The sequence below is a fragment of the Entelurus aequoreus genome, linkage group LG05 (assembly GCF_033978785.1).
Source record: "Entelurus aequoreus isolate RoL-2023_Sb linkage group LG05, RoL_Eaeq_v1.1, whole genome shotgun sequence".
Taxonomy (NCBI): domain Eukaryota; kingdom Metazoa; phylum Chordata; class Actinopteri; order Syngnathiformes; family Syngnathidae; genus Entelurus; species Entelurus aequoreus.
Window position 1 is genome coordinate 33362391 of NC_084735.1, and position 60948 is coordinate 33423338.

A 60948-nucleotide genomic window follows, 5' to 3' on the forward strand; every position below is an offset into this window, starting at 1 on the left:
ATGAACTCTAACAAGAAGTCTACCATGTCTCACAAATACAACTGCTCCATACTGACCAATAACAACCCCTGGTCCCTTCCACTCTTTACAGTCTGTACGTTGGTAATAAACTTCGTCTCCTGTGTCATACTTTTCATTTGTGGGTCTAAGTTGCTTGCTTAGAGTCCTCCTAATAATTCTCTCTGAATATTCAGCTTCAGTAAATGCTTTTCTGGGTGCATGAAGAGCGGATATATGTTCTCCTTCCAGAGCAGGTACTTTATCTACCAACACAGATGGAATATTGGGATTCTGAACAAAAACAGTTGATATGGGTAGTACCCATGCACATCCATATGTGCTTTTGTCCTACATAAGGACTGTAAATGATAAACAGCACATTTCTTTCCAATTGTTGCATATTTCCAATATCACTGATCTGATGATATGGTCAGAGTGCAGAAGCGTAACACTTGTAACGTCATCTGACTCCGAATCTATGGAAATTACCGAAAATATTCAAAGCGGAATATCCAAAATGGCCAAATGAATTTGTGGCATTTTGTGATCTTTAGACAGTATTTTCACATACTTTGCGGGTTGTAAATACAATTGGATATGGTTTAATGAATACAACAAAACACAAATAAGCATAGAAAAGTCAACTTGTTTTTGTATAATACTGGTACTTTAAACTTGCAAAACTACAGCAAAAACTACAGCACCAATTCACTAATCCTGGCACTACATTACAAAGTCTTTAAAATCCCCACACAGTCTTGGGGAATAAGAACAGCTAAACACACACTCAGGAGGAACATTATTATGTACACTTGCACAACTTATTTAGATCCAATACAAGTGTTGTATCAAAAAGATTCCACCTTAAAGGAGAACTGCACGTTCATAATCCTTATGAGAGACAAGAAAACATGTTTTTTTTTAGGCTACAAAACTTTTTAAAAAAGGCTCGCAAAATATGTCTAACATTGCAAGCTAATGGGAGTTGCCTATGTTGCCTTCAAAGCCCTCTAAAACTACTTAAAAAATCCACATCAATGTTGTATATACATGCTGTAAGTATGTATATAATGTAATAACACACATGTTCAAATCAATATGTAACTTGTGCAATATTAACTGTATTTTGGTCATTTTAAACATTACCGGAACTTATTTATTGGGCGCACTGATTCCAGTGCACATAGAAACTTACTTCATACTTCCGTCAACAAACTAGGGCTGAGCGATGCACCGAGTTTGTAAGATATAGCGATATCTTTTTAAACAAGATATGAATTAAGAAAATATCTTAGTATCGACATAATTTATTTCACGTTAAAATGACCAAACGCCGCTTATTTGTTGTGTTCCTTGATTGTCCCCTGCTTCCCACTCTCTCTCAACACTCCATGGGCTATTAAACCCCTCTTCTTCCTCCTTCCAAGACGTGCTTGCCCTCTCCAACCCACTGCACTGACCCACAACAACAACACACAAGCAAATATGGAGTCTGACTGTGCCACAAGCGACACGTGTGCCAGGGACCAACTAGTAAGTAAAACCGAACTTCTGCATACCTGCCAACAGCTACAATGTACCCCTATTGAGTACGGGTTTTGATCATCCATTCCGGTGTACGACTGCAGTGGTAGAAACTATGGTTTTCCTTTAAAAATAATTAACTTCAAAATCGAAGCTACGTAGCTTAACTACATTTCCCAGTAGCTTCGCTATTTTTTAAACAAGTAGCGATTTCCGTAGCTTAGCTATTTTTAGACTCGTGTAGCGGTTAGCTAAGCTACATGTTACAAAAGAAGAGAGAGGGAGAAGAAAAAGAGAGAACTGGATTAGTGTAACTCCACAGGCAGGGGACAAAATATACGGGAAACATCAATGATGATTGGTTTACCTATAAGAAAATCCATGATTGGTTGGTTGGTTTACTATGATAAGTCAAGATTGGTTAAGATTAGGGCAAAACATTACGGACAGGCCAATCAGAGGCAAGATAGGGCGGGTCATGGAACCAGGAAGGGAAATCACAACAGATGCGAATATTCATGCGAAATATACCCCGAAGTGAGGAAGATCATAGCCGCACAATTAAGTAAAGTCACTTACTTCGCGCTGACCACAGAACCTTACGTGTGTCGACTGGGAAATAAAAAGTGCCTGCCTGCAAATTTACTTTTTATCTGAGTTTGATACATTTGGTATTATTTGCACAGCTATAGTATTTATTTTATGTAAAAAGTATTATTAGTAATATTTTTCTATTTTATGTACTGTATGCATTCTTTGTTTTTCTATTTTATTTATGCTATGTAATTATGTGCTATTTAAACAGTTTATTTTATGTGCTGCTAATACCCATCCTGACTAACTGGGTTAATAAAAGTGCCACTGACTGTTTACAGTACAGTTGTCATTCAGTTAAATTTCAGTGAATTTCGCTGAAAAATTAATATCTTTATATGTATATTTACACCGAAAAATATATCGAGATACATATCAAATACAGAGTTTAAGTAAAAATATATCGAGATATACTTTTTCGTCCATATCGCCCAGCCCAAACATGTGTTTGCTACCAATAAACTTATCATTTCAGACTTAGTAATAGACGACGAAAACGATTACTTTTGTATCAAATGAGGATTCTAACCTAATCTTTTTGAGCCTGAATATACTGACGAACTACTGGTTATCGAAGCTGAGCGCAGTGTTTCCCTTACATTGCCAAGATACATGTGGCGGTGGGGGCATGGTGAGGGGTGTGGCCCCTTGACGTCATCATATAATTTGCTAAATTTTCTACCATTATATGATTTTCTTTAAAAAGGCTTCAAAAATGCATAAATGTATACATACATTAAAAAACAAATGTGTGTTATTAATTAGTATTATCATATATTTTTTATTGTATCGTTTTGCTATATTTTCAATTGTTGCTGCTTATGTACTTTGCTGAGAATTTTTCAAGTGTCTAGAGACTTTGTGTTTAAAACGACTAGCAACGGAGCTAACATCTTTTACTGGTGTTATTATAGACGGTACTCGTTTTTAGAAACTCTATTTATTTCCCTTGACTGTCCGCGGCGAACAGCGACATGTCATTACAACATCCGGTATTTTTTCGGCGACCACATTTTTGGTGCATCAGTAGTCTATACTGCACACATAAAAGGCTATATATGGCTATTCATACTGTAACAACCTGCTGGCGGTAATGTTTCATGTTCGTGGGGTTTTGATTTGATGTTAAATTTTCCCATAATTGCAAACACACCATCCGTGTTCGAAAGAGGACTTGCTTAGAATGAGGAAGTGTTCTTAGGTGTCCGGGGAAGCACGGAGATCAAAGTGTTTGCAGGGGAGGTAAAACATGTCAAAATTGGGCCAGTTGGTAGCATAAGATTGGCAATTAAAGTTAAAAATAGCATCCTACTTTTGACTTCTTCTGGAGGCTACAATACATTGTATTACCTTAATTTGTTTTCACGTAAAAAGGCTTATTTACAAGGTGTGGCGGCTTTGATTTTGCCGTGGCGGTGCGCCACCATCAGTTACATTGTGGGGAAAACCTGCACTGCTTCAGTCAGTCTGGAGTTTCAGTTGATAACAAGAGGAATTTGAAAGTTTACCAACTTTTCGGCTTGTGACCAAAACCATGTACAATACACATGCAAGGCATGATTGATAATCTAGCATGAACTATTTCAAACTCGAAAGCGACTTATCTGCTGCCGCAGAAGCTAGCTTACCTCTTACTTATGCTGCAGCAGTGTGAGACTGTGAGTGGCTCTGTGAGCAAGGCAAGGTATTATTACACTAGAACAATAGTTCCTCAGTGTTCGCTCTTACAAATACAATGTCGCTACAGCTTGGTTATTATGCAGGTTACAGAATGTAAATTAAGTATTGTTGGAGGTTTTTGGATGCATTTACAGTGATTTAGAGGCAGAATGGATTACTTCCATTTGCTGCATTGTTAGCCACCTACAACAAGCCAATTGTTACAAATTATAATGTATTTTTGTCTCTCATAAGGGTTGTGAATGATAGGGAAAACGCAGTTCCCCTTTAACGTATACAAAACTTTCTGTTTTAATAGACACCTCTTGTGTAGGAGCCATGTTTCATGTCTATCCACCTAGTGCAATAGCTCTCCCAGCTGTTTTAACTGCAGACATAGATTCATTCTGATGGGGTTGTTACCTTTGGAAAACAAAATTTACAGGGTGATTCCATAATTGTGTCTCAGAATTGAGTGATACCAGAATTTTACACTCTGCTTGATATACAAATGAAACTGTTACTGACTACCACAATTTATAGTCTTGAACTTGATATATCTTAATGTTTCTTAAAGCCAGAAAGCTGCCTTTTGAAATTAAATGATAATGATAAATGATAAATGGGTTATACTTGTATAGCGCTTTTCTACCTTCAAGGTATTCAAAGCGCTTTGACAGTATTTCCACATTCACCCAATTACACACACATTCACACACTGATGGCGGGAGCTGCCATGCAAGGCGCTAACCAACAGCCATCAGAGGCAAAGGGTGAAGTGTCTTGCCCAAGGACACAACGGACATGACTAGGATGGTAGAAGGTGGGGATTGAACCCCAGTAACCAGCAACCCTCCGATTGCTGGCATGGCCACTCTACCAACTTCGCCACGCCGTCTTGTTTCTGTTATCTGCTTTTTCTACAAAATTAAACAACTGAATGAATATCCTCCAAGTCTGGTTATTCCATAATTCTTTCTAGGGGTTGTTAAATAATAATAATAATGCACAAACAAATATTCTTTATCTACATTCCAAAAAGGTCAGTTAGTATACTAAACAATGTTATTTATAGAGAACAATTTGTAACTCTTAATCTATTTAATCAATGTTGAAATTCAATGATTTGGTTCATTTGCAAACAACTAAAGTTATGCACAAAGCTAAAAATAACCTGCTAGCCAAGAATGTAGAAAAATTATCCTCAAAAAAAGAGGGGAAAATAACCTTAGGGAAAATCTTATTTTAAAACATTTAGCATATCTATATGTGGAGTTAAATTATGGAATAGAATAAGCAAAAAAAAAAAAACAAATGCATGTACTATGATCCAGTTTAAGAAACTGTTTTAACTCAAAGTGTTAACAAAGTACAAGGAAGAAGAATCCTGATAAACATGTTGTAACTACACATTGGAATGTGAAACTAGAAAAATGTGATGTACTATATTGTAAATTGTAACTGTACGCATGTTCAATAATACTAATACTTATATGGGTTGTGAAATTAACGGATAGTTGTTTTTAAAGATGCACTAACGAAGTATATTGACTTTAGGGACACTTGCAGAGGGAGATAGACTAGCTTGATATGAAGGGGAACTGCACTTTTTTGGAAAAAATGTTTTAATCATTTCCAGCACCCCCCACGACCCTGAATGGGACAAGTAGTAGAAAATGGATTGATGGATGGATTTACAATCCTTATGTAAGACAAGCAGACATATGTTTTTCTTTTTAATGCAATCTAAATAGTAAATAAATGCAAGCAAAAGTCATTTTACAATGAAGCAAATGGGAGTCGCTCTATTCTGCTTATAAAGCGCTCTAGAAAACATCCAAACACTTCCATCAACGTTTTATATACACGCTGTAAGTATATATGTAATATATCAACATGCCCTTTGATAATAACATGTAATATCTACGTATTTCGCTCATTTTAAGCATAAAGCGGCACTTTAATTTCACAAACGCATCACTGCATTCGCTTTTTCCTTCTACAACCTCACTGATTTCTACTCACTCCAGACATCATGCAGTGAGACAACAGACTTAATGTAACATCACTTACTGTACAATGTCTGCTCTCACTGGGATGCCAACTGTTAGGATGTTGATATAATCCCATTTAGATGAAGAATGACTCATAGTCCTCCCGAAGAAAAAAGTGTGGTGGAACGAAGTGTCTTTTCTGGTCTTTTTCGCTATTTTCGGTTGTAAGTTGGCTGTCAAAGTGTACAGACTTCTGAGTTAATGTTCACATCATTTTGCTATCAAGGTGAGAGGACATTCTTTTTGTTATTACCGAATCAACTATCACAGGCTCTGAGGTGAGCAAGCAGCTCACCAGCTCATGATGACATGTTAGCGCTTATAATAGCATTAGCACTAACACTTGGTTAATTATTCTGGTCATGAAATGTAAATGGAGTATTGTTGGCAGAATTTTGGATGGTTATTTAGAAGGCTTTATGGGTGGGATAACGGACCTCCCATTCACTCCTTGCAAATATTTATTTACATTTATTTACGAGTTGAAATGCAGTAAGAAGACATGTGTTCTTGTGTCACATAAGGATTGTGAATTATAGGCCAGTGGTTCTCAACATTTTTTCAGTGATGTACCCGGCGGCGTGGCGAAGTCGGTAGAGTGGCCGTGCCAACAATCGGAGGGTTTCTGGTTACTGGGGTTCAATCCCCACCTTCTACCATCCTAGTCACGTCCGTTGTGTCCTTGGACAAGACACTTCACCCTTGCTCCTGATGGCTGCTGGTTAGCGCCTTGCATGGCAGCTCCCGCCATCAGTGTGTGAATGTGTGTGTGAATGGGTGAATGTGGAAATATTGTCAAGGCGCTTTGAGTACCTTGAAGGTAGAAAAGCGCTATACAAGTATAACCCATTTATCATTATCATTTACCCCCTGTGAACATTTTTTTAATTCAAGTACCCCCTAATCAGAGCAAAGCATTTTTGGTTGAAAAAAAAGAGATAAAAAAGTAATATACAGCACTATGTCATCAGTTTCTGATTTATTAAATTGTATAACAGTGCAAAATATTGCTCATTTGTTGTGGTCTTTGTTGAACTATTTGGAAAAAAAGATATAAAAAATAAATAAAAACTTGTTGAAAAATAAACACGTGATTCAATTATAAATAAAGATTTCTACACATAAAAGTAATCATCAACTTGAAGTGCCCTCTTTGGGGATTGTAATAGAGATCCATCTGGATTCATGAACTTAATTCTAAACATTTCTTCACAAAAAAAGAAATCTTTAACATCAATAATTATGGAACATGTCCACAACAAATCTAGCTGTCAACACTGAATATTGCATTTCTTTTTACAGTTCTTTTTTGACAGACATTTAAAAAAATCTCACGTACCCCTTGGCATACGTTTATTTGACTGGAATATAGGCAACATTCCAGTCAAAAAAAGTGCAGTTTAGCCTTTAATATTGTTGTGATTAATTATGAGGGTGTCAATTGAGAGGCAAAAAAATGCACTGAAAGCTTTTTCCAATGAAATAATCAGCAACACGAGAGGGACACATATCATATAAATAATTTGCTGCAGATTTAATTGCGGTTAGCATTTTTAGTCTGCCTAATAAAGTGCATGTACAATAATAAGCCGAGTAGAGTTTTGTGGAGGCACGTTTAGCAGTCACATGAGTTTACAGCACAATCTGTAAGCTGTTTTGGGGAAAGAAAGCTAAATGTATGCCGACTGAGAACTGAGCGAAGTTGCAAATGGTGCTGCACCCATTCCTTTATTTCCGACAGCGCCACATTCCTAAAAGGCAGTTCAAGTTGGTAGACGACACAGAAGACACGGTCCTAGTTACACATCTCGGCACAGATACACATCGGTAAGGGTGTGACAGATCGGTGTAGTTATGTGTTCGGATCGGAACCAGTGTCGTTTTTTCATATACTCACTCAGCTCCAATGTCAACAAGCGCTGTCAGCTAGTCCACAACCACCAGGATCAACTTAAATATTCGCACGGAAAGTCATGTCTCATGGCGATCCAGACTGGCCTGTTGTTCCACGGAGGTGATGCACACTTTGGTCCCTCCCATTTGGCGTCCACGAGGATAATAACCCCACAGGGAGAGGACGAGGAGGGGAGGCAGAGGTCTGAAGGTGGCGTGTCATGCTGTAGCTAAGCAGCTATATATTGTCACCGAGGTACGGGGTGTGGGTAAAACCACACACCACACACGGGACGACACGGGCGTGTTAAGCTGCGTGTCACGAGATGGTCCCGTCGTGGGTAAGACATGAACGTCTTTTTAGACCGTGGTTAAGGCAAGCCACGACTGGACCAACGCAACACCAGCACAGGAATGTACCATCCATGACAAAAGATTTGAAAAAAAGGTGCGGCGTCGACGTGGGTCACGCAAAGAATCACGATATTTTATTTTCGATTAAAAATACTTTTTAAACAAGTGCAAATTAAGTATTTTAGAAGACAAACACGTGTTCGGAGTTTTGATAACCTCCAATATTTGATACAAAGTTCGAAATAAACCAGGGAGTTTGAAATAATACCGGAAGTAAGTTTCATATCCGAAGTACTGATGTGCAGTGGCACTGAACTTTCCATGAGGAAATTTAAATATAAAAACAGTTTTACTTATCGTGTATCTTATTTAAAACAGATATGGTCAAATTTAAATTATAACACTATTTATAAAACGTGTTTCACTACAGCAAATCTGGTCACGGTAGATGGGAAATGCTTGTAGTTCTTTTAATGGCCTTATAGGGGCGATCAAAACCGCTCTAAGACAGAGGTGACAAACTCGTTTTCATTGAGGGCCACATTGCAGTTATTTGTGGCTGCCTCAGAAGGCAGCTTGTAACAGCGAAAAAATGTGAATAAAATATATGTATGTATACGTATCCAAATATATATATATATATATATATATATATATATATATATATATATATATATATATATATATATATATATATATATATATATATATATATATATATATATATATATTATATATATATACACACACATATATATATACACATATATATATAATATATATACAGTATATATATAAAATATGTATGTATGTATACATGTGTGTGTGTATGTGTGGGTGTCATACTTGCCAACCTTGAGACCTCCAAATTCGGGAGATTTGGGGGGAGGTGTATATTTATAGCTAGAATTAATTGAAATTCAAGTATTTCATATATATATATATATATATATATATATATATATATATATATATATATATATATATATATATATATATATATATATATAAAAAAAAATAAATACTTGACTATCAGTTAATTATAGCTCTATATATATATATGTATTTTATTATATACATATACACATATACACACATAACACTCCTCTCTACTCATTGTTGTATTTGAAAGTGCAATGCTTTGCAGCCAGTAGCACAACCTTTGAAGGAGCATAGGTATGGGCAGTGTAATATTTCGGGGTTGGAGTCAATAACCAGGCGAGGTGACGAAGTTAGGTCTCTTTACTTCATACTTCAGAACCGACTCCTACACTTGCCGTCAGGGTGAGCAATACAACGTAAACCGTTGTCCAACCAAAAAGTAACACTATACGGTATAGTGTTCTGTGGTTACTTTGTGGTTGGCCAAGCGGACGTGACGACAGGCTGTCCTCACTCAGGTCAGCACGGACCTGGAGGGGGCGTGCCTTAAGTCCGGCTGGAAATCGGGAGAAATTCGGGAGGCTTGGCAAGTATGGTGGGTGTGTGTCTATCAGTGGCGGATGCTGGTCTGTCAAGAGGGGAAGCTAAATGTCGGCCCACATCATAAAATGTGTTGGTTTATTTGTATGTAAATTCTGCCCTCCGTTCCTTTTTAAGAATGTGATCTGTGACCCTGTTGTACCAAGAAGGCATCTTTTCCAGGGATTTGACAAGTGTCCTCTCAATGGCCAGCAGAGCTAGGCTGCTTAAACAGCCTTGGCCCATGATGTTGCGGGTGTAAGACTTCCATCCATCCATCCATTTTCTACCGCTTGTCCCTTTTAGGGTCACGGGGTCCTATCTCAGCTGCATTCGGGCGGAAGGCGGGGTACACCCTGGACAAGTCACCACCTCATCCCAGGGCCAACACAGATAGACAGACAACATTCACACTCACATTCACACACTAGGGCCAATTTAGTGTTGCCAATCAACCTATCCCCAGGTGCATGTCTTTGGATTGAGCCGTTTTAAACAGGAGAAGCTCCTCTACACCTGCAGATGTAGCGCCAATCGTTGCCACTAATGACAATAGTTTGTACACCTGTGTGCATTATAAATTTATGTTTGTTTTTCAATAAAAAAAAACATTAAAATTTTCTGCCATTAAGTGCAGCTTGCTACCTAGCTAGCTTGCTAGCTGGGACTGGCGCGAGGCTAGTGCGAAGTGTGTCCGCCTGTGAGTGCTTTGAGATGGTGGAGGTACTCAGCAGCACCCGCTGCTCGGTAAAGACAGAAACTGCAGAGTGAAAGAAGTCAGTCTCCAAATAAAAGCTCTATTTGTCGTGAGTCGTTTTTAACAAAGAAAATGTCACTAAGAGGATCAGGAAAGTCTCCGGTTCAACTCAGAACAACAGAATGAATGTTGAAAAATGCTCCCACTGAAGTTTACAACACAAGATCACTGATTCGCTCATTTCGCTGTGAATCAAAAAGGGAATTAGCCTTTGACAGATCATCCAATCATCATGCAGAAGTTGAGCATCCGGCGAGCCGAGGCCAGCCCACTGCCCCACAGACCCCCAGAGACGCTCAGCGTCCGATGGGCGGGACAAAGCCCAGCATTTATTCAATGACTCGCAGTGTATGCTTCCCCATTGAACTCTGTGGACGCGCAACATCTATACTGTTTAAAGCACCGTGAAGCTGCAGGAATGATAGAGAGGAAAGCCGCGTCGTTATCAGTGATAAGAAGCTGATTCTGAACAAAAGAGCGCGTTGTAGCACATATTTAGTCAATAACATGTACACACAACACTATATATTTAATCACTTATTTTTTGACATTGTATGGGAAGCTGAGCTTCCCTTGCAGTCTTAGAGCAATCGCCACTGCTGGATATGTGTACATACTGTATATATATACAAAAAAATATACACATATAGATACATGTATATATGTATATATATATATATATATATATATATATATATATATATATATATATATATATATACGCACACACACACACACACACACACACATATATATATATATATATTTACTGTTTATATATATATGTGTGTGTGTGTGTGTGTGTGTGTGTGTGTGTGTGTGTGTGTGTGTGTGTGTGTGTGTGTGTGTGTGTGTGTGTGTGTGTGTGTGTGCGTGTATATATATATACATATATAAAACCCAAAACCAGTGAAGTTGGCATGTTGTATAAATCGTAAATAGAATCAGAATACAATGATTTGCAAATCCTTTTCAACTTATATTCAATTGAATGGACTGCAAAGACAAGATATTTAATGTTCGAAACTGAGAAGCAATTTTTTTTTTGCAAATAATCATTAACTTAGAATTTTAATGGCAGCAACACATTGCAAAAAAGTTGGCACAGGGGCATTTTTACCACTGTGTTACATCACCTTTCCTTTTAACAACACTGAGGAGACCAATTTTTGAAGCATTTCAGGTGGAATTCTTTCCCATTCTTGCTTGATGTACAGCTTAAGTGGCTCAACAGTCCGGGGTCTCTGTTGCCATATTTTAGGCTTCTTATTGCGCCACACATTTTCAATGGGAGACACGTCTGGACTACAGGCAGGCCAGTCTAGTACCCGCACTCTTTTACTGCGAAGCCACGCTGTTGTAACACGTGCAGAATGTGGCTTGGCATTGTCTTGCTGAAATAAGCAGGGGCGTCCATGAAAAAGACCTTGCCTGGATGGCAACATATGTTGCTCCAAAACCTGTATGTACCTTTCAGCATTAAAGGCCTACTGAAACCCACTACTACCGACCACGCAGTCTGATAGTTTATATATCAATGATGAAATCTTAACATTGCAACACATGCCAATACGGCCGGGTTAACTTATAAAGTGCAATTTTAAATTTCCCGGGAAACTTCCGCTTGAAAACGTCTATGTATGATGACGTATGCGCGTGACGTCACGACGACAACGGAAGTATTCGTACCCAATGTGTCACCATACAAACTGCTCTGTTTTCATCGAAAAATTCCACAGTATTCTGGACATCTGTGTTGGTGAATCTTTTGCAATTTGTTTAATGGACAATGGAAACTGCAAAGAAGAAAGTTGTAGGTGCGATCGGTGTATTAGCGGCTGGCTGTAGCAACACCAACACCAGGAGGTTGTGTTGTGTTTGAGCTGGATAGCAGACGCACTACCGCCGTGAGTACAGCTTTGGCTTCCAAACATTTGATCGCTTGCCCGTACGTGCGTGTCGCTATGTGCATGTCACGTACGTAACTTTGGGGAAATATATGTTTCTTGCCGACTCTGATGGCGGCCGGGGTGTCGTCGAAAGCTACAACGCCCGCCGCCGCTCCGTAGCTTAGTTAGCTTCAATTGTTAAGCTTCGCCAAGCTGGAAATTATTAACCGTGTATTTACATGTTCATGGTTTAATAGTATTGTTGATCTTCTGTCTATCCTTCCAGTCAGGGTTTTTTTAAATTTTGTTTCTATCTGCATTTGAGCCTGATGCTATCACGTTAGCTCCGTAGCTAAGTTAGCTTCAATTGTTAAGCTTCGCCAAGCTGGAAATTATTAACCGTGTATTTACATGTGCATGGTTTAATAGTATTGTTGATCTTCTGTCTATCCTTCCAGTCAGGGTTTTTTTAAAATTTTGTTTCTATCTGTATTTGAGCCTGATGCTATCACGTTAGCTCTGTAGCTAAAGAGCTTCGCCGATGTATTGTCGTGGAGATAAAAGTCACTGTGAATGTCCATTTCGCGTTCTCGACTCTCATTTTCAAGAGGATATAGTATCCGAGGTGGTTTAAAATACAAATCCGTGATCCACAATAGAAAAAGGAGAAAGTGTGGAATCCAATGAACCCTTGTACCTAAGTTACGGTCAGAGAGAAAAAAGATACACCCTGCACTACACTCTAGTCTTTCACTCTAACGTACCTCATCCACGAATCTTTCATCCTCGCTCAAATTAATGGGGTAATCGTCGCTTTCTCGGTCCGAATCTTTCTCGCTCCATTGTAAACAACGGGGAATTGTGAGGAATCCTTCCTCCTGTGACGTCACGCTACTTCCGGTATAGGCAAGGCTTTTTTAAATCAGCGACCAAAAGTTGCAAACTTTATCGTCGTCGTTCTATACTAAATCCTTTCAGCAAAAATATGGCAATATCGCGAAATGATCAAGTATGACACATAGAATGGATCTGCTATTCCCGTTTGAATAAAAACATTTCATTTCAGTAGGCCTTTAATGGTGCCTTCACAGATGTGCCTTTCTTTGAGCACTAATACACCCCCATACCATCACAAATGCTGGCTTTTGAACTTTGCGCCTATAACAATCCGGATGGTTCTTTTCCTCTTTGGTCTAGAGGACATGACTTCCACAGTTTCCAAAAGCAATTTGAAATATGGAGTAGTCAGACCACAGAACACTTTTCCACTTTTCATCAGTTCATCTTAGATGAGCTCTGGCCCAGCAAAGCCGGCAGTGTTTCTGGGTGTTGTTGATAAATGGCTTTCGCTTTGCATAGTAGAGTTTTAACTTGCACTTACAGATGTAGCGACAAACTGTAGTTACTGATAGTGGTGTTCTGAAGTGTTCCTGAGCCCATGTGGTGATATCCTTTACACACTGATGTTGGTTTTTGATGCAGTACCGCCTGAGGGATCGAAGGTCACAGGCATTCAATGTTGGTTTTTGGCCATGCCGCTTACGCGCAGTGATTTCTCCAGATTCTCTAAACCTTTTGATGATGTTACGGACCGTGGATGGGGAAATCCTTAAATTCCTTGCAATAGCTGGTTGAGAAATATTGTTCTTAAACTGTTCGACAGTTTGCTCACGCATTTGTTCACAAAGTGGTGACCCTCCCCCAATCGTTGTTTGTGAATGACTGAGCATTTCATGGAAGCTGCTTCTATACCCAATCATGGCACCCACCTGTTCCCAATTAGCCTGTTCACCTGTTGGATGTTTCAAATAAGTGTTTGATGAGCATTCCTCAACTTTCTCAGTCTTTTTTGCCTCTTATGCCAGCTTTTTTGAAACATGTTGGAGGCATGAAATTCCAAATGAGCTAATATTTTCAAAAAATAAAGTTTACCAGTTCGAACGTTAAGTATCTTGTCTTTGCAGTCTATTCAATTGAATATAGGTTGAAAAGGATTTGCTGTGATGAGGTGGCGACTTGTCCAGGGTGTACCCCGCCTTCCGCCCGAATGCAGCTGAGATAGGCTCCAGCACCCCCCGCGACCCCAAAAGAGAAAAGCGGTAGAAAATGGATGGATGGAAGGATTTGCAGATCATTGTATTCTGTTTTTTACTGGTTTTGGGTTTTGTACACACACACACACACACACACACACACATATATATATATTTATATATATATATATATATATATATATATATATATATATATATATATATATATATATATATATATATATATATATATATATATATATATGTATATATATATATATATATATATATATTAGGGCTGCAACAACTAATCGATTAAATCGATTATAAAAATAGTTGCCGATTAATTTAGTCATCGATTCGTTGGATCTATGCAATGCGCATGCTCAGAGGCTTTTTTTTTTCCTTTTAATTAAAAAAAAAATAAATATATATATATATTTTGTTTTAATAAACCTTTATTTATAAACTGCAACATTAACAAACAGCTGAGAAATGGTGCCAGTTTGCTGGGTTTTTTTCAATAAAATACTGGATAGGATAGAAATGTAGTTTGTCTCTTTTATCCGATTATTAATCGATTAATCGAAGTAATAATCAACAGATTAATCGATTATCAAATTAATCGTTAGTTGCAACCCTAATATATATATATATATATATACACACACACACACACACACACACACACACACACATATATATATATATATATATATATATATATATATATATATATATATATATATATATATATATATATATATACATATATATATATATATATATATCTTTATATATATATATATACATATATATATATATATATATATATATATATATATATATATATATATATATATATATATATATATATATATATATATATATATATATATATATATATATATGTAGCCGGATCGAGTCTGCGTTGTGTATTGCTGGTGTTGCTTTGAAGACAAGGGGACTCGGTGGTTGCCTTTAGCCGAAACATGTGGCGTATTTATTGCTGTATGAAATACACAGGAAATAATGCAGCAGCATTAACACACAAGTCTGCAGCACACCAGTCTCCTCACGGCATGTCTCAACAGCAAGTGAGCTTAAATGACCAGAAATGCTATATAAAACATTCACAAATGTCACAAAACCTATAAATCACAATTACTAATATACTGAAAATTAATACACCACAGTCAAATATTTTATACAATAGGAAAATAAACAATAAATTAAAACAGTACAGAAAAATTGAATAAAGTTTTGGGAGCAACAGAAACATACCTGTATGAAATACACAGGAAATAATGCAGCAGCATTAACACACGAGTCTGCAGCACACCAGTCTAAAATGGAGGGAAAACTTCAATGAAGTGCCGCAGCCACTGTGTGTGAGTGAGAAGTGCTACCTAACAGTACACTAGCAAAACGTTTGCTAAAACACTCAAACTCTGAGCAAAACAAGTGTACATGAACATGTCAGCAACATTAGCAGCACAAGAGTAACTTATAACCTTGTTTCACAGTTACATTCTCTTTAAAACACGAGAGCAGAAAAAAAAACACTCACCTCCTCACGGCATGTCTCAACAGCAAGCGAGGAAGATAACGTCACTACCGGAAGAAGGTAGGATTTCAAAATAAAATGACAAATGCTCCCAAAACGAACTATTTGCTGAAAAAATAACTAAATAAAAGTGACAATGAATACAATAGAGCAATTAAATAAAACGTGAGGGAATTTTGGTGGAATGCATAACATATATATTATATACCTGCTACATTCACCCCTCCTGAATTACACCAAAATCCTGAGCAGCTAACTGGACATGACCAGTAACACTGGGCCAAACGCACGGGTTTACATTAAGATCTAATCTTCACATTCAGCTTGAGAGCTACCTGACAAACAGGTTTAGAGAAATCAAAGGGTTGCGCAAGCCCTAGTCCCTCCCAGAATCGCCTGGTGCCGTGTACACCAAACTACCCGGCCCACTTTACTCTTAAACCACACCTGCAAGGATACACACTAAGTACCATCTTACAGCGGCAAAGTGCAAAACAAAATAAAAACAACAATACAATAGACACAATATCCCAGGACAAAAATGAAAAACACAAGACAACCCTTTAGAACAGAATAGGTCAAGAAGACACTTTGATTACCAACCAAATGAGTTTAAGAACCCCCCATGATAATCGGCGTCTGAGCCATTGTCTCTACTAGGCGTCTGACCCTCTTAACAACCCTGCCAGCACATGTTCTAAACACACCGCCTTCTTGTGTGGATGCCTGGCTTACTCGACCCCGTACCCCAACTGGTAACATTGTGTCAGGGATAACAGTTGGGACATGGCCTGTGGCAACCCCCGGCACTGTGTCTGCTTTGTCAACTGCTGGCACTGTGACTGGTTGAAATGACTGGATACTGCTTGCATCAATCACTGATACTGTATCTGGTGCCACAGACCGGTCTATCTCTTTATCAGAAGAGTCTTGCTCCATATCAGACTGGGCTGCATCCATAGACACTCCATCGCAGGGTTGGTGACTGGCGGATTCTTCAGCCCCGCTCAATACCCATGCACTCGTCTTATCCTCCAAACTCTCCTCCTCCAAAGAGTCGATGAGATCCTCCATTTGACACTCATCCTCTGAATCATCAAGACTGTCCTCAGTTCCTGACATGTCTCCATCAGCAGACTCTATGGACAGGAAGCTGATGTCCAGGATAAGGTTGCGATGTACCACTTTCGTTTTTCCTTTGTCATCTTCCAACTTGTAGACATGAGTCTGCGGGTTGCTGTCCATGACAGTATAGACTGTTGGTTCCCACTTGTCTGCAAGTTTCTTCTTTCCCTTCTCGCCTTTGTTGGCGAGGAGTACTCGGTCTCCCACATTCAGGTAAGTCCCCTTGACCTTCCGATTGTAACATCTGGCTTGCTTGTCTTGTTCTTTGATAGCATGCCTTTGAGCGATGCCAGCTGCTTCATGGAGGTAAGACATAAGAGATGTTACATAGCTGTCATAGTCAACGACCACCGGGTCATGTAAGACCCGTTTGAACATCACGTCAACAGGGAGCCTCGGAACCCGCCCAAACATGAGATGAAAAGGCGCGTATCCAGTTGTTTCATGCACCGTTGCATTATATGCAAATGTCAGGGTCTAGATTTGCTGGGGCCACTTGGCCTTCTCTTTCAGCGACAACGAACGCAGCATATTCCCAAGAGTCCTGTTAAATCTCTCAGTCCCTCCGTTCCCCATGGGGTGGTAGGCTGTAGTGTGCGACTTGGAGACTCCTGATAGTTTAAGCAGCTCCGCAATAAGCTCACTCTCAAAGTTGGCACCTTGATCTGTGTGGATGCGCCTTGGAAACCTGTATACACAGAAGACGTTATCCCATAACTTTTTGGCAACCTGCTTCGCCTGTTGGTTTGCACAGGGAAAGGCATGGGCCAACTTTGTGAAGTGATCCGTCAGGACAAGAACGTCCACTGAACGCTGCTTGCTATCCTCTGCACTCCAGAAATCCAAGCACACTAGTTCCATTGGAGCCGAGGTCCTGATACTCTCTAGTGGAGCTATGGCCGAAGGATCTGGTGTCTTGGCCAAGATGCACCTCTGACAACACTTGACGTAATCTTTAATTTGATTCTCCATTCTGGGCCAAAATAAGCGTTGTCTTGCCAAGTGAATTGTTCTTGCCTGCTCTTGATGTCCGGCCAACTCATGCACACCGCACAAGGCCTTTTCTATCAGGCTCTTGGGCAACAGAAACTGATGTCTCTTCTGTTTGCTCATGGAATCTTTGGCGACTCTGTAGAGCACCCCATCAATAACTTTAAGCCTCTCCCACTGTCTGATAAGGACTAGAGCACTCGTGTCCAGACCGTCCTTCTCTCGCCTTGAGGGCCTCCTCTGCCGATTGATAAATGGCATGATTCTAGAGATGCCTGGGTCAAGCTCTTGACTTTTCCGGAGCTCTTCCACGGAAAAGACAGGTAGCAGGTCGTGTCCCGGTAAAACAAGGTTCTGAATGGACTGAACCAGTTCTGTCGCTCTGGACTCTGTAGCTGCACCCCAGTGGTTGTGAGAATCAAGAACAGCCTTCACAATGTCGCCATCCAGAGATGGGGGACAACGGGATTGAGTTGCACCTCGTTTTGTCCTCTTCATCTGGTGACACTGGACTTTTAAACGGAAGACATCCTGAACTCCATGTTCTCCAAATCCATCAGATTCGGCAAGCAGGTTGCTGTAGGACTCTGAGACAAGTCTATTCCCAATGGTCTTAGCAAATGGGTCCCTGCTGAGAGCGTCAGCCACTTTATTCTTGGTTCCTGCAATGTGCTTCAGACTGAATGTGTATGGAGCAAGCTTGGCAACCCATCGCTGTTCGCAGGCGTCGAGTTTGGGCTTAGTCATTATGTATGTGAGTGGATTGTTGTCGGTCCATACTGTGAAGGAATTACCCTTTAGCCAATGGCTGAATTTGTCACACACACTCCACTTCAGCGCCAAAAACTCGAGCCGATGAGCTGGATAATTTTTCTGAGAACTGCTTAGGGTCTTGCTTGCAAACGCTATGGGCCGCGCTTTACTTTCACCAGCCGGTACTTGTGACAATACTGCACCAAGCCCGTCCAAGGAAGCATCAGTCGACAGAATCATGGGACGTGAGAAGTCAGGATGTGCAAGGACCACACAGTCCAGCAAACTCTCTTTAAGACTGACAAAGGCGACGTCACACTCTGGAGTCCAGTCATCAGGTCTGAGTTTCCTGAATGTTCCTGCCTTCCCATTTACTTTTTTCTTTCCTCTTCTCTTTTGACCAGCAGTTAGAGCAAAGAGTGGCTTGGCAATGGAAGAGCAGTTGGGGATGAAATGCTGGTAGAAAAACACCATGCCCAAAAAGGATTTGATCCTTCGCACTGAAGGTGTACATCCATCATCTTCCATGAGATCAGACCTTGACCTACCGGATATGACTTCCACCTTCGCAGGGTCCACGGCCACTCCACTTCCATCTACGATGTGACCCAGAAACTTGACGGATGATCGCAACAGGTGACATTTTTTGGGACTTAACTTCAGGTTGTGGTCTCGCAGGCGCTGGAATACGACCTCCAGTCTCTGTAGGGCCTCCTCTTCAGTCGCTGCAAATACGAGCAAGTGATCTAAATAACATAACAGGCTACTGAAATTCAGATCCCCAAATATACACAGCATCATGCGCATGAAAGAGGCCGGACTATTGCACAGTCCTTGCGGCATCCTGTTATACTCATGCAGGCCTAGCGGTGTTGTAAAGGCGGTGTATTTTTTGTCCTCTTCAGCCATGGGGATGTTGTAGAAGCCGGATGTCAAGTCCATGGTACTGAAGTAGGTATTACCTCCCAAGGAAGCCAAGCAATCTGACTGGTGTGGAAGGGGATGGGCGTCCTTGAGTGTTCTCGCATTCAGCCAGCGGAAATCGGTGCAGATCCTCAAGTTTCCATCCTTTTTCCATACCATCACTAACGGTGAGGCATAGTCACTAACAGACTTCCGAATTATCCCTTGCTCCTCCATTTCTGTCAAGACTTGACGTAGCTTGTGGTAGTGAGCAGGGGGTACTCTCCGGTAAGGAAGGCGGAATGGCCGGTCATCGGTAAGTCGAATGCGGTGGACAAAGCCCTTCGCTTCACCACAGTCCATTTCGTGCTTGGAGAAGACATCGTTGTAACACTCGAGCAGCCGCACTAACTTTTCCTTTCCTGCGTAGCTAGTCTGACAGTGCTCTATGTCAAGGTTGCCAAGGCCAACATCTCGTAGTCTCTGTTTGAGATCTGAAGGACTGATTGGTGTGTGGTGTTTGCCTGGTACAGTTTTGTCAATTTGACAAGACCCTTGGAGGAGTTCAAAATCTTCCACAGCTAAGCAAGGGGACACATCTGCAAGCTTACAGTTCCTCTTCAGTGTAACTGGTCTATCAGACAGGTTGGTGACCTTCATGGGGACCCACCTATCCCCCCACAGAGGTGTCACAACACGGCCAATCATGATGTTACGTGGCATGGACCTGGATGAGGTCGGCTCAACCAACACAGTGCTTCCTGGTGACATGGCCGTGTCGTTAGGCAACTTGCCCCAAACGAGGTGTTCTTGCATCGCTAAAAGAGTTACTGACTGCTTGAGCTTGACTGTGCCAATCTTGTCTGGTAGCTCCTTACCCCTCCAACGAGATGTATTTGCCATGAGGTCCAAGAACTGTTCACACTCTGGGGATGACAAAGGACTGCAAACAGAGATAAGCCGCCAGTAATCATCACTGTTCTTCAACTGGTGCATGAGAAACTTGATCACATTTGTGCCGATGATGAGATCATCTCGCTGGCCTGGCACCACCAGAACTGGAACGATACAGCTAATCCCATACACCTTCAGTTCAACCTCATACATACACTTCGGTTTAGTGAGTTTTCCTCCACACCCAATTAAAACCACTGCCTGTGTCATCAGTTTTGGTCCTAACAAGACTTTTTCACTCAGCATCTTTCCTTCTGCTTCTTCACAGAAAGTACAGGCCATGGAACCTGAATCAAGCATTCCTTGCATCTGGAACATATTATTCACATTGACTGGAGTATAGAATAGTTCATCATATGGCTCAACTCTTTGCATGTTCTGTGCTATTATCTTCACATCAGCCGGTGCTGCACTGCACACTTTCAAATAACACTGTTCAAATTCACTGTCACTTTTGAGGGATTGATTGTCCTCACCCACACGTCCCCTCTCCCAATGCGGGTCAGTTAGTTTAAACCCTGCTGCTCTTCAGGTGGATGTGCAGCTTGATCCTCCCATCCGGGAGTGTAGCTTGGACATTCTCTCTTTATATGGCCAGGCTTAAAGCAAGACAAACACAAGTAGTCCCGCTTGCAGTGCACTAAAGTGGTGTGTTCCACAGACTTGCACACCTTGCAGGTTTTTCTCTGTGACTGGTCAAACGGGCGCTATCTATACATCAGCTGATTTTTCAGAGCCAGCGCCTGGCTGTTCTGGGCGAGTGTGCGGTCAAGCAGACCAATCAGAGTCTTTAGACAATTATCATCAACCTGAGGAGTAAACTTGTCACTCACTTCGGCCTGGACAGGAGGCAACTCTGGGTAGCTATTTGTAGACACTTCCTCAGACACAGGTGTTTGAATATGAGCAGTCACATGTCTTGCTGGTGCAAGACAGTTTGTTTTGGTGTTTAGCTGTTCTCTCATGTCGATCTGATAACGGTCAACGTGCTCCTGTATTTCACCAGCAGTCCATTTCTCTGGTGCTTTGAACCGCAGCACTGCAGCAAGGGAGGGATCGGGACAATATTTGACAAACATCATTGTTACCTCTCGACGAGGATCATCAATATGCCGCCCCTGCCTGCTCAAGCCCTCCTCGGCTGCATCAACAGCTTTGTTAAGGCGGATCCAGTATTCGACTGGGTTCTCTCCTGTTACAGGCACAGTGCTATAAAAGTCTGCAAGAGGCATACTAGAACATGACACACCACTAAAATGCTGTTTCAGTAAGTCAGTAATAATTTTTGGGTTCTCATGAGGAATCAGTGATGGATTGCTACGGAGTGTTATCTTTACAATGTCTCTAGCTTTCCCCATTAATCTAGACAACATCTCCTGATGCTGCTCTTCTAGACGTATGTTCCTTTTTCTCAAGTATGTGTCCATGAGCTCTTCCCATTCATGTACCGAGAGCTTGTCGGACCCATCCCCTCTGTACACAGGAGGCTCCCTCACATCGGACTGCACGACTAATTTCACACCAGTCAGGTTAAGCGTGGAGTCAACCATTGACTGGCCTGCACCTGAGTTCTGAACTCGTGCCTGATCACCTTCAATTGTCTGACACTCTTCCTTTAACTGAGCTGATATGGACTGTCCTACTTGCTGGGCGATGTGTGTGATGAGGTCACTCAAAGCTGGGTCACTCCTGTCTGGGATGGTTGAAAGACAAAAAGTCGGTCTGTGGGTAAGGGGTGTGTGAACAGGTAGACAGGTGGGAGTGAAAGCTGGGGAAGCTACTTTGCCTGGGACATTAACTGAATGGGTGGAGCTGAGCGCTGGTGATCCCACAACACCTGGACTTGTGACTGGAGAATTAGACAGCTGCGCCCCCCTCCCAAAACCAGCAACGGGAGAGTTAAACATATGTGCCCCCCTCCCAAAACCAGAAATTGGAGTGTTAAACAGCTGTGCCCCCTACCAAAACCAGAATCAACAGTTCGAACAGCTGTACCATTTACAACATTGGATTCCATCTTTCAAAATAGTTTGGTTGATGTCAACAAAAATTTAAAAAATATATAACTATTGATTTACATTAACAAATGGAAAGTGCTTTTTTTTATTTTTATCGTTCACTTGACACTTCACTTTTTTTTCTTTTTTTTCAATGCCTTTTTAACTTTCCATGAAGAAAAAAAAAAAAACAAATCCCCTTTTTACTGGGACAAAGTCACTTCAATGTAACCTTCTTAAAGAAACCTTCATTTGTTGTTGTTCTGACGTTCAACAACCTCCGGTGACCAAACTGGTGTTGGTCCACGATGTCATCCGGGTCACGGCACCAATGTAGCCGGATAGAGTCTGCGTTGTTTATTGTTGGTGTTGCTTTGAAGACAAGGGGACTCGGTGGTTGCCTTTAGCCGAAACAGGTGGCGTATTTATTGCTGTATGAAATACACAGGAAATAATGCAGCAGCATTAACACACGAGTCTGCAGCACACCAGTCTAAAATGGAGGGAAAACTTCAATGAAGTGCCGCAGCCACTGTGTGTGAGTGAGAAGTGCTACCTAACAGTACACTAGCAAAACGTTTGCTAAAACACTCAAACTCTGAGCAAAACAAGTGTACATGAACATGTCAGCAACATCAGCAGCACAAGAGTAACTTATAACCTTGTTTCACAGTTACATTCTCTTTAAAACACGAGAGCAGAAAAAAAACACTCACCTCCTCATGGCATGTCTCAACAGCAAGCGAGGAAGACAACGTCACTACCGGAAGAAGGTAGGATTTCAAAATAAAATGACAAATGCTCCCAAAACGAACTATTTGCTGAAAAAATTACTAAATAAAAGTGACAATGAATACAATAGAGCAATTAAATAAAACGTGAGGGAATTTTGGTGGAATGCATAACATATATATTATATACCTGCTACATATATATATATATCTGTATCATGAATCAATTTAAGTGGACCCCGACTTAAACAAGTTGAAAAACTTATTCGGGTGTTACCATTTAGTGGTCAATTGTACGGAATATGTACTTCACTGTGCAACCTACTAATAAAAGTCTCAATCAATCAATCAATATATATATATATATATATATATATATATATATATATATATATATACACATATACAGTATATGTATGTATATATATATATATATATATATATATATATATATATATATATATATATATATATATATATATATATATATATGTGTGTGTGTGTGTGTGTGTGTGTGTGTGTGTGTGTGTGTGTGTATGTATATACTGTATATGTGTATCTATACATTACCTCTGTTTTCAATTATATATTTTAGTCTGTCCTTTGTCTGTACTTCTCTGCTTTTTGTGTTTACTTGTTTGTGGTGTACAGCCCTTTGATTTTAAACGGTGGTTGTTTTTAAAGGCCTTTATAAATAAAGTTGGTATGGTATGTTATGTTATATAGTATACACATTTGACACATACTTTAGTTTATCTTAATACTTTTCACAATATGTCCTATTGTACATTTATTTATATGTGTTAAAAAAAACAGTTGAATGCTTTAACTCAGAAATCTGGTTAGATAATGAAAATTATAATCAGAAAATGATGAACAATTGACTCATGTATCTATAAAATCAAAAGTGTTTCTCTATTCTTGGTAATGAGTAGGGCTGCAGCTATCGATTATTTTAGAAACTGAGTAATCTATCAATTATGTTTTCCAATTAATCAAGTAATCTGATTGAAAATACATGTGTAGCCTCAATGTGTATTTTAGTGAAAATAGTTCAAATGAACAAAAACGTTCTGCTTGCGATAACTGTAATTGTTTTTTTTCTAATAAATGTACAACAACATTTAAATCATATTTCAAACATGTGTGTATTAATATTTTTTTATTTTTGAACTCACCGCTGTTTGTCGCCACACAGATCACGGCAGCCACACACCACCATTTTCATGTGCGCTCAATTGCAGAACTCTTGAAAAAAGTATGGCCCAGGCACTTCATGCGGTTCGGATTTTATCAATTTTCTTGGATTAAACAATTAATCAAATCAACAAAATATAAATCAAAGCTTTTTTCGTAATCAAATTAATCGATTAATCGTTGTAGCCCTAGTCAGTATATTTCTTCTGCAAAAGTGTAAGAAATATTTTGCCAAGTCAAAAATTCACACAATAAAATTGTATTGAATTAATTTATTTAAAAAAACATACCTTAAACATAACATTTTGTTAATAAATCATCGTTAGGCTATAATGCATTGACTGGCTCAAATTACGTTACCATGTTCCTCATATAAGACACATGCAGGTTTGGAGTCACTAAAAGCCCACACAAACAGGGCAACTTTATTATACAAAGTAGACAAAACTAAAATTATTCCTTGCCTCAATACATACATTTCTTGTTTGACCTAATTCTACTTAAAGTGTGAATTGCTTTAACCCACACGGCAAATTTGCAAATAAAAGTAATCGTTAAGTTGATTACAATGAGTTAAATTAATGTGTCCTGACCCACCTATCGCTCGTATGGCCGTGTAACTTTCACCAATAGGGCTTTTCCTCAAAGAGACAAATGTGCTGTCATGAGATGTGCTGCAAAATCTCTCACACTCTACAGACTCAATTCACCCCCGATGAGGATCCTGCACGGTGTCAGAGATCACTACTGTCATCCGCACACACTGTGTGAAGTATAGTAAACCTTATGGAGGTATTAGCCTCAAAATTTTTCAGTTTTTTTTCCCTTTCTTCAATTAGGGGTGTATTTTTTGCTCTCCCCGGGAAATGGCCATTCAGGTGCCCTGTTGAAGTGTCCCGTGAGGAAGATCCCCACTGTGCCGATGATGAAGAGGAGAATGGCCGCCCAGAAACACACCTTGTCAATCATCTTCCCGATCAGTACCCAGCTTTCAATTTCCTTCATAAGGTAAGATGAATGTGAGACAGATGTGTGGGATAATGCAGACATGTGTGCAAATAATGCTCACAGATCCAGTGTTGTTTTGTTGTCTTGTAGTCTCCGCAATGAAGTTGCAGGCATCCACACATTGCTTTATCTCTGGTGCAGCTTGGGCTAAACTCTTGTACAAATTGGCTGTAGTGTTAGCATCAACGCCATCCACTAAAGAGAACACCGACATTTAAGGACAGCCTGTAGTGTGTGAGCTTGGAATATACACGGATGTCTCACCGTTGGGTTGCATCAGGCTATGCTTCTCCTTTTGCTTGTCAAACATCATTTCGCTGCGGGGCTGTTTGAGCACGTACTCCTCTGCTCTCTGCATGAGGCCGAAGGAGTCTCGCCTCCGATCTCTCATGCCGTTCACTTCTGACGTCACCTCGTTGTCGTCCACCAATGGGGACATGCCGAGGAAGCGGGGTACCAATTCTAAAAACAGCTGAAGGGGAGGTAGGGGAGTGAAATTGACAACATTAAAGTGACACCAAGAGGTAGGGGCGCACGCAATTCTGGGCCCCCATATACAAGACTCCGAAAGGGCCCCCCATCCCACCCTAAAACCAATATCACCGTCACGCACACACATATTTGGTATGTTCACATGCACTAAATAACTAATTATTGCATGGAAGCTTTTGAAAACACACCATTTTTTAAAGATGGGAATAACATACCTGGAATATGTCCAGATCAGCCGTTCTCAAATTTTTTTCAACAAGTACCACCTCAGAAAACACTTGGCTCTCCGAGTACCAACAGAATGACCAACATTAAAATACAGTAGCGTAGTAAGCCTGACTAGTCATTAAAAATAAGACACAGGTTTATTGACTGTAACATTACACACAGTTTGAACAGTAACACTGTGTTTGAAGGAAGGAAAATAAAACACTAATCTCTTAATTAAGTGATTATTTGGAGCACCCCTAGAGGTAGCTGTACCACAGTTTGAGAGTCACTGATCTAGATAAACCCATAAATAATTAGTTTTTGTTTAGAAATTTTTTTTTCTATTTATTTATTTTTATTTTTTTTCATAAATAAAAAAGCCAACACATTTATAAAAAGTGGCCAAAATATGAATAATCATATAAACTTTGATTATTCAGTTAAAATGATCACAAATATGTCAGGTTTTTCTTTACTTCAGTGTAAAGTAGAGATTAGCTGATACATGTAGGATTATACAAATCAAAGCAACACATCATTATCATTTGACTATTTTAAAATCAGTGAATCTCATGGGAGTCTCCCCTTGTCTTTAAAAACAAGTTAGGCTTTTGTTCCCAACTTTAATCGAGCCTGTGAACGCACCACATTAATGGGCACGGAGATGCAAAAGTGAAACCTGTACATAACTTTCTCATATGTTGCCACAAACAGGTTTATTATATGTTTGTGTACCTTTCTTCTATTGCCTTTCTTTGTTCTAAAATGTTGGCGCTGCGTGTGAATGCTTAAAAGGTGTGCTTCGATGATGTTATGACGTCTGTATTGAGCAAAGTGTTTGCAAATCGACAACAATCAATGGATGACAAACAACGCTGACAGGAATTATGTAAAAAAAAAAAGTACTTCGTAGCAACTGTGCTTAATCGCGATTAATCCAAATTCCAAAGTGTGATTAATATAATTTCAAAAAATAATCATCGTATATTTGAGGAATAAAACGATAAACGATACCCAAAACATTGTATCTACTTAATAATGCAGTTTTACCTGAAATAAAAGTTGCTACTGGCACAACAGCGATGCACATGAGACAATGCACAATATCAGGCATAGTGCAGGATGTATCCTGTAATGGTTGCTGCTAGCCATGTATTGAAAGGATCAAACTATTGTACCTCATATGATTTAAATAATTTATTTATTGATCCTAAATTGCACCAAAAAAGTGAAATTATCCTACAAATATCGTATCATAATGCAGTGCATGATAGGGTTTGTAGTATCATGGGTGTTTTATACTTAGAAGGCCAGTTTAGGCTTTAAAACGTGTTTTGAGGTTCAGATATTTAAGTGCATCACACACAGTTTGCATTAGAGTGTATGTCCCTGGGTGAGGCATAGATTCACTTACATGCTTGATGTTATGGGACATGGTGTGAGTGTTGGGGCTGCGCAGGGAGAAGTTCAACACCACAATCTGATTGGTAGCAATGAGAGTGGTAACGCACATAACAAAGATGATGTACCTGAGGAGGACATTAGAAACGATCACAAAAAGAAACAGGCAGCAATGCTTAGAACGCAATGCTGCACTCAAAAGGTCACCAAGTTAAAGCCCGATGACTGTGACAAAAATGCTGACTCACTTGCCGAGGAGCGGGACAGAGAGCGATGTCTCCGGGACCTTCTGGGCAATAAGAAAGAGGAAGACAGTCTGAGCCAGCAAGACGGAGATGGACACCGTCAACTTTTGACCGCCGGCTGTGAAGTGGACAAGAGACACATATTGTACAGTATTAAACAAAAAGACAATCTAAAAAGAAAGTTTTAAAGAATGACTAGTGAAGACAGGACACACAAATATAACCACTGTGGAGACACAAAACAGCCATGTGCATTAAATGCAAAAAAAAAAAAGATTGATTTTATTTAAAACAATAACATTACAGTCGTCCCTCATCACATCATGCTTTCAAAGTTTGCTGATTCACTCTATTGAAGATAGAAGATAGCATAAAAATGGCTAAATAAACCAAAAATATCAATACTACAGAAGTATTGGCCATGAGAGTAGACCAAACTAACCAGAGCGCAATGTTTAGTATTGTGGCCACTGATTGGCTCAGCCTCAGACAGCATTACTATATTGAGAGTATAATCATGACTAAAGTATGTTATTTCATGTGTAGAGGTATAAATAAAAATTTATTTATAAGGTCATAAACAGTTTTCTATTCTCCAGCAATGAAAATATGTGATTTCCATCCATCCATCCATTTTCTTTTGCTTGTCCCTTTCGGGGTCACGGGGGGTGCTGGAGCTTAGCTCAGCTGCAGTTGGGCGGAAGGCGGTGTACACTCTTGACAAGTCGCCATGTGATTTATAAAGAATACTTCCTGCTTCGCACTAATTCATCTACCGCGGTCAGGCCCGGAACCAATCAACAGCGATAAACGAGGTGATCACTGTATTACAAAAATATATTGAACAATATACTGGATAATACAAACATTATTGTGTGTATAGTTTATTCTATAAAACAACATAATACTGTACAGCAGGGGTCTCAAACTCAATTGACCTGGGGGCCGCCAGAGGTAAAGTCGGGGTAAGGCTGGGGGGCACAAAGTATTCACTTCTGAACCTCATGTCTAAATGTGTTAACTACTTCTACCAGCTGTTATGGTGACCTAGAGCTATGCTAGGCCTTAAGTGATTTTAATCTAAAATGTAATGCGTGTGTTTGTTTCGCTATAATTTTTGTGTTTGGACCGTTCTTTAGGGTGGGATTCAAGATTTCTATAATATATTTAACTACCGGTATTAGCTTCCCAGGGTGTGCAGGCCGCAATTACACTTAACCAGGGGTTTCAAACTCCATTGAGGGCCACGTCACAGTTATGTAACCGTGAATAATATATTAATATAAACGTATAAGGATTTGTTTAATGATATTGTTACACAATTGCCCATGCATTTGATTAATATATATATATTTGACATAAGCTGTAGAAAAAAATCTGTACATTTTGCGATAAACAGCTCAGTCACCAGAGTTTTATTGTAACATTTACAGTGTTTTTTCACGGCCTATCAATCTATAAATGGTAAATTGCCTCACTGTTTTTTTTTGTTTTGTTTTTTTTACCTTAAAATCTATGGTTGTTTTTACGCAATACCACTGTTTTTTACAGTTAAATTCTATATTCTTACAGTTTTTGCCATCCATCCATCTTCTTCCGCTTATCCGAGGTCGGGTTGCGAGGGCAGCAGCCTAAGCAGGGAAGCCCAGACTTCCCTCTCCCCAGCCACTTCGTCCAGCTCTTCCCGGGGGATCCCGAGGCGTTCCCAGGCCAGCCGGGAGACATAGTCTTCCCAATGTGTCCTGGGTCTTCCCCATGGCCTCCTACCGGTCGGACGTGCCCTAAACACCTCCCTAGGTAGGCGTTCGGGTGGCATCCTGACCAGATGCCCTAACCACCTCATCTGGCTCCTCTCGATGTGGAGGAGCAGTGGCTTCACTTTGAGCTCCCCCCGGATGGCAGAGCTTCTCACCCTATCTCTAAGGGAGAGCCCCGTCACCCGGCGGAGGAAACTCATTTCGGCCGCTTGTACCCGTGATCTTGTCCTTTCGGTCATAACCCAAAGCTCATGACCATAGGTGAGGATGGGAACATAGATCGACTGATAAATTGAGAGCTTTGCCTTCCGGCTCAGCTCCTTCTTCACCACAACGGATCGATACAGCGTCCGCATTACTGAAGACGCCGCACCGATCCGCCTGTTGATCTCACAATCCACTCTTCCCTCACTCGTGAACAAGACTCCGAGGTACTTGAACTCCTCCACTTGGGGCAGGGTTTCCTCCGCAACCCGGAGATGGCACTCCACCCTTTTCCGGGCGAGAACCATGGACTCGGACTTGGAGGTGCTGATTCTCATCCCAGTCGCTTCACACTCAGCTGCGAACCGATCCAATGAGAGCTGAAGATCCTGTCCAGATGAAGCCATCAGGACGACCTCATCTGCAAAAAGCAGAGACCTAATCCTGTAGCCACCAAACCAGATCCCCTCAACGTCTTGACTGCGCCTAGAAATTCTGTCCATAAAAGTTATGAACAGAATCGGTGACAAAGGGCAGCCTTAGCGGAGTCCAACCCTCACTGGAAACGTGTCCGACTTACTGCCGGCAATGCGGACCAAGCTCTGACACTGATCATACAGGGAGCGGACCGCCACAATCAGACAGTCCGATACCCCATACTCTCTAAGCACTCCCCACAGGACTTCCCGTGGGACACGGTCGAATGCCTTCTCCAAGTCCACAAAGCACATGTAGACTGGTTGGGCAAACTCCCATGCACCCTCAAGGACCCTGCTGAGAGTATAGAGCTGGTCCACAGTTCCATGACCAGGACGAAAACCACACTGTTCCTCCTGAATCCGAGGTTTGACTATACGGCGTAGCCTCCTCTCCAGTACACCCGAATAGACCTTACTGGGAAGGCTGAGGAGTGTGATCCCACGATAGTTAAAACACACCCTCCGGTTCCCCTTCTTAAAGAGAGGAACCACAACCCCGGTCTGCCAGTCCAGAGGTACCGCCCCCGATGTCCACGCGATGCTGCAGAGTCTTGTCAACCAAGACAGCCCCACAGCATCCAGAGCCTTAAGGAACTCCGGGCGGATCTCATCTACCCCTGGGGCCCTGCCACAGAGGAGCTTTTTAACTACCTCAGCAACCTCAGCCCCAGAAATAAGCGAGCCCACCACAGATTCGCCAGGCACTGCTTCCTCATAGGAAGACGTGTTGGTGGGATTGAGGAGGTCTTCGAAGTATTCCTTCCACAGATCCACAACATACGCAGTTGTGGATCGAGTTTTTGCCTCCGCGACCGCTGAAACCGCACACCGCTTGGCCTGTCGGTACCTGTCCGCTGCCTCAGGAGTCCTATGTGCCAAAAGAACCCGATAGGACTCCTTCTTCAGCTTGACGGCATCCAACGGGTTCTAGGATTACCGACAGTTTTTGCCGTCAATTCTATTTAAATTTTTACAGTATAGAATTGATGGATAATTTGTTTGACATCATAAGTCAAGCAAGTATTTTTAGTATTTTTTTTTTACGAAAAAAATTTGGAATGTATGATAGTATAATTTTGTTGCATCATTAGATAATATATTAATTTAAAATAGTTAACTATATATATATATATATATATATATATATATATATATATATATATATATATATATATATATATATATATATATATATATAAAACACAATTACATGTTATGTAGACCACAAGAAAGTGTTTATTTTAATTATTTATTTTTTCTGTCAAAGTGGAGATAGATATTAAAGTACTTTATAGAGGCTTATTTAGTCGAGGCTTTCACGGGCCATACAAAATGATGTGTCAGGCCACATCTGGCGCCGGGCCTTGAGTTTGACACCCTTGCACTAAACTATGCAGTTAAGTCGAGGGCCATGAAATATGGGCCTGCGGGTTGCAAATGGCTAGTTTGAGACCCCCGCTGTACAGTAATACAGTGCAATCGATTTAAATGACTCCATTTAAATCCTGGTTCCGATGTTTAATACATTGTTTAATTGGATAGTTGTTTTCATGTTTTAACAATGAGACAAAATAATAAGGGCTTTAAACTCTTAACAGCCTTGTAAATTGCCCCATTCCAAAGGTTATAACGAGACGTGGAGAACAAATAATGGCCTCGCTGACCTTGAGCTGGTAAGAAGTATGCTAATACGACCAGTGAAGATATGAGGGAGCATGGCAGGATGATGTTGATGACGTAGAAGAGGGGCTTCCTCTGGATGACCAGGTTGAAAATGATCTCCTGATACTCCAGGTCATCCGGGGAATATCGCGCGTTGATCATTTTCCTGGCTGGACGATGGACGATGGCCCACTCGCCATTCTCTAGGAGGTGAAAACTATAGTAAGCAAACAGAGAACATGGTGGCTACATACAGCTGCATGTTACACAACACTCAACATGGCATTGAATGTCATGGTCTGAGTTCTGGTTGAACCCTTGAATTATGTTAAATCATCATTTTTATGCTGGCAAAGAGAAACTACTAACACAGTAAAATGTTTGATAATTGATTTTACAGAGCATTACTGTAAATTGAAAAAACAGTAACAATTAATTTTTACTGTATAATTCTGGCAGTTTCTTTTACCGAACATTCAATGGTTGCTGTTATTACAGTACTTTACTGTCAATCTAAAAAAGGTACCACTGTTATTTTTATAGTAAAACTCTCTTTTCACAGTGCATTACTGTAAATTTGAAAAGCAGTACTACTGTTATTTTTCCTGTAAAATTCTAGGAAATGAGCTGCCAGTTTTTTTTACCGTTACATCAATGGTGTTGTTTCTACGGTGCATTACAGTAAATTAAAAAACGTCATCAATGCTATTTTTACAGTAAAATTCTGCCGATTGAGCTGCCATTTTTTATCGTTCTTTTCATTTTACTGTAAAATCTGAGGTTGTTTTTACAGTGCATACTGTAAATTGGAAAATTTTACCACAGTTATTTTTACTGTAAAATTCTGGAGACTGAGCTGCCTTTTTTTTTTTTTGCGTAAAAATAATGATTGTTGTTTCTACATTGCATTACTGTAAATTGAAAAACAGTATCTCTGTTATTTTTACAGTTAAACTCTGGCAAATTAAATACCAGAGTTTAATTGTGAAATCTATGGTTGTTTTTTTTTACAGTGCATTACTGTAAATTGAAAAACAATACCACAGTTATATTTACAGTAAAATTAAGCTGCCAGATTTGGGGTTGTTGTTTTTTTTTTTTACTGTAAAATCTATGGTTGTTGTTTTACAGTGTATTACTGTAAATTAAAAAACGGTACCACTATATTTTTTTTTACTGTAAAATTAAATTATACAAAACTAACTTTCTAGTCAACAATACTATTAGTTGTAAAAAGACAAAGAAAACTCTTGCCACCTGGTTGTAGGTTGAAGCTTGAATAAAGATGTTAATGCTCAAAGCTAAAGGTGGAAGATACTGGCAATTATGGTATCGATCCAATGCCAAGTAGATATAAGGATAGTATTGTCGATACAGATACTTTTGACTTGAACTGTCATCATCATAAAACACATTTCGAAAGTCTGAACGCATAATGAGAAGACAGGAAACAATTTTATGCAAATAAAAATGTTTCTATAAGTAAATATAACAATATAAAATATTGTAATAAAAATACAAGTAATTCCCTTATTGCGTTCTATACTACATACAATTGTTTAAGAAAATATTCACATTTGTGAAATAACAAAGCCACAATGTAACAAAAATTAAAATACAAATGTCAAAAAAGAATAACTTCTAATACACGAGATATTTCAGAAAAATAAAGTCAGTCGTAAGTAGAGCAGGAAGAGGGTGGGGGGGGGGGGGGGGAGATGTGTGCTGTTTGCACTGACACACTAGAAGAGAAGCTGCAGTTGCATAAACTCTAAGATGAAAAACTGCAACAAACTTATTGGTCTTGGAAGGAAGGAAGGATCTTCATTGTCATTGCACAAGTGCAACAAAACTTCATTTTCAGCACAAACCCGTTCAAGATTAGACAAACGTACTGGGTAACAGAACAGGAACGCTGATGGCTCGCCACTTACGGCGTTCCGTAAAAGGTGGAAAAAAGGTATAGGCGCGGGGGAAGGATGAGTAAAAAAAAGTCGATCTCAAATTGGGCTCTTATTGGGGGGGACTCATACATATTACGACATACAACTCGATACTTGCAACGATGGATATCGATCAGATACCAATATTCACCTTTGTATCAATTTGAAACTCTAAATATTTAGATCGATAATCCCACCCCATTGAAAGTCCTCTCTATGTAAGAAGCTCTGCATTAGAGTAATATAACTGTAGTTTCTTTATCGGACATTAGCAGGGTCTAAAGGCTGTAAAATGATATTTACCAGTAAAGGCCTCGGGGTCAATGTCCACCCATTCTATTGTTTCGCCTGTTTCTCCAACAGCCAATATGAGGTCCACTTCATTGGCACTGTAGGTCTGCGATCTTTGATATAAGAGAATTTAAAATCCCACATCATTTACAGTGTGTATTTGTGTATGAATTGGGGCTTACCTGAACGCTAGTGTGCAATTTTGATAATCAAAAGGGAAGTAGGTGATCTCTATGGCACATGTGCTGCGATAGATAGCTGGAGGAAGCCAATAGATCCCACCGTTGTTGTAGATCAAAACATTGGCATAGTAAGCCACATCAAACTTGCCATCAATGCTGCAAGGATGGAGGATTAAGACTTAAAGACCCTAATACCCAAAGTGTGGGCAGGAGAAACTGAACTTTTCACTCTTACTTGTTTTCAAGGACAATGTCAGGGAGCCAGACAGTTTTGCAGGGGACACGGATGATACCTATGCCATGGTGATCCGATGTATTCCAGGCCAGACGATAATCAATCCATTGCTGTAGATGATATTTAAAAAAAAAAAGCCAACTTGATCCAGTGGGGTGGTGAAAAGGTGCTTTGCCAAGGAATGCAGACAAAACTTACTATTTCAATCCAGACGTTGGTCATAAGAGTCTCTTCCTTTTCATTCTGTAGTACAAAGCGAAGAAAGTCAGAATAAATTACCTCCATTTGGAAATGATTATTTATCACGTACTGTACATTTACCAGAAGGTGCTAAGTGAGCTCTTAAGAATATTTTAAAGGGGCCCTTTTATGCAAAACCAACTTTTCTTACCTATTGGTACCTGTTCTTGTGTATTAGGGATCTGCATAAGTCCCGAAAATGTGAAATCAAAGATATTTATAAAACAATCTTGCCTTTCTTCATACTTCCTCCATACAAACCGTTTAGAATTTGCTATGTCTTGTGACATTTTCCGACCTCGGACATCAGCGGATTATCCATATATGGTATACATTTACCCAAAGTGCTTTGCCATTGTGGTCAATAAGCTCTTTTTTCGCTATCCTCTTGTGGGGCAGATTGGCTTGTACATGCACATGCATCTTCCACTGTTGCCATTTCTAACACAAAGTAGTTTAAACTTAATCTGTCAGTAGTCTCGCTATGGAAGCGCTAAAACTACAACAAAGATGGGAGAAGAAGCTGTCAAAGTGGAGCTATGCAAATGAGACTGCCCACAAAGCAGTGCATCCTGAGGAGATGGTCAGAAAGCAGTCTGTAAAACATAATCTATAAAATATTTTGACCAAAGAACCACAATTACATGTTATGTAGCCCTCAAGGAAATGTTTTGAATGTAGAAAACAAATAAATAATATGACCCCTTTAAATGTTCAATGGAGCCTCGTTGCAAAAGATGTGAGTGTGCTCTCACCAGAGAAATAAGGTTGGTGAGGGTCAGCTTGATCTGAACGTCCAATTTGTCCTCAGGATGGACCACAGGGCGGATGTTCTTGTTGTAGCCATTGAACATGTATTGGATAAGTTGCATCTCCTCATTACACTGAACTGCAAGCAGAAAAAAAGGACAGGGGATGAGTCCGAGTGATTGATTGATTGATTGAAACTTTTATTAGTAGATTGCACAGTACAGTACATATTCCGTACAATTGACCACTAAATGGTAACACCCGAATACGTTTTTCAACCTGTTTAAGTCGGGGTCCACGTTAATCAATTCATGGTAATTGTGCTAATGTGTTAGAGCACAGGTGTCAAACTCAAAGCCTGGGGACAAATCTGGCCCGCCTCATCATTTTAAATGATCAGCAAAAGCCTGGAAATAATGTGTCAGTAAAGTACAGCACGGTAGAACAGGGGTTAGTGCGTGTGCCTCACAATTCGAAAGTCGCCTCCTCATCGCAGGGCCAACACAGATAGACAGACAACATTCACACTCACATTCACACACTAGGGCCAATTTAGTGTTGCCAATCAACCTATCCCTTATGATTTCAAAGCCATTTAGTTATCCATCAACATATAAATGATAATAGATTGTATGGCTAAAAAAAAAAAACTGGCAGCTTAGTTTCCAGAATTTTACTGTAAAAAAACAGTGGTACTGTTTTTCAATTTTACAGTAATATGCCGGAAAAAACCTACAATATATTTTACGGTAAACATCTGGCGACTGAGTTTTTTACTGCAAAATCTGCAGGTTTTTTTTTACTCTGTACGGAAAAAATATATAATCATCAAATGCATAGAAGAAACGTCATGAGGTTTATATTCATATAATATTCACTGTTACAAACGTCCCTCTGAGGGCAGCCATAACTGTGATGTGGCCCTCATTGTTTGACACCTCTGTATTAAAGAATCTGCTTGGGATTTGAAGATTGATCGGCCATCGGCCTGTCCATGACTATTTTCGTGAAAAGTATGTAATTGGTGTCAATGCCTTTCAATGTCACTTTATTTATTTTGAATCCCCCATCTGACAAGCTAGCAGCCAATTGTGTATCTCCATTCAGTGTGGCCGATCCTCTAAGCAGTGTTGGGTTGGTTACTGAAAACCAGTAACTTGTTACAGTTACTAGTTACTTTATTTAAAAAGTAACTCAGTTACTAACTCAGTTACTTACACCAAAAAGTAATGCGTTACTGTGAAAAGTAACTATTTAGTTCCTTTTTTTTTTCTTCTTTGTTTTTTTAAAAGCTCCCATTAATGCCCTTTTAGCCTTCATTTCAGTACTGTTATTGTACTGGAGAATAATAAAATCTGTTGATCAACTTGACATGCATTTGCATCACGGAACTCTTCTAAGGAATGTGGTCTACATACAACACACAAAGACAAAGATATGTTTCAAAGGGCCAATTTATTTCAGGCCAGAACAAATTGACAAAACTATTTTAAATAGCTGCAACATAACATACATAAGTAACAAACAGCATAATAACAACATAGCTGTAAACCTGGCTTCACCTAAGGAAGGCACACGTGACATACACAAAGTCTAGCCAGGCAGATTTGAATTGTTGTTTTGGGCAGTAGACGGGATCTTTGATTCAAGACACAACTTACATTTAACTAAAATGTTCTTTTCTTTGTGCTCGACAAAAGCAAAGAAGTGAGAATATCTCATACTTGCCAACCCTCCCGAATTTCAGTGCCTCTCCCCGGTACAACCATTCTCCCGATTTCCAGCCGGACTTAAGGCACGCCCCCTCCAGGTCCGTGCGGACCTGAGTGAGGACAGCCTGTCGTCACGTCCGCTTGGCCAACCAAAAAGTAACCACAGAACACTAGTGTTCTGTGGTTACTTTTTGGTTGGCCAACGGTTTATGTTGTATTGCGCACCCCCCTCCCTTCCCCTCCCCACACCCACACCCACACCCAGACACACACACAGAGCGCGCCTCCGGCTTGTGACGCAAGAGATTCAGAAGGACGACACTGCAGTGCTGCAATAAAACACACTCAGATCTTCTGTTTCTAGCCGATACTACATAAAAAATAACCTAAAATAACGCAGTAACGCATCATATAGTAACGGTGACTGAGTTACTGTATATAAAAAATAACGCGTTAGATTACTAGTTACCGCCGAAACTAACGGCGTTACAGTAACGTGTTACTTTGTAACGCGTTAGTCCCAACACTGCCTCTAAGTAAAAAAACAACAACACCACTACCACTGTAATTAAACCTCATTTCTTAGCATCTTGAGTATCATTATTGAGTATTATTATCACTGGACACCGAGAGAAAGCCATGAGCAGGCATGCTTATAGCTAAGCTAGACATTAAGCTAGGTTGAAACAACACAAATAACTTTAAGACGTCTAGATGAAAATAATCAGGTAATAACAGGAAATTAACAAGTAAGTTAATAAGAGTCTAGAGAGAGGACAACATAAGAACAACTGTTGATGTGTCAGCATTGTCACAGTCAGTACACAACACGCAAGAGGAGGGCGGATTGATCCATAAATGATAAAGTATATGATCGATACTAGAGTGATTAGATAGCTTTTTTTTATTTTCTCAATTTTTTTAAATTCGTTGCTGTTAATGTTTACAAACTCAGGGAATAATTACCTGGAGACAGGAGGACTTTGAGGTCAAAAACCAAAATATTTAAATGAGTAGTAGTCTTTGCTTTTGTTTAGTTATTGTGAACTATTGACGTTGTTTTGACTAAACACTTGTATGTAATAAAAGAGAACAAGGGCATAGTTTAAATATTGTGTTGATTTTGTTAAATTGTCAATAGCACTGACCATAAATACATTAAAATATGTACAGTTACTACCTGTGATTGGTATTGTTTTCTATCGGCTGATCTCACTCAGGGATGATTGGTATCGCAATCGGCAGCTTAAAACCCAGATCGGAACATTCCTAGAATCTGCTGTTGTATAAAAAGTGAAGTGATAATTTCAGCATGTAAATGTTTTCAATACAATGCAACATTTACTTTTCATTTATTTTATAACAGTAATAAATGTCCTGAAAAGTTATGAGCACCAAACATTAAAAAAAACATCAGCCTTGGGTTTTGGTACTCTACTTTTGAGAGAAGAGGTGATCAAAAGTTTCGTCTTTTCATTAACTTTTTCTTAATGGGCATAGATCAAAATGTCCGACACTTCACACAGGACAGCTTTGTAAGGAAGAAAAGAGGCTTCACAACACATCTTGAAATAAAGCCTGGAGCTTTAGTCAGTTAGTTACAGAGGTGGGAGCTGTAAATTTGATCATTTAGTTTTTCTTCAATAATGTTAGCACTGTTGCTCACATAGTTATGGTAGTGTAGCAAAGGTTTGTGAAAATACAGGAACAATGATAATGCAACAATATTGGAGGTTAGGTGAGTGCTAATATATTTACCAAAACAGTAGCTTTTCTGTCCCATTTTGAAGATAGAACCAATATATCACACGACTCACATTTTTTTCTTTACTCATTATGTTTTATCAATAAAGAAATAATAAATGAATAAAAAAACATTATTTTTCTTATCTCAACATTGCCAAAACAACTGAATGAGTTGATGATGAAGACAAGGTGACTTTTTGGGATTAGGTAACTGGAAGAAAAGTTAAAGACCACAAAGTCAGTCACAAAAAAAATAAACTCACTGCTAAACTAAAATAAATAAGAAATAAGTCAGTTCTTCCTCTTATAATGCATTGTATATTAAATTCAACCAACCAAAAGCTAAACAAACAAAAACATTGTTGTAAATTACTGTAAAAGCAGCTGGCTCCAAATGTGTTTTGTACTATCTTAATGGTTCACATTTAGGTCACAGTAAGCGTTTGACTTTGCACAGCGGTGGATCTTTGGCACACTGATTTTGTTTCATGGTGTTTTAGTAAAAAAGGTTCCCAGGCCCTACAGTATACTTCTGACAACAACATTCTTTGTGACTCACATATTTTTACAACTGAAATAAAATGTCTCAGTGGCTCTGTAATATAGCTTTTTTTCTGGTCAGCCCCTTGTTGCTAGGCAGAATCATTGGCAAAAACATTGAAACACTAAAACAACACAATCACAACTAAAGTCATTAGTGTATTGATTAATACGCATATTTTCCTATAAATTAGGTCTTCAACAGGGGGGCTGCGACCCCTTGGTGGTCCGCAGAGGTATTGCGTGAGGCCTGTGAATTTCTTGGTTTATTAGACTTAAAAACATTTTTTTATTTTTTATTATATTCATGTTAGCATTTAATATAGTTAGCGATTAGTGCGATTGGTTTTGCAGTCAGAAACACACTTTTGGCATCAGTGGAACCTCCATCAGGAGGTACTGAGCGGTTGCTCTCTGTCCGTCTCAGCACTGCTACAGGTCCAGTGAACATTCTCAGTGTCTATGCTCCTACTCTTTCCTCAACTGAGGAGATTAAAGATAGATTCTATTAGCAACTTGATGAGCAGATCAAGGGTTTTCCTAAAGATGAGTGCTTAATCGTCCTTGGCGATTTTAATGCCAGAGTAGGCGCAGACCATGCATCATGGCCATCTTGCTTGGGACATCATGGCATCGGAAAGATGAACATGGAACGCCATGAAAGAAGCAATTTACAATACAGCTATTTCAACCTTTGGGAGGAACAAAATAACTATTCACGACTGGTTTAATCAATAATGCCTATCTACCAATCATGGAACCAGCAACTGAAGCCAAACGCAAAGCATTTTTAGCATACAAAAGATGTCCAAATGCTCAGTCACTTGCAACACTCAAGAGTACTCGTTGTTCCACACAGCGCATTGCCAGACAGTGTGCAAACACCTATTGGCAGCAGCTCTGCGAAGATATGCTCCAATTAAATCTCGGATATGGTAGAAGATTACCAACCGTGAAGAACAGATGGTCAGATGGGTCGAGCACTACTCAGAACTATGCCATGAAAAAACTGTCTCTGATGCTGCTCTAAATGATACAAAGAAGCTATCAATCATGAATGAATTAGACGAAGTTCCTACAATAGTAGAGCTTGAAAAAGCTATTGATTCTCTTCCATTTGACAAAGCATCAGATAACGATAATATTCCACCTGAAGCTATCAAGCAAGGAAAGCCTGCCCTACTTAAACCGCTGTACGAATTACTGTGTCTTTGCTGGGAGCAAGAAGGAGTACCTCAGGGCATGCGTGATGCCACTATTGTGACACTTTATAAGAATAAAGGGGACCACAGTGACTGCAATAGCTATAGAGGAATTTCTCTCTTGAACATCGTTGGTAAGGTGTACACTCGCATAATCCTAAACAGGCTACAGATACATGCAGATTGTATCTATCCTGAATCCCAATGTGGTTTCAGGGCTGGAAGATCGACGATTGACATGATATTTTCAGTCCGGCAGATGCAAGAGAAGAGTTGAGAACAAGGTCAACCTCTTTATATGATTTTCATAGATCTAACTAAGGCTTTTGATCTTGTCAGCAGGAAGGGCCTCTTCAAGCTTCTACAAAAGATTGGATGTCCTCCAGAACTACTCAGCATGTTGATCTCTTTCCATTCCAACATGAAGGGAACAGTCTTGTATGATGGATCTTGTTCGGACTCCTTCTCTATCAACAGTGGTGTTAAGCAGGGCTGCGTCTTAGCATCGACCCTTTTTTGAATATTCTTCTCTATACTCCTGTTCTACGCTTTTGACACATCCATTGAGGGGGTCTATCTACACACACGGTCTGACGGCAAATTGTTCAATCTGGCAAGATTACGTGCGAAGACCAAAAGGAGGTCAGTGTTAATCCGAGAGATACTTTTTGCAGACGATGCTGCTCTTGTTACCAACACCAAAGAAGCCCTACAATGTCTAAGTGACTGTTTTGCGTTCAAGGTGCTGCAAATCCTGCTATCAGGATGAATGGTGTCACTTTAGAAGTAGTAGATAACTTTATATACCTAGGCTCGACAATCAGCAATAAACTCTCACTTGATGTTGAACTTGACAGGAGGCTTGGAAAGTCAAATACCATCATGGCTAAACTAGCAAAACGAGTATGGGAAAACAACGCTCTTACTCAACATACAAAGATCCGAGTTTATCAGGCCTGCGTTCTCAGCACTTTACTCTACGGAAGTGAGACCTGGACTACTTACATGAGACAGGAGCGTCGACTAAACGCTTTGCCCATGCGGTGCATCAAACATATCCTTGATATTAGTTGGCAGGACTATATTCCACACAGTGTCATTCTTCAGCGGGCTAATGTCCATAGCATGAACTCCCTGCTAATCCAGCGAGGTCTTCGATGGCTGACACATGTTCGGCGGATGGAGGACGGACGGCTTCCCAAGGACATTATGTATGGACAACTGGCTGCTGGTTCCAGACGTGTTGGTCGTCCCTCCCTCCGGTTCAAGGACGCATGCAAGAGAGATCTGAAGGCGTGTAATATTTCTCTAGACAGCTGGGAGATACAAGCGGAGAACCGAAATGTCTGGCGTCAAGCGTTAGACGCAGAGTTGCAGAGGTTGATTTGAGGAGAGGCCAGCTAGCAGAGGAGAAGAGAGACAGGAGGAAACGTACTGCAACTACCATCGCACAGCAGGTGCGGGAAGAAGTCTCACCACATGTTTTGCAACAGGGACTGTCACTCAAGAAATGGCTTGTACAGCCATGCTAGGCGTTGTCAACAAACATGAATGTACCGTATCAACAAAACATCAAGTTAAAATGTGAAAACTTTAATTAAATTAGTGCATTGTATAATTACAACACTCACTATAACTGAAAAGAGATTACTAATAATTGACTAAAATAGGATGACAAAGCGATTTAAATGAAAACAATAAACTATTAATAATAATTAAAGTACTATTAAAACTTTTAAATAAATGCAATAAAAAATTAAACATCAAATCAAAATAAGTGTCTGATCCAAGAGCGTAAATTAGCATGGTCATCCGTGACTAAGCTGCCAAAGAAGACTGTATTCTTTGAATATCTTAGTATTGCACAGTAACGAGGTATACCTTTAGGACCAATTTGATTTAAAACACAATTGTACAAAAAATATTCAAATAGTGGATCCACGCTCCATCTTTACATCAGTTTTGGGGGTATAGCGCACTAGTTGCCAGCTAGTGATCAGCGCTCTAGTTGCCAGTTAGAGACTAGTCTGATTGTTGCCAGCTAGCTAATAGTGGTGCCATACTGTAATCTTTGAATGTCTTAGTATTGCACAATAACAAGGTATGTTTTTTAATGTTGAGCGGTTTGAGTCGTTAGTGCAAAAAAGCACTATATAAATATAATTCACTTCATCCATCCATCCATCCATTTTCTACCGCTTGTCCCTATCGGTGTCACGGGGGGTCGCTGGAGCCTATCTCAGCTGCATTCGGGCGGAAGGCGGGGTACACCCTGGACAAGTCGTCACCTCATCGCAGGGATAATTCACTTCACTGTCTTGTAATTGGTGCCATATTTGTGAAGATCATGCATATGTGGGAGGAGCAACTGGCGTGTCGTCACAATAACACTGACGGATCTCTGCCCAGAAAACCCAGAACAGACTGAATGCAGCCCGACTCTAGTCTCTTAGGGCTGCTTGGAGGCCTACCATGACTGTCCTTCACTTTCAGCACCGTTGTAATATTCCAATCCGAGCAAGACTCAATGGCAGACTAATCTGGCATTGGCAGAAAAAGGATTGGCACATTTTCTCGTGGGCATGACCCTCATACTCAGCTCTGCTTCTTAGGTTCCTTACAAATGTGGCACCATTTAAAAGACTAACATACTGGCTTTACAACAGTTTTAGAGTTATACAGAATTATTAGCACAAAGTGCTGCTACGCAAACCCCAAAAGAACACTTTGAATATCAAGACTATTTCCTGCAATTGGGTGCATTTCTACACTATATTTCACCTTTAGATTTATTCTCACCTATCAACCTCTTTTGGCTGTCTTTTTGACACTTACATGTCCAATGTAATGTACCATATACGTTTTAGTTGATAATTTACTAACATTATTATCATTAAAATGTAATATACAATTCTATAATAGGTGGCGACTTGTCCAGGGTGTACCCCGCCTTCTGCCCGATTGCAGCTGAGATAGGCTCCAGCCATACTTGCCAACCTTGAGACCTTCGAATTCGGGAGATGGAGGGGGGGTTGAGGTGGCGCATATTTGTAACAGTGTTAAAGTTGTTTATACGGTCACCCTCAGTGTGACCTGTATGGCTGTTGATCAAGTATGTCTTGCAGTCACTTATGTGTATCTGTAGGGGCCGCATACAACATGTGACTGGTCCGGCACGTTGTTTGTATGGTGAAAAAGCGGACGCGTCGACAGGTTGTAGAGGACGCTAAAGGCAGTGCCATCAAGGTACGTCCTTAATATTGTTGTCCGGGTGAAAATCGGGAGAAATTCGGGAGAATGGTTGCCTCGGGAGATTTTCGGGAGGGGCACTGAAATTCGGGAGTCTCCCGGAAAAATCGGGAGGGTTGGCAAGTATGGGTTCCAGCACCCCCCGTAACCCCGAAAGGGACAAGCGTTAGAAAATGGATGGATGGATGGATGCAAAGATACTTGGAAACTCTATCCTGTAGCCACACCCCTTCGGGTAAAAACACTTCCTCTGTTTACAATCCGTCACGTCAAAAATATACTTTTTTGATGGCTTATGATAAATACTACTACCACTAAAACTAGTTCGGAATTAAAAGTGTTCAGATTGTAATCATCTAAATATGAGTAGCAGCAAAGTGGACAGCTGTCAATGTTGTGGCTCAGAGAGCTAACGGAGGCGACAACGAGTAAGCTAGCTAGATGGTTAGCTAACTAGCGAGCTTGTTTCGATGCTCCTAGTTCCCGTCCTGCAACTCGGTGCGGCGATTAGGCAAGTCCAACAGCGAACAGCAGCAGCTGAGGTGAGCATTCAACACATTTTTTAGATCATATTTTTATTGGTATTTCATTTAAAAAACTCGGAAGTGATATTTTGTTGTGAAATTTATGTTTATAACATGGATTAACAGTTTTCGCAAAAATGTCATATGCCTGAATATTTGTCAACTAAACTGTCTTATATATATAATTTTTTTTCAATCGTTTTTTAACATTTACTTGAGTAATAATCACTACAGTTGCACACAAACATGAAGCCATTCGTTCTTGTGCATCACCTAGTTCTCGCATGTCTGTGTGGAAGCTAAAGATAGCTGAGGACATAGGCGCCGATCCCGTGGGTGCTTCGGGGCCCGAGCACCGACGGACAATGCCGAGCACCCACGTGGGATTGATGGCAAATTATTTTTCACCACCAAGCAAAAACCGTGCATGCTCAGAAAAGTAGCGCCAGATTTACCGCCTGTCCGAGCACCCACTGGCAGGAATGTAGATCGGCGCCTATGGCTGAGGGCGTGGCTTACGGGCTGGTCTGCTGGTCACAAGGTCGGCAAAATATTGTTTGAAGATGCATTTTTACACTATGGATTTCTAGTTAGTACACTGCGGAATCTACAGTCTGTTTAATATTTTTAATGTAATTATGTAAGCGTGACATCATTATTCTTGACAATCGGACTATAAAAATCTGTATTGTAGGCACCGTATTAGTACTGTAGTACTGTATTCAAGTATTGTAGGATTGTAGCCACACTGTGAGAAATTGGGTCAATCATGATCTAGCACAGGGGTCGGCAACCCGCGGCTCCGGTGCCGCGTGCGGCTCCTTGACCACACTGATGCCGACCACACTGATGCCGACCCCCCCGATTTTCCCAGGAGATTGATGGATGTCAGTGTCTCTCATAAATTATTCCCAGGGAAAAAATAATCCTATTTACACTCTAATTACTAAATAAAGGGCGTGCCCTAATTGCACTGCAGTAATTGTCCTCTATAGCATTTACATACAGCGTGCCAGTCCAGCCACATGTTGTTATTACTTGCACACACAGGAGACAGCAAAGCATACTTACTCATCAGCCACACAGCTTACACTGACGGTAGCCGTATCAAACAACTTTAACATTGTTACGTTACAAATATGCGCCACACTGTGAACCCACACCAAAAAAGAATGAAAAACACATTTCTGGAGAACATCCCACCGTAACACAACATAAACACAACACAACCATTACCCAGAATCCCATGCAACCCTAACTCTTCCGGTCTACATTATACACCCCCGCTACCACCAAATCGCCCCACACATCAACCCCCCCCCCTCCGTGCGTTGGTTGAGCGGAAGAGTTTGGGCTGCATGGGATTCTGGGTATTGGTACCGTCAGTGTAAGATGTGTGGCTGCTGAGTTAGTACGCCTTGCTGTCACTTACGTAAGCAAGCTGAAATTGCATTCTACGTGTGGTCGAGCAGGTACACTGTTAGGGCAGACTGTAGAGGGCGCCAAATGCAGTGTCATCACGCTCTGATATTCGGGAGTCTCCCGGGAAAAGTGAGAGGGTTGGCAAGTATGACGCTATCATACTTGCCGGTTCACCGTGCGTGACTGCTCGCCGTCTGTTCGCTGTTGCGAAAAAGCTAAGTATCGCTCTATCTGTGTGCTTTTAATTGTTCTACAGCTTTCTTTATCACTTCTCAAACATATTTAGTGGTACTATTTAACTTGCAAATCACCCGATCTCTGTCCCACCACCCTTTCCTCAGCTAGCTAGCTGCTAAGCTAGCGCGGAGAAAGGCAGCGCCGGTCAGTAGGAAGCTACTCCCGCAGACCGCGACCACTTCCCTGAGGACAGCAGGAACTTCACTCGGTGACAGAAAACACTGTGAGTGATGGCTTCCTGCGCGTCTTGCACCATACTCACGGAGAGGTTGGCTCTGCTAGAGGGCCGTGTCCGCCAGTAAGAGCAGAGTAATGTCGTAACTTTAGATGTTGCGGACACATCTGCTAGCTACTGTAGGCAACAGGGACTAACGTTTATTGATAACTGGCCCTCTTTCTGGGGCAAACCAGGCTTGCTGATGAGAGACGGCCTTCACCCTAACCAGGAAGGCGCCATCATCCTGTCTAGAAACATAGACTACTATTTAAGTCTCACTTGACTGACTACACTAGAGCAAGCCCGGTCACAGGCAATTACAATGTCTTTAGTCCGGGTGAGGAGTCAGTTAAGCTAGAACTAGCCAGCGCCAGGCTGGATAATCCATGTACGCATAGCAATTCTCTTAGAATAATACACAATTCACATAATGTTTTTTCTGTTGTGTCTGTGTCAGAGGTGGACATGCATTCTACTGAGGTGGCAAATTATGATATGTCCAGTCTATTGCAGCACCAAGCAAACAATCGGAAAATTCCCGTCATATCAATTCCTAGATATGGTCGAAACTATTTAAAGTGCACTACGCATAATAAACGCAACATTGTTAATATTGCCACTACGGATAATCTTAACAAAAACTCGTTAAAACAGCCCAATACCTATAATATGGGCTTTTTAAACATAAGATCATTGTCTCCCAAGGCGTTATTGGTTAATGAGGTCATTAGAGACAACAATCTTAACGTCATTGGTCTTAGCGAAACCTGGCTCAAACCAGACGAATTTTTTGCGCTCAATGAGGCATCTCCTCCTAACTATACGAATGCGCATGTTGCCCGTCCTCTTAAAGGGGGAGGGGGTGTCGCACTAATATACAATGAAAATTTCAACCTTACCTCTAACCTAAATAATAAATATAAATCGTTTGAGGTGCTTACTATGAGGTCTGTCACACCGCTACCTCTCGACCTGGCTGTTATCTACCGCCCCCCTGGGCCCTATTCGGACTTTATCAGTCAATTCTCAGAGTTCGTTGCTGATCTAGTGACGCACGCCGACAATATAATCATAATGGGGGACTTTAATATCCATATGAATACCCCATCGGACCCTCAGTGCGTGGCGCTCCAAACCATAATTGATAGCTGTGGTCTTACACAAATAATACATGAACCCACGCATCGCAACGGTAATACAATAGATCTAGTGCTTGTCAGGGGTGTCACCACCTCCAAAGTTATGATACTTCCATATACTAAAGTAATGTCCGATCATTACCTTATAAAATTTGAAGTTTTGACTCATTGTCAACAAGCTAATAATAATAATAACTGCTATAGCGGCCGCAACATTAATGCTGCCACAACGATGACTCTTGCTGACCTACTGCCTTCGGTAATGGCACCATTCCCAAATTATGTCGGCTCTATTGATAACCTCACTAACAACTTTGACGATGCCTTGCGCGAAATTATTGATAGTATAGCACCGCTAAAGCAAAAAAGGGCCCCTAAAAGGCGCACCCCATGGTTTACAGAAGAAATTAGAGCTCATAAATTATCATGTAGAAAACTGGAACGCAAATGGCGCGCGACTAAACTTGAGGTTTTCCATCAAGCATGGAGTGATAGTTTAATAACTTATAAACGCATGCTTACCTTAGCTAAAGCTAAATACTACTCAAATCTCATCCGCCTCAACAAAAACGATCCTAAATTTCTGTTTAGTACAGTAGCATCGCTAACCCAACAAGGGACTCCTCCCAGTAGCTCCACCCACTCGGCAGATGATTTTATGAATTTCTTTAATAAGAAAATTGAACTCATTAGAAAGGAGATTAAAGACAACGCATCCCAGCTACAACTGGGTTCTATTAACACAAATACGACTGTATATACGACGGACACTGCCCTCCAAAATAGTCTCTCTATTTTTGATGAAATAACATTAGAGGAATTATTACAGCGTGTAAGTGGGATAAAACAAACAACATGTTTACTTGACCCACTTCCTGGGAAACTTATCAAGGAACTGTTTGTATTATTAGGTCCATCAGTGTTAAATATTATAAACTTATCACTTTCCTCCGGCACTGTTCCCCTAGCATTCAAAAAAGCGGTTATTCATCCTCTGCTCAAAAGACCTAACCTCGATCCTGACCTCATGGTAAACTACCGACCGGTCTCCCACCTTCCGTTTATTTCCAAAATTCTCGAAAAAATTGTTGCACAGCAGCTAAATGAACACTTAGTGACTAACAATCTCTGTGAACCTTTTCAATCCGGTTTCAGGGCAAATCACTCTACGGAGACAGCCCTCGCAAAAATGACTAATGATCTATTGCTAACGATGGATTCTGATGCGTCATCTATGTTGCTGCTTCTTGATCTTAGCGCCGCTTTCGATACCGTCGATCATAATATTTTATTAGAGCGTATCAAAACACGTATTGGTATGTCAGACTTAGCCTTGTCTTGGTTTAACTCTTATCTTACTGACAGGATGCAGTGTGTCTCCCATAACAATGTGACCTCGGACTATGTCAAGGTAACGTGCGGAGTTCCCCAGGGTTCGGTTCTTGGCCCTGCACTCTTTAGTATTTACATGCTGCCGCTGGGTGACATCATACGCAAGTACGGTGTTAGCTTTCACTGTTATGCTGATGACACTCAACTCTACATGCCCCTAAAGCTGACCAACACGCCGGACTGTAGTCAGCTGGAGGCGTGTCTTAATGAAATTAAACAATGGATGTCTGCTAACTTTTTGCAACTCAACGCTAAGAAAACGGAAATGCTGATTATCGGTCCTGCTAGACACCAACATCTATTTAATAATACCACCTTAACATTTGACAACCAAACAATTAAACAAGGCGACTCGGTAAAGAATCTGGGTATTATCTTCGACCCAACTCTCTCGTTTGAGTCACACATTAAGAGTGTTACTAAAACGGCCTTCTTTCATCTCCGTAATATCGCTAAAATTCGTTCCATCTTGTCCACTAGCGACGCTGAGATCATTATTCATGCGTTCGCTACGTCTCGTCTCGATTACTGTAACGTATTATTTTCGGGTCTCCCTATGTCTAGCATTAAAAGATTACAGTTGGTACAAAATGCGGCTGCAAGGCTTTTGACAAAAACAAGAAAGTTTGATCATATTACGCCTATACTGGCTCACTTGCACTGGCTTCCTGTGCACTTAAATGCGACTTTAAGGTTTTACTACTTACGTATAAAATACTACACGGTTTAGCTCCAGCCTATCTCGCCGATTGTATTGTACCATATGTCCCGACAAGAAATCTGCGTTCAAAGAACTCCGGCTTATTAGTGATTCCCAGAGCCAAAAAAAAGTCTGCGGGCTATAGAGCGTTTTCTATTCGGGCTCCAGTACTCTGGAATGCCCTCCCGGTAACAGTTAGAGATGCTACCTCAGTAGAAGCATTTAAGTCCCATCTTAAAACTCATTTGTATAATCTAGCCTTTAAATAGACCCCCCTTTTTTAGACCAGTTGATCTGCCGTTTCTTTTCTTCTCTCCTCTTCTCCCCTGTCCCTTGCGAGGGGGAGTTGCATAGGTCCGGTGGCCATGGATGAAGTGCTGGCTGTCCAGAGTCGGGACCCCGGGTGGACCACTAGCCTGTGCATCGGTTGGGGACATCTCTGCGCTGCTGACCCGTCTCCGCTCGGGATGGTTTCCTGTTGGCCCCGCTGTGGACTGGACTCCCGCTGATGTGTTGGATCCACTGTGGACTGGACTTTCACAATGTTATGTCAGACCCACTCGACATCCATTGCTTTCGGTCTCCCCTAGACGGGGGGGCGGGGGTTACCCACATATGCGGTCCTCTCCAAGGTTTCTCATAGTCATTCACCGACGTCCCACTGGGGTGAGTTTTTCCTTGCCCGTATGTGGGCTCTGTACCGAGGATGTCGTTGTGGCTTGTACAGCCCTTTGAGACACTTGTGATTTAGGGCTATATAAATAAACATTGATTGATTGATTGATATCAAGCGCCATTAGTTCAAAACTCGCGGGCTGCACTAACATCAAATTTCCACATTAAAGTGCGTGCCGGTGCGTGTGTCGGAGACCCCTGGTTAACATAGCACAAAGCATTTAAGCTTTGTATGCAGTGTTTTTCATTTTAAATTTTTTTTTGTGGCTCCCATTACTTTCTTTAATTTGTGAAACTTGCCAAAATGGCTCTTTGAGTGGTAAAGGTTGCCGACCCCTGATCTAGCAGATGCATGTTGCGACCATGTTTTGTCAGCAAGGAAGCCAGTGTTGTGTTTTTTTGTCAGATACAAGAACTGTGTTAATGCGCTGCTATATAAATGAATGAATGAATAAATGAATGAATGAAAGGGGCTGCCAATATGGAGGCTTATATACTGTATGTCTGTGGAGAGGCGGGGCCGGCAGTCCAACAGCGGGGCAGGGCACACCGGATATATTACCTCTTTACTGCTCAAACGGAACAACCCTGTTACAAATATTACTTCAACCGATGGTAAAAATACTCGTAACGCAAGGTATTCACAAGAGATAGCTTGTATCTCAAGGTATTGATAAAGTGGTATCCCGCTGTATTAAGTTCATTCCAGACGGTTAATAATGAATAGGTTAGTATTTTTCATACTTAACATTATTCTGTTTGACTAATTTCACTTGAACAAATCTTTTCTAACATTCCACACAACAAAATAATAAATTAATGTATGCGGATATCATATCAGATTAATATTGGTATCGGCCAATAGTCAAGGCTCCAATATTGGTAAGGTATTGAAAGTGGAAAAGTTGTATCGGGACATCTGTAGTGGTGATTTAGTGGACAGCTATTAAAAAGCAGTTTTCTCCTACATGCATGATCAGAATCAGAAGTACTTTATTAATCTCCGAGGTGAATTTATTTAGTATTCATTTTGTGAATGTTGTCTGTCTATCTGTGTTGGCCCTGCAATGAGGTGGCGACTTGTCCAGGGTGTACCCCGCCTTCCGCCCGAATGCAGCTGAGATAGGCTCCAGCACCCCCCGCGACCCCGAACGGGACAAGCGGTAGAAAATGGATGGATGGATGGATGGAGTATTAATTTGAAGTTGAGCATCAGTTGCTTGAGTGGATGCTATTGTGTTTTAAATGCAGAAGATGGCTAATTGAAGTGCAGTGCAGGGGAGGAATAACAGTCAACTCCTTCTATTCTCAGAGATCGCAGATTTTTTTGTATCCATCCTTTTTATAATTTTTATGATGTTGCACCTGTTGTTTTAATTTAATTGTTGTTTTAATTCACCTAATTTTTTAACAGCACTTTGTCATTTTTATCTGTGAAAAGGGCTTTATAAATAAAATGTACAGTACTTACTTACTTATTTGCTGACATAAAACATGGGGATATTAAGCAACAACTAAGGAGTAATATAATTATTAACATTTCTGAATATTCATTTTGGGATTTGAGAAGACTGAGATTAATCATGTGTCCACTAAATTGGACATCATCTATCACTGGCAACATTTTGACTGACTTGCTGGGACATTGTTGTTCTTGAAAATACTCATATGTAGTAGCTTTTTGGCTGCAATAGTATTAACCTTCTTTAATTGTTTTTATTAAAGTCTACCAAATTTATGTGGATTAAGTCTTAATCTTATCATGGTCATAACAGTTATTTTTGACGTACATTTAACTGTATTGAAATATGTTAAAATATCATATGTTATGTGAACGTGTCGTTGACGCTCATTAAACACATTTCACAGGGTTCACAAAATTGCACTTAATTCTTTTTTTTCTTAAAAATGTATTTAATCAATAAAACCCCTAATATCTGTTGTCCACCTTAGAAAACACCTTTTGTTTCTAGAGAGTACTAAAAACACTTGGGGCAAAGTTTATCTTCGCTTGTACATAAGCTAGTTTATGACCATTTGCTTTTGATGACATGAAGTTATTTAAGTAATTTAAAAATAATGATAATTACTGTTTGTTCTATTTTAAAAAATGTATCTGTCCTTTTCTACGGTTTACAACAAAACATATCTAAGTTGCTCATGACGATGATAACAAGAAAAAGAAGGGAGGACTTCATTTTCATACAACTGTTATCAAATACTTCTTGGTCCCATTTACTTGCTTTAATAAAATAAAAATAATTTTTTTGGAGCCTTTCTTACCTTCTACTATATTTGTATATGATGTACTAGTAAATGCTCTATCCTCCATTTAAAACTGACTTCTATGATCACTTCTGTTTTGTCTTAAAGGGGAACTGCCCTTTTTATGGAATGTTGCCTATCATTCACAATCATTATGAGAGACAAGAACACACTTAGTTTTTGGGGCGGCGGAGTAACGATGATTTAAAAAAAACACTTTAAAGATGCGGCTAATGGGAGCCTCTGTTATAGCCTTCAAAAAAACTTTTGTCTTCTTGTCTGTGATAGTGATTGTGAACGAGAAGCAAAATAAAAAATAAAAAAGCAGTGCCCCCTTAAATACAAGAAAAATACAAGAAATACAAGAAAAGACCAAACATGTCCACACGAACACAGATAGTTTAAAAAACGCATAATATGATCTCTGTCCACACAAGTGTAGTTTTAAAATTGTCTCTGTCTACACACCAGCTGTCATGCACATGTTGTCCAATCAGAAGCCTCGAAAAGCAACCACAGCTGACTTGGTGGCATTGCACCTCTGAAATTATAATGTTTATTTCAATACATATCAATGCCAGCTATATTATCTTTACTGCACTTACACAGAGCCCTGGACACTTGTGGAATTATAACACATTCAATCAGCAACATGGTGCAGTGAAATGTCCATTATTTCTAAAATCAGTGCACACTAACAAAGAAAAAAAGAAACTTCTTGACAAGTTAAGTGCCTAAAGCGCACAGACATGCATGTGCAGCTGCAAAATTCTGGCGGAATTATAACGCATTTAATCATCAATAAAGTGAAATCTTACATGTGCAATGATGTGTACTTTGTTTTTAACATCAATGCAAGCACACTAACAAGGAGGAAGGATACATCATGTTTTGTTTTTTTAGTCGCTCAGGCGCGTTATTTGTGCATGCACAAATCGATACAAATGGAAGAAACAGACTCAAGTTAAATTCATGATCTGTCTTAAATAAGGATTAAAAAAATGAGATAATGTTGCACCTTCTTTTGACACAAAAGTAAAAGCTCCATCAACTGGAGGTTCGACAGCGATTGTATCCAAAACAGCTGACAATCATCGGCGCTGGCAGGAGTGTCGCAAAGCTCATTTTAATGCGTCTTTTTTGTTGTTGTCTCAAAATAGCAGCATGTTTACGTTCAACCATACAGTAAGTCTGTGTGTTTAAAGACAGCAAGGCAGTGTAGTTGGGCTTTGAGAATGGCAACGCACAGCCGTGACGTCATCAGAGGAGTACAAGTCTCCGTTTGTGCCATGTACACACATACGCTGAGCGGCAGTGGTGTGCCGTCAGGGCCAGCAAGGCCTTCTCTGCTGGCCTAACACAACCAGAAATCATGATCATAATTAAAGATAAAAGTAATTTTTGATTTACTTTCCCTAAATATCTAAAAGTATCCATGTTCTCTTCATGTCGTATTATGCTCCTTACAATGCTGTTGTTTTTTGGTTAAAGTTTTTAGCCAATCAGAATTCAGCTAGCTTATGTTGCCATGCTGTACAAAATTTGCTTGTGGCCTTCAGACTCAACAATGCAGCAGGCGTCTATGCACTGTAACGGGTACATACAGTTGATAGACAATTGCCATAGCCAATCAGATCACAAGTTGTTGTCAGTAAGACCTTCTAGCTGGCCTTACGCTGTGATTGGATACTCACTTGGGAGTCCCATTTGATTATCCAATCACAAGTTGCGAGAACAGGAAGCGGTGCCGGAGCCATACGAGCCATATAAAGCCACAGAAAACTCACTGGTACAATAACCACGAAGATCAAGTGTTTGTCTTACACCTAGTAATCCGCTGTGGACAGACGATGCCGAGAAATGTAGGTTAAGCAAGCGGTGCGCGCTCCCGCGAAGTAAATACATTTTTGGCAGGTAATCCCATTTTGGCACAACACCGTCGGTAAAATGGTTTCACCGCCACTTTAACATGAATCAAACGACTACGACGGCACCACTGGCTTATACGGCGTCGGATGGGTCCTACAAATTGTGAGTTAAAATACTGTATTTCTTTATTTTTTCATGTGTCATTTGTTTTATACAATTATGTTAATTTTGACAGTTCCATGTAAGATGTGTTTTAATTTCTGATGCGGGTTTATTGAATGTTAAATGCGCCGAAAAATAGACCCTTTTGTACACTGTTGAGGGGATTCAATGCTCAGTAGAGTGCAAGTGTGTTTCTGTATAGTATCTCTAGCCGTGTCCATGTGGTGACATAAATTACGGTATTTTGAGAGGTGAAGTCGGAGTAAGTAGGACATCACTGAAGGCCTAGGTGAGAAACACACGGTCCGCCACTGCTGAGCGGGGAGTTTTGGAACTCCACACTTTGGCCAGCGTTTGCGAAAGTCTGCGTCTTTAAGGACAAAAGTATGTGTTTGCGTGTGGACAAGAGGCCTAACCGCAGACATAATTATGCTTTTATTAAGTACCCGTGTCCGTGTGGACATGGCCTTTGATGTTAACTGGTCGTCCAACTTTGCACAATTTAAAGCAATGCAGGACTGCTTGTATTTGATACATGTTTTCTGATATTGAACCAATATCCAATATCAATATCGGATGGGGACCCCCTTTGTGACCACTATGCATGAAATGGTTGAAGTATGTATTTGTTACATGGGAATAATCTGTTATGTACAGACAACATTGTCAAAATAATCCCTGTTTGCACAAATATGAAAAAAAAAAACAACTTACAACTCTCCAATTTGCATGGACATCAGCAATTCCCATGCCTTTGGAAGGGAAGTTTGTGCACTCACTGTTTTTAACACCGTATTGACCTAAAAATACGTTTGTATATTTTTCCCTAGAGAAAAATCTGAAAAGACGTGTTGTCTTATATTTGGGATCTAGATAGTTATACATGCAAATCAATAGGTAAATGAGTCAAAGCCTCTCTTCGTGTCACTCACACACATCAATGATCTGAAGAGATGCAACTGCAATATAGAGACTTCCTCGAAAAAAGTGTCTAAAGGGTGTTATTTTTTTATGCTAATGTTTGCATATGCAGTCTTCACAATGTCCATATCTTGTAAAAATAAAAAATAAAAAACATGCACCATTTTATGTGGTTTCAGTTCAGTCAGTGTCATGTAAACAGACCCTTATTGACAATGTGCATCATTGAATCTTCATCATCCACAATGTAACACTTCTCAGCTGCAAATAGTCCAAGGGAGAGAAAGACAAAGGTTATTTCCGAACCCTTGCCTCTTCCCTCACAGCTGTCACTATGCTTAGCTCAGATTACACTACAGATGCGACACTTAAAACAGGCCTGAGTGTCAACCTCAGATGATCTGCAATAATCATCACTATAACTACAATATTCTATTGGTCGATAGAAAATTAGTCATGCTTCATTCCGTCTGTATATAGACACATTCAAAGTACAAAAAAAAAGCTCAAGCACAAACTAGGAGCAGAATAACAGAAGTGGAAAAGGGTAACATTGCAGCATTATTATAATAGACACCAACATCATTCTTTGATTGGCCCAACACACTTGAATCATTGGACTTTTTGAACATACTGTATGAGAACACAAACAGTTTTTCAGTGTAACTTTGTGTTCTATATTCTGCAAAGATCCTTTGTCTCGTTCTTGTCAGCTGTAATCTACTCCATTCCAATACTTCCTAAAATCAAAATAAATGTCTGAATGTCACCTCTTGTGCTTCTCAGATGGCACCTACTTAATATAATGACACTTGATAGGATATGTACAACAAAATGACTCGACAACTGCTTCAGAACAAATTTTTCGCTCAATGTCATAAGTCTTTCCAAAAGACAAGAAGCTTGTAGCCAACTATGTCATCTTGAAGTGATCATTCCCCTTGGCCTCATTCCCATCTACAAACCACAACAAAACATCATGTCAAACCAACAAAGATATTCGACCACAGTTATTTTAGAATAAATAAATCTTGTTCATAGTCAAAAGGAGAAGAACATGTTTTTATGCCCTTTGAATGTGGTTGTCTTGCATCAATTTTGTTTTGTTATTTGTTTTTAACTTAGTTCAACAAGAGGTTGTGAATTTTGCCATTTTTTGGTAGACCTGGGGATTGTTAATTATTTAGTTTAATTGTGTATTTATAAATGTGTACCATTTTGATGTGTCTGCTAGTTCGAAAGTGGTGTTTATAAATGTTATTTGACTCACTTTTATACTCAGTTGACTCAAATGACTCATAGTGTTAGTTAGCATTTTCAAATATTGACATTTGCTAAGGCAAATATTGCAAATGATCCATCCTTCTACCATCCTAGTCACGTCCGTTGTGTCCTTGAGCAAGACACTTCACCTTTGTTCCTGATGGGCCTGGTTAGCGCCGTGCATGGCAGCTCCCGCCATCAGTGTGTGAATGTGTGAATGTGTGTGTGTGAATGGGTGAATGTGGAAATAGTGTCAAAGCGCTTTGAGTTCCTTAAAAAAAAGGTAGAAAGGCGCTATACAAGTACAACCCATTTACCATTTTCCTCATTTAAACTCTTTCACCCCATCTAGCACATGCTGTCAACTGTGACTTAGTGTAACCTTGTGGAGTTGCTTGTAGCAAAGAATCAATTAACTTTTTATTACCTAAAAAGATCTTTGTATATAAACGTTTTACATGTTCACTATATGTCCTCAAAAGAGCTAAAGACTCCTATAGACTCGATGTGTCGCACACAGAACAATGAACAGTAAACTAAAAATCTGGTAGTTTTGTATTTTGCTTATCTTTATTTTTCTCAAACTGCTGCTTGTCCTCTGAGATCTTCTGGTGCCACGTCACACCATGAAAACCCTTGCTCTACATTGCATCTTTGCAGTAAAGCCAGTCACAGCTTTACACCTTTGTGTTCTGGGTATCTGTTGTACTGCGTAAGTAACCCAGCCAGGGCTGACCAGTAGCAAAAACTCTCTATGCGATTGTTTAGGGCCACAACCACTACGTGGCTTGGGCTTTCGTAAAGATTGTTTTTGCTTTGATTCAAGTCTGTCAGTTATAAAATCCGACATCATAAAATTTCAGATAAAATCAATTTTGCAGTTCAATTGTAGTAGAATTTCTGACCTTTGACCTATAGTTCATGTCTGTCAAAAATGTATGCTCATTTTGATTTCTCTTCCTCTTCTGTGGGACAAAAGTGAATTTTAAGTCATGTCAACCTGTCTACAGAATGTGTTGACTGTCTAAAGGATTCGAGTTGTTATGGAACAGATAGGGAAAACAAAAAAGACATTGACGCACTAACAAGAGAGATAAGAAAGGGATAAAGCCAAACGAAGAGAGTGTTTTGGTAGCCATTTTTTCATGCTGACGGGCGCGCCCGGGGGGAAAACTTTCTGTGTGCTAGGCAACTCAACCCAACCATTGTACCATTTGATTATGAGTAAAATAAAACTCTTGTGTTAAATCTACTTTGGTTCTCATTGACAACCTGGACTTTCCACTACACAATAATAAGTTTGTTTGAATCCGATTAGGAATATGGAACAGTACATAAACCCCCTTAAAAACCCTCCTGCTAGCTAAACTGAGTATCAACACTTCACTTCATTCAACACAGACGTCATAATAATGTCATCAAAGCTCACTTTTACTGATTCACACACAGCGCCAACATTGGGGAACTAGGATGAGGTGGTAGAAGAAAAGTGAAAATATGATAAAACTATTTGTTGCAGCATCGGACAAAGTTATGTCTAAGTTTTACTTTTGCATCTCATAGCACTTAATTGCAGAGCGTTCAAGTAACCTTGATTAAAGTTCAAAACAAAAAAGTTCGAAACAAAGTTTTTAAACCCAAGGAAGGCTTAAACTCCAGTAGATTAACACATTATTATACTTATAATAAATATGTAATATTATGACAATTATTATCCAATAATGATGATAATATACTGATAATGATATTTATACGCAAATCACATAGGGGTGATGAATGGATGGTCAGCGCCTGAGAGCTGCGGCCTACCATCATAACCTCACACTCCCTTCCCTCTGTTGCTAGATATCTCGAGATGTACGTTGTAATATGTATATGTGCTTTGCTTTGGAGGTTTTTTTCCCACTCCAGACTGGGCCCCCTTAGGAGCCCAGTCTAGATTGTATTTTTTTACTCATCCCTCCCCAGCGTTTTACCTTTTTCCCATCCTTTACGGGGCGCCTTGTGGCGACCCATCAGCGTTCCTGTTCTCCTAACCTTGTACACTGTTTGTTTTGTCTAATCTTCAACGGGTTTGTGCTGAAAACAAAGTTTCGTTGTACAATGAGAATAAAGACCTATCTATCTATCTAGCTATCTATCAAAAAATTACTTTTTAAAGTTTTCTCCAAACAAAATCTTAGAGACATTACAAGCTGCAAGCAAAACCCTTAGTAACATTCTTACATGTGTTTTAAAAAGCTAGTTTCAACCAATTTCAAGTCAATATATTTTTTTTTACTGCATGTAAATATACTGCGCGTGTGTATGTAAGGCACTGATGTTAGCTTTAGATGAGGTTGGGTGCCCTTCAGGAGTCGAATAACAATGATAATAAATAAGTATAATTAAAGACCAAAATGGGGCCACAAACAAAATCGTGTTCATGGCCACTCAGGGCTTTGAAACCAGCCACATACTTTTTAAAAAGGCTAAAAAAATGTGAATGCATATACTTAAAGACAAATCCTTGGGTTACTATTAGTTATTAATATGACATTTTTTAGCTTTTTCTTGCTATATTATGTCTTTTTTTGTCTATTATTTAATTTCTGTTGGGGGTTTTTGACAGAGGAGGGTCTGCATGCTCTTTCTTCTTAGTAGTATTACAAGCCATAAAAGTGGTCTGTACACTGCACACCTGAATCTTCACTCTTGCAGCAAATGTGTCGCCTTTAGCTGTCGTTTATATTTGATTGCCAAGTAAACACATTTGGCAAAAAAAAACAATTCCTGTTCCTTTTTAACTAATTGGTTTGAATGTAACTTAGATATTGGGTTTCACTATGTAAAGCACTTTGAGTCACTTGAGAAAAAGCGCTATATAAATGTAATTCACTTCACTTCACTTCACTAATGTGAACCACGAGTTTGTTGATAGGAATACTTTGCATCTATGCAATGTGTGGACAAACAGTCTCGGAAAAAAACTGTAACAGAATATCCTGTTTGTGAAAACGCAAACAGCCCTTCTAAATAATGTTTTTCAGGCACAAATAATCTATTTAGCACTGCTCAACATTCCTTGCTTTGTTTCCCTTAGAATAGCAACAACTCACCAAAGGAAAACCTCGCATATTATGGTTGATAATGCAAATCATGCAGGACCATGTATTTTGTTTACATCAGTACTGCAGGACCATTGGTCGTGTATTGGTTCACATAGCTGACCTTTACACAGCTGGCGTGGGATGAATTGCTCTTAAGTACGCCATTCACAATTTTCCTGTGACTGACAGGAGACCTTTCCATGATATGGTCTGACTTCCGACTCGAAAATTAATACATGGATCATTTGCTTTCCAATCTACTCTCATGCGCTCTGTAGGATTGCCAGTGTAGTTGCCATTCTTGATGAAAACCCATATACTGTCTGCGTGTCACAGACAGACGATTGATCAACAAATAGTTAGCCAATGGAAGTATGTTACCTACCATGAACCAGAACAGCCCAGAGAAGAGTGACAATTCCATAAAATAGCCTCAAACTGCATGCTGCCATCATGTTGTGGGGCCTCCTGGCTGTAGTCATGAACTTATAGCGAGACAGGGGAGAGGAAGAGTAAAGACGGTGGAGGAAGAACTCTAAATCCCACCGCCACCAAACCCCCTGACTGTGCCCAACCCGGCTGTCGCTATCTGTGAGCTCGAATTACGCAGCAGCTGCGGGACTACTAAACCAGAATGTCAAGTCACAGTCCCATCACCCACAATGATAATCATTACGATCATTAGACACCAACTAAATGAGGTGATGCCAGTGTTGTAGCGCAAATGTATTTGTGTAATTGGTTACGTTCAATTTTGTGGTGACAAATGTAGTGTTGTATAACTGCACTGGACCGCTCTTGAGATTTCTGTTTTCTATAACAGGGCTAGACATTTGCCGAAAAGTGTAACTTTGACTAAAGAAATAGACCGGAAACGAATGTCCATTATCAGAAAGCTACTTCAGAGCACTTTTGTATGAACAAGCCTTGAACAAGTGGCAGTTTCGGGGTTACGTCTAATCTAGTGTAGTGCAAGGATTGGAGTCAGTCACTCAAGTGTAGACTACATGCACATGCCTGCTGGTGCAGTAAGGTGAACAGGTGATGGCGTTGTGTAGGCCTGCTCCGCTCCGTGCTATGTATCCAGTGT

General features: G+C 40.1%; 2 protein-coding genes across 3 annotated transcripts in view; both read right to left on the bottom strand.

The window, feature by feature from the left end:
• The window catches only part of pld2 (phospholipase D2), a 66711-nt gene extending 58549 nt beyond the window's left edge, over nucleotides 1-8162 (bottom strand). The window contains exon 1 of the mRNA XM_062047866.1: nucleotides 7729-8162. The gene's annotated coding sequence lies outside the window, so the exon portion shown is untranslated. The remainder of the gene's footprint in view (nucleotides 1-7728) is intronic.
• A 16567-nt stretch (nucleotides 8163-24729) lies between these two features.
• Nucleotides 24730-60397, bottom strand: chrne (cholinergic receptor, nicotinic, epsilon). 2 transcript variants are annotated; one of them, XM_062046362.1, is made up of 12 exons: nucleotides 60244-60397; nucleotides 35540-35673; nucleotides 34743-34787; nucleotides 34545-34654; nucleotides 34310-34465; nucleotides 34140-34240; nucleotides 31896-32096; nucleotides 27795-27909; nucleotides 27560-27674; nucleotides 25708-25915; nucleotides 25505-25638; nucleotides 24730-25434 (listed from the first exon to the last, which is right to left on the bottom strand). In XM_062046362.1, exons 1-12 carry the CDS (start codon nucleotides 60338-60340, stop codon nucleotides 25267-25269), a joined length of 1584 nt encoding a protein of 527 aa, XP_061902346.1. In that variant the 5' UTR covers nucleotides 60341-60397; the 3' UTR covers nucleotides 24730-25266. The 2 variants fall into 2 exon arrangements, with proteins under 2 accessions (XP_061902346.1, XP_061902347.1); XM_062046363.1 differs by lacking the exon at nucleotides 60244-60397 and adding an exon at nucleotides 37259-37385.
• Nucleotides 60398-60948: the final 551 nt, after the last annotated feature.

Excerpts from the sequence above, each read along its gene's own strand:
- chrne (XM_062046362.1), bottom strand. The coding sequence starts at position 60,340 with ATGACTACAGCCAGGAGGCCCCACAACATGATGGCAGCATGCAGTTTG. Across the intron at positions 34,788-35,539 it reads TCACCAACCTTATTTCTCTG|AATGAAAAGGAAGAGACTCT; the intron begins GTGAGAGCACAC and ends TTTGTACTACAG. Across the intron at positions 25,639-25,707 it reads TAGCCTGATGCAACCCAACG|TGGATGGCGTTGATGCTAAC; the intron begins GTGAGACATCCG and ends TGTTCTCTTTAG.